This window comes from Cannabis sativa, unplaced genomic scaffold, assembly GCF_029168945.1.
Source record: "Cannabis sativa cultivar Pink pepper isolate KNU-18-1 unplaced genomic scaffold, ASM2916894v1 Contig3, whole genome shotgun sequence".
NCBI lineage: Eukaryota > Viridiplantae > Streptophyta > Magnoliopsida > Rosales > Cannabaceae > Cannabis > Cannabis sativa.
The window spans coordinates 6176618-6248706 of record NW_026870039.1 but is presented as its reverse complement, the minus strand read 5'-3'; the positions used below and the strand labels follow the sequence as shown (position 1 = coordinate 6248706).

The window sequence follows — 72089 nt, the reverse complement described above, 5'->3', positions numbered from 1 at the left end:
ATGGCAAAAGGAATTAAATCCCTTCTGTCGACGGATTTGAGAGGGTTCCCATTACCCAAAATCCCTTTGAAGGTACAATTTTTAGGATGAAATTTAATGGGCAAACCAAAAATATATCTAAATTGTTCAATAAAAAACCATTTTCTCTGAAACGATTTGACAGTGAATAGGGAAAGTTGTAAGGGGAAATCAATACCTGTAAGAGTCTCATTTAACTCTGTATGGCTCGACGGATTTGGGAGGAGGCCGGAGTAAATGATGATGCGACTGGAGTGGTTGGGTATCTTCTGAGGGGGACGGCTCGCGTGGCTTGGATGGGTCGAGCTGTTTTGTGTCTCAGTAGATGAAGAATCAGAGCCACCATGATCGAGCGATCTGGAGCTAGGCATGAGTTTCACCTTGTGGAAATGCGCAGAGATCAGGTGTGAACACACTGGGAAGGAGGAAGAACCCCTGTTCATACTATGCATGTCGAGAGAGACGAGTCTGGAGAGTTGTTAACTTGACTTTAATACTACTGTTATTATTATATGTATAATATGTGTTATTTTTTTGATTTTGTACCCCTCAAAATTCTGGCTCCTGGGGCCTAAGTCTCGATTGCACCACCTTGGGCTGACCCTGAGTAAAGCACTTCTAATTTCTAATCAAAGTAAATAGTAAAAGAAAGATTAATACGAAGAGATTTCTACTCATTTTCATTATTGATTAATTTGAATACATAAGTTTGAGAGAAAAAAACAATTTCGGTCATCATAGCCCTTTGTGCCATGCTATATAAATGAATGATATACTATTACTATACTATACATCTCAAATTATTAGTGTAAACGTAAACGTATTAATACTACTTGAAAAATCTCTCCCTTCTCAAGTTTCTGAAAGAGGTGGACACATTTAGTAGTAAGGAGTCATTGCCAGAAAAAAAAAAAAAAATCAAAACTAGGCTGCCAAGCATTGCTCTTACTAAGCTCAATTGGAAACATTAGCAAGAGTTGGGGTGGATAATGGCTTGCCTCTTCCCATGGTGAATCCCCTCGTTCCATCTGGCATTCTTGGACCCTTAGAATTCTGCCTTGTAAGTCCTTCACTATAGGGGCCACTGCTTGATTGCAAAGAATGAACAATCAGTCCTTGCCCACTGTGGTTCTGGGCCCGTCCTCGAGGCTTCCCCCTCCCTCGTCCCCACCCCTTTCTTGATCCACCAGAGTTCTCTTCAGCCTAGCATAGGAGTCCCATGATGAGATATTGGATAAAGTTTTCTTACAATCATGCCTTTTTTTGTGAGATGGAAACAAATGGGGTAGCCTATTTGCTTGTTTAATTGTATAATTAAAGACATAAATCCATCATCTTGAGATGTAACAAGTTGATTCAGTAAAAATAAAATCTTACATTACTTACAATGATGGAATTCGCATGGCTTGACTGAGAAGCCTCTTCAGCTGATTCACATGGAAGAATCTCATCATCTTCAAGAATTCCATCGAATTCTGATCTTCTGTTCTTTAAGACAGATTTCGGCTGAGCAATAAATTTTCTAATAATAGTTAGATTTCTTATAGAATAGTCAATAAATTAAATTGAACATCAACAACTTTTGTTTATCTAAAAACAAGGAAAAAACATAACATAATGACAAGGGATAGCATACCGAGCATCTGAGCAACAACCTTACTCGGAGACCTTTCCTCCAGTTTCGCTCATCATTTAGCTTCTCTACCGCTCTCTCAGCTGTCTGTGTTGTTTCATACTCCACAAGTGCATGAAGCTGTGAGAGCAAACAACAAGAAAAAAAATGTTAGTTTTGAGTGAAGACTATTCAAATTAATCTAATTATATCGGAGAAATAATGTAAATGTTTCAATCTTTACCTTGTTACTGACAAAGAAATCACCTTTAGAACGAGAAGAATTAGGTTCTTGAGGGTGGCATACTCGAACTGTTTTCACACTGCAAGTGATATCTTCAGATCAGTATACAATAAGTAATGGATCACACTAAAATAAGAAAATGATGAAGGTAGTTCTTAAAGAAACAACCTTCCAGCAAGCCTAAATATTTTCTCGAGGTTTTGATGAGAGTGATCATCAGGCAAATTCTCTGCTACTACAGTACGAGACTGCAAGACCAGAGTTAAATTTAGCATAATTTATTCCTGTATTAATTCCAAAAAAACATTTTGAATAATCATTGTTCTACCTGCAACTCCTCTCTCTCTCTTTCTGTGAAAGGATGCTTTCGCCTAATCTTTTTCCCATCATCACTTACAACCTATCAAAACATGATCAACAATTAAGAATAAACTTCTAATAATCAAAATCAATGATGTAAAGATTGATTTTCCCACAACTAGACCATTATATTTTTTTTAAATTTTGTACAATAAATATCTTACAAGCTTCAAAGAGGATCGAAGTGCTTCAGCTAGCACATGATTGTTACTAGTAAGAGATTTAATCTTCTTTGTGGAAGCAATCACAGATATTGGAACTGTTATAAATCAAAAACACATGTTTAAAATCAGTGTTTAATCAAAATAAAAATCACCAATTACTTTCTAATAATTCTTACCATAACCTTCAGGATCTTTGCTAATGTTTTTAGCCAACGTTTCATTGGCTAGCAAACTTATATCACTAAACTGGTATTCCACCTGTTTCAAACAATGGCTATCTATTAACAAAACATCCATAATTCCATCACAAACCTCAGTCCTATAACGAAATAACATTCACATTAGGAAGGAAAAACTAATATGGAGGATTAAACTAAAATAAACAGAACCCAATTAGCAAATCACCAAATGGAGCTTATTAGAAAACAAAAATTATTCAACACGCCTGTTTGATGATTTTTTGCTGAAGCTCGTCTGGGAGGACATTCTTCGAATGGGGCGTGGTATCTGGATTAGATATCCAATAAGAAGGAGGCTCAGGGTCACCAACATAAACCCAATCAGGAAAATGGAAGCATGGGTAGAAATATCCTGAAACTGACATCTGGGTTTGTGACCTGGGAACGAATTCAGGGGCCTGAGCATTGAATCTAAAGCGGGGACTACTGGTTTCTTTAAAGTTTCCGTCTTTGCTCATCTCCGGTTGTGCTTGTGCCATTATGATAATCTTGGTTTGGAATAAATGTGTGAAATGAAAGGTTTGTTTATTTTAGTTTAAGTTTTTTATAATCTGTATTCTCTTCAAGTTTAGTTATTTAACTATAAATTGATCATGAATCTATATTTGGCCATTGGCACCCATCTATTTCTCAAATAGGACTACTTTTGTATGAATGACCGTTGGTATTGGGTTTCAGATTGACCTTTTTTATGAGGTTGGAATGTTTCCCAAGTGTTGTGTTGTGTTGTGGTTGTGGTATTTAAATCATACAGTTTTGTATAAATTAAATATGACAGTAAAATTAATTATAAATTTAAATTTATAAGATAACTTTATAGATTTTTAATAAATTTACTATTATAATTTTATATAAATTTACATCAAGAAATAATTTTTTTTGGGCAAAGAATTTAGCATTTATATAAATGTATCTGCTAAAGAAAAGAAGAATTCAGTAATTATAATATATACGTGAACGTATATTCTTCTTTTTCTTTATTTTTTAAATTAAAAAAAAAATGAAAGAGCTCTTAAAGATTAAACTAGTCATAAGTATTTACTAAACACCGAATATAAGTAAAGTAGAGCATAAATACTATAAATTGAAAAAAGAAATGCACTCAATAAGTTTCAAACATGCAACCTCCCACAAATACAAAAGACCTCTAACTATTTCTGCCTCCTTTTAATAGTGATTAGTAATGTAAATAAATTATTACTATTATTATTATATGTATAATATGTGTTATTTTTTAATTTGACCCCCAAAATTATGGTTTTTGGGGGTCTAGGTCCCGGTTGTACCACCTTGAACTAACCCTGAGTAAATCACTTTTAATTTTTAATCAAATCAATATAATATAAATATGTATTTTACTAGGTTAATGTTACATGTATTATTAGTTTTTTTTTAATTAGTTTTAATTAAATAATGTTAAGTGCAATATATATATGTTCAATTTTTTTATTTAGGTAATGTATTTTTATTTTTTAATTTTTAAAATAGGGTTTGAGATTTCAATTTTTGAGAATTTTTTTTAGATATAGCGGTTACATTAGCATGCTCTTTAGAAGTGATTATATATACGTATTTTAGATGCACAATAAAAGAATAAATTTCATATATTGTTATACATATTTTATATTGATCTCTATATATATAAGGATTATATTAGAAATTATTTTGATAAAATTTAAGCTTGATTAGAGAATTAATTACTTTTAAAATACATTTTATATATTATGTTCAAATATATATTTTTAAAAAATAATAATAGTGATATATATTCTCTTATAATTTGTAGTTAAAAGAGTGTGGTTATAATAAAGTGTACAAATTATTAAAAGCATATATATCATTAATCATTTTTAATAATATTATTAATCATTATTGTTGACTGAGGTTTTCGACAACCAATTAAATGAGATAATGATAAGAGCTTTGGGATAATTAGGGTAGATGATTTTTACGTGGTTCGGGCATTAATGAGTCTTAGTCCACAAGTCTCTGTTATTAATAAGAGTATTTCTTTTACAGAGAATGTTCTTGGTATGTTTTTCTCTCTCCTTTTTCCGATCCCCTTTCTCATTTTTCTCAGGAGTATTTATAGAGATTGGTGGGAATAGCTAAAAAGGGGTAACTTGTCTTTGAGTGCCAACCATGGATAAGCACAAGTTTCCAAAATATACAAACTAGGGCATGCATTACCTATATAGTAGGTATCATAGAGGTCAGGTGAGATTAGCCTTCATCCTTCCTTGATTGATGTGATCCATCATAATGGAGCTGTCACTAGTCCCTTTGATTATCGTGTAATCGCCCTAAATCAGGCTTACGATGTCTGATAAGTCCTCTTATGGGTATTCACAGACGTTTTCATCCCCATGCTGCATTAAATGCGAGGTGACTGTTCGAATGGGTTCTTCTCGACTCGGAGGTAATTTACTATATCTTAACTCCCGAAGAAGAAAACGTGCCTTTTTCCCTTGTTCGGGAGTTAACTCTCCGAACCCTACTTATTGTCTCTTCTATGCGACCTTTAACTAATCTCTGGGTGAGGTGTCTTCTTCTGTCCACGTGTCATACCTGGCAGCTGCCACGTATTTTAGGAAAAAACCGGGGCAACAATTACCCCTAAGTCTTATTTAGTACTAGGTAAATAAGACTTGTGAGCCATCTCCGGTCTTAATAAATAGAGTGGCACGTGCCCCAGGCGCGTGGGTAACATTTATGATCGTCATCATTGATTTTTATTTCCATTGGTAGACAACAACTCGCTTCCCGTCCATTGATAGACTCTTCCATTAATGTTGGTGTCAGAGCGATACTCAAACGTTTCAACCGCCTTTTCTTCTCTTTACACCTATTCATCCTATCCATTGGATCACAGAATTCGAATCATTACGAATCTTCACTGTATGACGGTGCCTGATCAAGACAGTCTTGCACCCTTAATGGCCTATAAAAGCCAACACTTTTCTCTACTGGGTCACTTTCACCACCTTTCAATTTTTAGTCCATCCAACCCATTCGATGAAATTCCAGAAACCTCCAACTATCTCCTGCTCTTCCTTCACTGCTGTTAGACGAAATATTACCACCAAACGTCATTAACCTCTTCCTTACTGCCTTTGTGTAAGTTTTTGTTCAGACGCTCTCTATTTCCTTTTCTTCTGGTTGTTAGGGTAAATTAAAATTGATGATATTTTCATTTGATTGTGCTTGGTTTCTGTGGCACGGTGGCCACGGTGAATGTCACTGTGATGCCCCCCCAAAATGGGGCGTTCGATGACCACTGTCGTTTATTGTTGTTTTTTTATGCTTTTTACTCCTTTCTCTGTACGTGCACTGCCGTCTTTCTTTTTTTGAGAGTTGAAAATGGCAGTTTCTTGTTCGCTTGCTTCTGGGTGTTCGAAGCGACTTCCATACCCTTTTTCTTTTTTGCTAGGATGTTTTGCACCCGATGCTTGCCTTAGAGAATCTCTGGATTCCCTTTTTCGGTAGGCATCCGGAGGGGGCCTCTTTCCAGCGGTTAGGGGACCCTTATTCCCCTTTTTGATCCTAGGGTTTGATATGGGGGCTAATTGCTAGATTTTCTTTTCAGATGAGTGAAGTTCTCCGCGACCTTCACACTCACGGTTTCTTTAGGTTCGACCAAGAAATCCTAGACCTTCATCAAATCCATACCATGTAAACCCCCGCCTCTACTGGAGCAAAATCCTCGAAGAAGGGGCCAATGAAATTGGCCACTTTGGATGAAGTAATGAAGGGCCCGGTAGTCTACAAAAAGTTCACCTGTCACTCCAATGGTTGGGAAGCAGATAAGCTACATTCGACACAAACTTGCGCCCACCAGTTGGAAAAGATCATTACTGTTGTTGGAATTAAACCTTCCATCTCAGGGGTTTACCATCGTCTCTCGAGGGATGAAGAGACGCCTAATCATAACTACAATGGCTTCGGGGCGTGGAGCCAAACCCACTTGATGTCCGAGGCTGTGCTTCCGCTCCAAGACTACTTTATTGATTTTTTGGTCTTCGTTGGCCTTTCACCCTACCAACTTATACCACAAGCTTACCGCCTGCTATCAGGCTTGTATATTTTTTACGTTGCCTGGAACTAGGCCCCACCCAATCCGGTTAAGATTTAATATTTTTATGAACTCCTACCAGTCCCCAAAAAGGGGGACAAGTTTAAAGATAGTTTTTACAAACTCTAGGCCCACCCAGCTAATGAGGGTGTTGGGCTTTATGCACTAAATAAAAATCTATTTCAATGTAATCTTTTCTGTTCAATTATCAATAAAGAAACAGATTTAATTTCATTACTTGTTTAATGTGTTATTTAGTTCATGTGATCATCTATTTACTTATTTGATTAATAAATTTATCCAAACCCTTATCACACTAATATTCTTGTTTATTGTGTTGTCAACACAGTAGAAAATAAAAAAGATTGAGTGATTAAATGTATTCCTAGATTTATCATTACACAGGGTTTAACTGATATGATAATCTACAACGTAGTTTACTTGCACCTTGGATAAGTGCTATGTCCTTTCCAGGGTATTGGTTAAAGTAAGCTTGGGTTGGATGTATGGAGTATGCATCGAAAGGGACCGATATTGAATTTAGATTAGATATGATAATTTTACCGTAATATCTATTCAATTCAATATCACCTAGGTGATCCTAGATCAAATGATCTCAATCCTGACATGATTAGGTTCGATCTCAAGAGTGTTATTTGTGTTCTTTGATTTGTTAGTTAAGCCTACCTTTTGGTCCGGGTGATACGTACATTTTGGGAACACGATATTACAATTGAGTGGGAGCGCTAATCATAGATATGGAATCTATAGCTTCTACCGGACATAGAAGTGAAACAATGATTTCCTTCAAGCTTGGCTAAATAGAGATAAATGATAGAGCGCTCATTTTAGTGATTATATTATTTCACTAAATATCATTTATAGGTGGCTAAGTGTTTTAAGGATAAAATACATTAAAAGGGTGTAACGGTAATTTTGTCCCTATGCAATGTAAATCATCTATAGAGGATCATTGATTATTGGGATTATAACAATGGATAATTAATAGCATATCTATATCGTGGAACATATAGAGCGTTCTATGTAACTGAGAGTGTAATTTCAAGTTTTATAGTGGTTTAACGAGGAATTAATAAGTTAGAGAATTTACTTGGTAAATTCTAGATCTGCTTATTGGAAACTCGGTTATATAGGCTCATGGTCCCCATACTAGCTAGTTGAGACAAACTGCTTGTAAGAATCAGTTAATTGATTTTAATTAATCAATTTTAATTCTAAAATTAGACTATGGTCAGTTTATGAATTTTCACTATGTTATGGCTTGATTGTGAAGAAATGGTATTTTAGGATTAATTTATTAATTAAGAGACTTTGTGGAGTCTAATTAATAAATATCATAAATGACAATTTTATTGGATAATTATTTAATTATTAAATAAATAGTTTTGGCATTTATAGGGTTGAAGTTGCAAAAAGTGGTATTTGTGAAAAATAGATAAAATAGTTGAGAAAAATGGCAAAAACTAAACTAGTGTTGGGCCCATTAAGTGGTCGCGCATTATGTGTTAATTTTGCTCTATTTTTATCAATTTTTTATTTCAAATAATTTAACCCTAACCCTAGTGGAAATTAGTATAAAAGGAAGGCTATGGGCTCATTATCCAACTAATGCCTCCAAAGCTAAAAACCTAGTTTTCTCTCTAGGTTTATGAGACCTCTTCCTTCTTCTTCCTCTAATTCGAAATACCATAGCCTTTCTTCACAAAACAAAATTCAGCCATTAGTGATTGAGTGCATGCCCACACATAACAAGTTAGTCCTCAATCATAGTATGTAAGACTGAAGAATCCAAACAACAAGAAGAAGAATCGGGCTCAGATCTTGGTGATACTCTGCTACAGAAAGGATATAAGGGTTAGAGATCTGAGGGGAAGGAGTCATTTAATTTCGCTGCAACCACTGTAAGGTTTCTCATACCTTTTATGTGTTTATTTTTATCATTTTAGATATTCATATTAGGATGTTAAAAACATACTTGTTAGTAAATCTAGATCGTGGTAAAATATAGTCCAACAACTGGCCTCAGTGCCATGGTAATTGATTTACTTTCAAGTAATATGGATTTAAAACGATGTATATGTGATTTGGATGTGATTCATGTTGATCTATGTGTTTATTGGTGATTGATTGATGTTTGCAAAATTTTTATGTAAAGTAATTAGATTTTCGTTCTGTAATCATTTTTATTGGATAGTATGGAAAAAATTAAGCAATTCACTTTTTTACAGAACTCAATTTTGATTTTATTTGAATTAGTTATGAATTTTTCAAAATAAAAAAAAAAATCTGGAGGTGGTGTCACCCCACATGCGCGCGCGGACACGGGTGATCACCTGTGTGCACGCGCATTCAGACAGGGCATGTCCGAAGGAAAACGCCCAGGATGTCTAAAAACCCCCTACCAACCAATAGACCAGTTTCCCAACTGAAGGACCAGTTCTGTGGGGTTTCCTGGGGACCAACTAGAATTCTGGCTCCTACAGGTCCCACTGAACTGGTCAACCAGTTCAGTGCAGGAAACACCTAAAACCCCACAACAACCTCAATTCGAATCCAAATGCAACCAAACCTTCCAGAGTACCTAATTACACCATAATGAACATCATTCATGCAATAAAACCAACCAACACAACCAGAATCAAAATCCACCATTAAAGAGCAAAGCTTGAGTTCTTAAACTCAAAGCTTGCTCAAACATCACAACAGTCCACAAACCAAGCTCAAACCAACATAATTAACCTTAAGTAGCTTCAGAAGACATAAATAAACACTAGTGAACAACTCAGAACCCTAAATCCCAATTAACATGCACAAATTAAACTTAAAGCTTAAGAAATCACCAAGAAAGAGGCCAGAACATCTTACCTTGAGTTGAATCACAAAAACCTTGCTAAACTACTCATTGCAGCTGAAAAATCCCTAATTATTGCTGGTTTCCCTTGAGGGTTCAAAAAAGAGAGGGAAAGAGAAGTGGTTTTTTCTTAATTTTTTTCCTATTTTTAATATTTCACTAAATGAAAGATAAAATTAGACTATTTTATCAAATAATGGCCAGCTGCCACACTAAAAACGAGCCACCTCATGCAAGTCAAAATGACAAAAAATGCCCTTCTCATAACTTAACTAGTAAAGTGGCGTAGCGGTAAAATGGTCATTTTTAAAATCCCAACTGATCCCGACATTTCCAATATGCCTATCTAGGTTTCCCCGCTATTACTAAATTACTAAAATATGATTCTATTGACCAAACGACGCGTTCTATTATTTTCGGACACAAAACATGAAAAATATGAAATTTCATATATAGCATAAATAATACACCCTGAATTTAAATAAATCTCCATATATTCATAAATTATAATTAATAATCTAATTTCATAATTAAGCCCTAATTATCTACTAATTCCAAATTAAAATTAAGCAGTCTTTACAAGTGTTGGTAGGGTTTGCACCTTACCTCGAGTACCACTAAGTGTTATACCACATACACTACATACTTATCCGTACTAGTGTTGGTAATACCGTATTGTATCATTGAACATCATACACTATACCAATGCACTCAATATCACTATCGTACTAGTGTTGGTAGCATACGAATCGCAAATAGCATGCATGTATTACACATACACATATTCATATATAGATACATTCTATGCTAGTCTTACCTCGTTCCAAGTTCAAGTGTGTCGGCCGACCTGAACAGAAAATCACGCGATGGATGGATGCCCTATGTCACATTCACGTAAATGGGTAAACAACTTGCAAAAACCTAATCTGAGAATCTAAACTCAAAACAAAAGTTTCCCTATCAATAAAAAACAAGACAATACCCTAAATATCGAGGAAACACCAAAAATAAGGCTCTAAAAATGGCCCAAACCTGTAAACCAGAATTTTTAGAGTAACAGAAATCTCCAAAAATTCATAACTCACTCAAATTGTTCTGAAACTTCAGAAAACCTGCTAGACCACCTACAATAACATCCAAGAGTAGATTCTAACAAGAAACAACAACAATTAATCACAAAAATTTAAAACACCATCTCAAACTTGCTCAACACAAGAATTAGGCACCAAAACCATAAAATTCAAGCCTAAAACAACCTTACTAAACAACAAGAAACAAAGAAATGCTAACCCTAATTTGAACATAGCCAAATTCCAAAATTATATGTCCAAAACCAAAAAAAAAAAAAAAACTAACAAAACTTAAAAGAGTAAGTTCTAGGATTCTTACCTTTGAATTACTCCACTTGATTTCAGTTAAAACTCCTCAAATTCATACAAAAATCCCGGGTTGTTGCTGGTTTGAGCTAGGTTCAAAAATGGAAGGGAGGAGGAGCAAAAATTGGGTTTTTTCCTTTCTCTATTAAATAACTAATTTCACTAATTACTCAATAAACCAAAGCTGAAATACACCTAATGGCTAGCTGTCAAGGTACAAACTAGCCACCTAAACTTCAAAATAAAATACCCAAAATGCCCTTACATCCAATTTAAGAAACCTATAGGCTTAGGAGTAAATGGTCAATAACCATAACCTCGCCTAAACCCGACACTCAAAATATTCTTTTATGTTTGTCCTGCTAAGAAATAGGTTCTGAACATACACATGTGACTCTAATGGCCATCCATCACATTTTCCATTGTCGTCGAGCAAAAATTATAAAAATTGCATAATTTATAATTAACATAAACAATACTCTTAGAGTTTAATTAAATGTCCGAAATTGAAAAATTATAACTCTAATGCCAATTTCTAAAAATGAGGCCCACAACAAATATAAAATCATATATAATTATAAAATGTCAATAACTAATGCTAATTGTCTTTGCTAATCCATAATCTATCATGCGGTCATTACACTGATAAATCATGGGACTAAGTACTTTGAAGCATATAATTAATCATGATTATTTTTTACTGTGTAGACAACACTATAATCATGAATAACTATATGTTAAGGATTTAATAGCTTTTATATATTAAACATATAATCATGAAAGTAATAATGTGAACCATGCAACATAAAATAATTTTTGGACTTTTATTTATTAGTAAATCTGATTATATTGAAATAGGTTTTATTTTAGGCATAAGATCCTAACACTTTTAAGCCTTGTGAATAGGTGTATGGACGCCTAAATATAAGTTGCTAATATATTATGTGTTATATGCTTTTCTTACTGAGTCTGTCGACTAATAGATATTGTTTACATGTGTTGGTAAAGGAAAGACTAAGGCTGAGCAGCAGTGAGTCCAGAGCTCGAGGATGATTGTACATGTCAAGATGGTTTGACCTGGAGAGTTCGGTCTCGGGACGACTTAGGTTTCTATATGTAGTCGCTGAGCAACATTTTTGTAAAGAGTATTCTAAATATGAATAAATGTTTTAAAAGCGAGATCCTGACTTTGTATACGAATATAAGTATATAGTTATAAAAGTTTGAAGTTTAAGTAAAAAGTTTAAATTTGATACGTTTTTCGGGAAACTTTTTAATTAGCAAAAGTGAGCACAGTAATTAGAAAGTCACAGTCACTATAGCGTGTCTAAAAAATAGGGCATTACATAGGTACTTATATGTTTTGGTAACTAAGTACTTTTTTTAAGTGCTATCTTGGATAATCAATTACTTATATTTTGAGTAACTAGGTACTTATACTTTGACTAATTAGGTACTTATATTTTGTGTAACCAAGTACTCTTATTTTAGGTAACTAGTTACTTATAATTTGGATAACAAGATACTTTTATTTTTAATAATTATACTATCATAAGTAATCGATTACTTATATTTTAAGTAATTAGTTACTTATATTTTAATAACAAGATACTCATATTTTGGGTAACTATAATATTTTAAGTAATCAATTATTTATATTTTGAATAACCAGCTACTAATACTGAACGGTGAAACTTTTATAATGAGTGAATCTTTAGAATAGCGTCAAAGGCATCTCTAATGAAAATTAAGCAAATATAAGAAAAAAAAAGTAATAAAAAATAAATATTAATATAACTATGTAATATCAAATTTTGAACACAAATAAAAGAAAAATAAATAAATAAATAAACTACAAAGAGTGGATGATTAACAACAAAAAACTAAAAAAATATAAAAGGACAGGAAAAAAATAAAAAGAAAAATAACGAGGAAAAATACATATGAAAAAATATATATAAAAAATAAAATGATAGTAAAATAATAATAAAAAAAAAGACAGGAGAAAAATAAAAAAGAAAAAAAAAATAAAGAAATAACAAATAGAAAGAAAAATTAATGAAACATCTATTAAAAAAAATTCAAATAAAAAAAGTTATAAAAGAAAGGAAAAAGTTTAACTCTTATACTTTTGTAAACAATCACTATAAAAATCATATTTTTTATAAACAATTAGTATAAGTCATATTTTTGTAAACTATTATTATAAAAGTTATTTTTGAAAAATCTCCTATTATTTGTTGTGAAAATACGATAACAATGATTTCAGTTTGATAATCATTCATTGTTTAAATTCCTTAAAAAAAAGTTTATTTATAGTGCAGGTTTTTAAAGGGGAAAAAAACAGAAAAATACACAAAAAGAAAAAAAAATTACAAAAATATTTTGGGCCGGCCCATTAAACATTTATACAGTTCACATACAAACATTTACAAAAATACCACATTCACTAAGCCTTCAGCTGTACAGAGCGAACCATGAAGGTGAAAATACCGCGATCGTTTCAAAACCGCAAAACAACCAAAATGAAACCAAAACGATAAAAATAGAACTATTAATTCTGGCGAAATCAACTGGAAAAGAAGACCTGCAATGATCTAAACAGAAAATGACGAAAAAAAAAAAAAACAGAAAAACTGTGAAGAAACTGAAATTACACATTTGTTTTCTATTTTATTCGATCAAAATAACTCCCCCTAATATCGAAATCTATATTCATGAAATGTAGATCTGTAACAAACAGATCTGGAGCTCCCACCAAATCCAAAACAATGTATGATGTGAAAAATTTAAAAAAAAACCTCATGAATAATACATCTACGTTATATACAGTTGCATTTTGATTGATTACTGGTTTCCAATATATATATATATTTTTTTTTTGAAACACAATAAGAAGAGTAAATTCGAATTAAGGTACAACCAGTTACGTATAAGTCAGTTTATTTTTTGTTTTGGTTGCCTTATAGTTGCATTATCGTTTTATGTTAGTTTATATATTATGCAGGAATTTAATTTGACGGGGACTAAGATATAGTAGTTATACATAGTAAGTTTTGTGCAAAATAGTTGCATATTAGTTTTATAATGAAATAACATATACAAGTAGCAAAACTATAATAAAACTACAAAAAAACTGTATACAAACTAAAATACAGGAAAAACTCTTTAAACATCAACATCCATGATAAATCTCATTGTTACCCATTGATGATATAAAAATGGACAAGAAACAACTAGACAAAAAACATATTAAAAAAAAAAATACATACAGAAGGTGTTTACACTATTAAAAAACTATGAAAAAACTATCACAAAATGAGAAATAATCAAATGAAGAAACTGAAATGAAAAACAATAAAACATCTCGAAAAAAAAACAACAAAAAAAAAACAACAAAATAAAACAGAAATTAAGACTAAACAAACAAAAATGAAAAACTCATAAAAAGAACAAATAAATTAAACTAAAAATATAGAAGCCCTAAAAAACCAAACAAAACTAAAAGAAATGTTAAAATGAAAAACCTAAAATAGTAAAATCGATAAACACAAAACACACTAATGTCAAATACGAAAAAAATTTCAAAAAGTGGGGAAACGAAAAAGAAACCGAAAACAAACCTGAGATCGAAGACCAGCTCCATCTTAATCATTTTTTGAGCATTATCTTGATGAATTTTTTCCTGGGCAGCAACCTTTGATTTTTTTTAGAAGGAGCTCGCTCACGTTTCGACAGTTGAGAAGCAAAATCGGAGTCATCGTCTTATTCCTATTAGCTACAGATTTCAACCCCATTTTAGAACTTTTCTTTGGCAAAAGGGGAGGAGAAGAGTTCAGCTATGGAGGTTTTATTTAAAAAAAAAATGAAAAGAAATTGAAAATAATAAAAAAAAAAAAAAAGGAAGAAGAGAAAAACATAAGTGAATGATGTAAGGTGTAATTGATATAAGTCATCAATCAATGACGTGGCTGCATGCATAGAATTGATGTGTAAGTGGTATAATTGTAATAAAAGAAAGAGGAAAGGTAAAAATGATGATGTAAGCGTGTAGCGGTTTTTTTGTAATAAATTGAGTAAATTGGATTTTTGATGTAAAAATTTCTTTTTAAAATATATAAATTTTAATAAATTAGTCTTTAAACTTTATTTTTTAGTAAATTAATTCTTAAACTATTTACATTTTAATAAGTTGGTTCTCAATTTTTTTTTTTTAATAAATTAGTCCCTAAATTTTTATTCTTTCACAACATTAAATCCCCACTCTTATGTATTGACAATTTTATTGATTTCGTTTTATTTTACATACTTTAATTTATTTTTCATGTTAAATTCAAATAACTCCATTTTTTTTTTTTAATTTCAATATTCTGATAAAAAATAATTATATTAGTATATCTTTATTTTTTTAATTATTCATATAGTATATATAACTATAATATTTAACTTTTTTAAGAAAATATTTAAAATATATTTTAATAAGAAAAAAAAGTGTAATCAGTAGCGGACTCATATAATGGCTAGTCCCTTCATTTTTTTTTATATTTTAATATTTATTATTGATTTATGAATTGATAGTATTATAATTTTAATAATTTTTTAATTATATATATTTATTAATTATTTAAATTTTGCATCAAAATTAGTAAAATTTTATGGATTCATGGCGGAGCATAAGTTAAAATAAACTTTTGAATATAATTTATTTTGATAGTTTATAAAAAATAATAATATTATTATTTAAGTTTTTTCAAATGTTCTTTTTTCTTTTTATTATGGTATATTTAAAAAAATACATATAAATAAAAATAATATTTATTTAATTTGATAATATATTAATATAAAACAGATTTAAAATATATAGATAATAAAATATCATCATTTAAGAGTGAGTATTTTATGCTTCTAAGAAAATAAAAGTTTGGGAACCAATTTTCCAATAAATAAAGTTTGAGGACCAATTTGCCAAAATTTATATAGATCGGGAGTAATTTTTTTTTAAAAAAATAAAGTTTAAGAACTAATTTGCCAAAAGATATATAATTTAAAGATCTGTGGTACAAATAAGTCAAAAAAAAAAATTGAATTTAATTTAGTAGTCTACATTACAAGATCTGATTTCTAAGCCATGTGCCTTTTTCAAGCATAATTCTTTAAACATGGCTTATTAGAACTTTGATTATTTAAGATTTTCTAAACCATCTTACAAGCTACATCTAGAATACTAATGGAAGCATTTCTTTTTTTTTTTTTTTGGTTGGAAAAAAAAAAACAAATACTATCTAAAATATTGAATTCAGGAAATTCTTCTTTTCTTAACTCCAGAAGACTTTGTGGCGAAATTAGTACTGTTTTGAAACAAAAATTTGCAAGGGAGAGATGGTAGAGCCAATTTCGGTTATAATATAATGTCAATTAATTAGGAATTAGATAAACAAAAACAAGTCAGCAAAAAAGATCTAAATCGGGATCAAATCAAGTTGTTGGTGTAATTTGTTGGCTTGGCCCCTTCTACCAAATGGGTTGTGCAGTGTGTTGTTTATTTTTCTCTCTCTCTCTCTAATAAATATATATTTTGTAGAATATGTGCAATATTACATTGCATGCATCCCCTTTATAATAATTCCAAATTATAGCATCACCCATCAAAAGGTATCATTGTCTATGAAGGAATCTTCAACAGGAATGGTTATACTTGATGGGGCCAAGTGCTTATTGTGTTGCTTTGAGCTAAGCCATGTGACTACTACTATTGCTATTAGCCAATGAAATTAATTAGAAGATGCACATGTTATTCTATTCTCTATGCTACTAATAAAAACGACAAAAGAAAAAGAATTACTCCCCCTAATAAGATTTGAAAGCTAATCAGTGAGAGTGTACTAAAAAACAACAAGTAGAATCATAATTAATACGATTAAAAAGATAAGAAAAAATATCGTTTGTTATTTAATGAGGGGTTCCATCATTTTCATTCACCTCTGTCACCAAACAATTACCAATTCACATAAAAATATTGCAATGGAGCCATCAAAGGGTGGGCTCTTTAATGATTTACATTGTCTATAAGATTCTCTCCATTATTTTGTTTGTGAGAGTGACTGTTTTGCCATGCATCCAGATAAACATAATAACAACTGATTGTGTTTTCTTAGTGGGATATGCCTTGGTTAGGTAAAGAAATAAAATCCTAAGCAAATTTAGACAATTGGACGAATAGGCAGTGCTTGAAGACCACATAATATAGTCAAACCTAATGAAATAAAGAAAAATCATACATCCTATTTGTTTTTGACTTGATTATACCACCTTTTAGATATTACATATTATGTGTTGTAGTTTTGGGGGTATTCAATCATAATGTTCTTCTCAAAGTAGTAAAGATTAGGCACCATTATGTAATTTATATGTTCAAATAGAAATATATTTAGACTTCTGGTTAAAAAAATGCCCATATGGCTTATATGATAATAGTTAAAGTACAGATTATTGATTCAAAGTATTAGAATAAAGACATATATAATAATCAACTATTTCTTTTATTTAATTTTGGGTGAAAACATCGAGTTAAAATATTTTGTAGCCCAAAAAGTTGTGGCATCAAATTGATTGTCTCTATAATAATTTTGCTTTAAAATAATATTTTGCAAAATTGTATCAGTATTCCAAATTCCTATTACAAGTGCTTACAAGTCCTAATCTTTTTTTAAGCATATAAATATAATTAGGACAGATGTCACAATCGATTTTGGCCAGATTCTCTTTTGTGTACCTGTTCTGAAAAGGAAAACCAAAAAATGAGGTACCTTGTTGATGTGGTGGTGTGAGGATAATGTTGATTTTACTAGTGTCAACTTTTAAAAAAGAAAATTTAATAAATAAATAATTTCTTAAAGCATTGACCATAATTGCAAGGAATAACGAAGGAATATATAGAATTGTATTTTATTCTCACAAAGATAAGTCCGGATCTTGTCCTATATGTTGTACAGCCAAAATCCAAAACACTACCACCTACTAATTTTAACATTGAATTTAATCTCTCCTTCACACTTAAACTTCAATTTGCTCCTATAAGTACAATAGTAGCTTTTTATCTGAGGGAATCATTTCCAAAAACTACACTCATGAGCCTAAACCAAAAGTCTACACATAAAACTAAAAATAAAATTAAAAGTTATAAAAAGTCATAATGCCTATTCCATTTTGACTCATTCTCAATGGTATTTTTTTTTCTCTCTCAAACTCCGAGTACTCATTCTCATTCATATGAGGGCAAGAATCGAGCATCGGATACGTCAAATATATTATATATTGTACATAAGGAAAAATATCTTTAAGAACACATTTGGTAGGTGTTAAACACGTCATATGTACTATATAAGTAAACTCCATCATATTTAGTTCATAAAAATTTCCACGGTTGCAATTATGTAATGTAAATTCCTTCATATTTAGTTCATAAAAATTTCCACGGTTGCAATTGGGTAATGTGAACGTTAACCCTGCCATATTATATATAGATTTTTGCACAATATTTCAGTCAATTTCGCTTGCATACAGTAGATGTGAAACCCAATCAACCAAAAAGAATAATAGACTTTCAACTATGTTGTGTTGTGATTACCACTTATGCCAAGTTCTTGGTAGCTGAATACAAAGCATTCATTTTCTTTATTTGAGAGTCCCACATATGGGGCATTTATAATTGGTCTTCCTCGTGACAATTACACCACCCTCTTCATCACATCATGCCTTGCAATGAATCTGAAAGCTCCAAAACAAGGATTAGCTTCTTCAACTAGAGGCAGTCTTGTTTATTGTCAAATTTGTATGAGTTAATTTCAAGAGTAATAATTATTAATTAGGCAAAATTAGACATATGATTTGTTATTGATATTGCTTCTTAGCAACGAATTTGGACATTAAGAGTTGGATTATCATTCTACATTTAGCATGCAAACAATGTGAACATGAGGAGGGTACCCTTGAAGGAGTCATCCGTGAACAGAATACTAAGGGGTGTCCGGGATCACTTGGTGTCTCAAAAGCTACCCCACGTGACACTTCTCTGACACGATCTTATGAAATTAGACAGCTTGTCCCATGTATCAGTCCTTGGAAAGGCACATTGTAAAAAAGAAAATTAGTTTTTTAAGTGAACACCCATTATTCTAACATTCCTTCCTCCCCACAATGACACATGCATCGCTTGTCATTGTCAACATTACAACAAGGTAGCTCAAACTAACTTGCGCTTCATCTATCCAACCCAATAGCTCAAATTATATTGTATGTTACCCTATCAGTGGATTTTTTACACAAAAATAGCCCTAATGGGTCTAGATTAGTGCGCTCCATCTAGGAAAAATGCCTATAAATTTAGAATTAAACTTGCATGCAAAGGGTTACGAATTTTTAGTTTTTAAAAACCAAAAAATATATTGTAATCTCCATAACCAAGAGCCCAATAACAGTGGCTCGTAGACTAAGGCTCATTAACACTCCAACCACATAAAAATCTTGTCTTATTTTCTTCTAGTCATACATTTTTTAGCTTAATCTTCATTATATTTGGTTTTGAAAAACTTAGTAAATATTTTAGTATTTTCATTGAGAGCTGAAGAAATTCATCACCATTTTTGTCATTTATAAATATTGTAGCAACAAGAAACACAATCGTACAACCAGTCGGTCAAATGGCATTCAACAATGGTGAAAACCCTAACATCGTGGACTTTCCTCCTCCGTCGGATGCTCAGGCAGTCGTTGTGAGAGAGGGAGAAGCCTTAGCAGTGGGTGACGATCATATATATAAGGTTTCATTTTTTTTATCAACAAAGATTGTTGTTGGGAACTTAGATAAACCTTCTAAGTTTTTGATGATGTTATTCTCAGCGTGCCTTTGGGTGATCGTTCCAAAGATGACTGCCTCATTTGGGGTTGCATTAGTCAGATGTTTTCACTGTAAAATATGCATGTCATCTTGCTGAAAATTCTTCATTTCCTCCCACTTCTTCTAACCAAACTTCCATCTAAAGGTGGTGGAAAACTCTTTTGAACTTAAAATTCTTCCTAAAATTAAGTATTTTATCTGAAAAACTTTCACCACATCCTCTCTTGTGCTTTAAACCTTTTCGATAGAAGTTCAATCCAAAGTCCTCTTTGTTCACTATGCTCCAATAGAATTGAATCAGATTTGCATGCCCTCTTAGAGTGTTCCAAAACTAAACATGTGTGGAGGATACTATTTTTACGAACTTTTATGCTAAAAATAAGAATTTTGATATTAAAGTATATTTGTTAAGAGATTTTGATAGCATAAACAAAGATGATATGGGTTTGTTTCTTCGTATTATATTGAAAATTTAGAATCGAGGTAACCAATTTATGTTCAGAAACGGTATTTATAATAGTTCCAGTGTTGAAGTGCATGTCTACTCTTTATTAGAGGAATATTCTAAAGCTCAAGATTGTAGACTGGAAAATATTGACGATCAAGGATACTTGATTCCTTCTGAAGACATTTGTAAAGGTGTAAGTGCAGGTGAAATGTTACAGAAACAAAAATTCTACAAATTATCAGTTGATGCAACCATTGATGAAAGGAAAAGAAAGATAAAAATAGGAGGGACTATCTAAAATTTAGAAGGAAATATTGTGGCTGGTTTGTTGAATTCCTATCATGCTAAGTTTTCTTCTGTTCATGCTGAGGCCAAAGCTTTATTGTGGGCTTTAAGTTGGTGTGAATTGGTTGAATTTCCTTAAGCTATGGTTGAATCGGATAGTAAACTTCTGGTTGATAAAATCAGCATGATGTAGAAATATAATTCATCTCTGTCTAATCTGTTACAAAATGTTATAGCCTTTGTTTTAAAATTTTCTAATGTTCTTGTTTCATATATGTATCAAGATATAAAAATATGCTTTCTCATAAGTTAGCTAGACAAGCATTAGGAGAGAAGCACACACGAGGTTGTTTAGAATGGTACTATTCCAAAATATTTTCATATTTTAACTTGTACTTTAACTCTTATTAATGTAGTTACAATATTAAAAAAAAAAGTAAAAATATAAAACAGCAAGATAAATCAAGAGTAAAGATTTGAAATTAAAGTTGAGTGGAACCGTCTGTTCACAAGTGATTTTTAAATGGGTGTTGGGTACTCATTTCAGAGCTTCTGGGATCTTGTTTTGATACTTCTAAGGTTATAGAACTTGAGGATGAGGTCTCCTACATCATTTTTTGACCATTCCAAATTCAATGGTCAAACTAGATTTGACATTTGAGTGGTCAAAACCAGCGCACCAGATTGATTGTCAACTTAGGCGCTAGGTCCTGTTTCTAGAGTCTCGGGATTATGGTTTTCTCCCTAAGTTTGTTGGAATCTTTATTATTTCTAATTATGGAAAAAATTTCAAAAACACATTTTCAAGAACTTGATTGGAAATAACCCAGGCTGACAATCTATTAATCTGGGAACTAGGCCCAGTGCCATGTGTCAACCTGGACACTAGGTCGAGTACCAAGTGTCAACCTTGGGACTGGGTCCCCATTTTGACCCTTCAAAAGTTTCATTTGGTCCACGAAAATAGTTAAATCTTAATATTTGCTAAAAGCAAAGAAGATGCCCAAAAGATTGTGCGAAAAACATCATCGAAATCAGCCCAAGTTAACAAAATGTCAACCTTGGCGCTAGGCCTTGCTTTTGGCATCAAGGAAGTGTTGTTTCTTCCCCTAAAGTACTTATTTCTCTGTTTTTGATGATGACAAAGAAGATGCAAAATTTGGTTCGTCGATCTGATACTTGTGAAGGGCCTAAATTGATAAATTTTCAACTTGGGCACCGAGTGCTACGGGTGCTCAAAAATGAACTTGCTCTGAATTTGATTCTAGTACATCAAATATGTACATGGGATTATCTCCAGGCTTAAATTTCCTATCTTTAACCTTGGAGTTATAGTGTTTTGCGACTCTTTGCTGATACTCCGTCTTTCTAAGCTTAGATATTTCTCTGATCTCTTCAATTCCATCCAAAGATTTGGCCATCAACTGATGATTAGTTTGCTGGTCAAATGTTAGTCTTAGATGTGATGGTGGTGTGAGCTCTACGGGTATCATGTCTTCGTAGATTAGAGTGAAGGGAGTGTGACCTGTTGCTATTTTTTCTTTTGTGCGATAAGCCCATAGTACTTTGGGTAGTTCTTTGGCCAATTTCCTTTAGCTTGCTCCAGGCGTTTCTTTAGCGTATCCTTAAGAGTTTGGTTGACTGCTTCCACTTGCCCATTTGCTTGTGGATAGGCGACTACTGAAAAACTCTTAATGATTCCATAACTGATGCAAAAATCAATAAAGAGATCACTGTCAAACAAAATTCTGTTATTTGGCACAATCTTATGTGGGAGTCCAAAGCGGCAAATGATGTTCTTCACCACAAAATCAAGAACTTTCTCTGACGTGATAGTGGCTAATGGCTCTGCTCAACCCATTTTGTGAAATAATCTACTGCCACTGCTGCATATTGAACTTTGCCTTTCCCCTTAGGTAGTGAACATATGTGGTCGATTACACAGACAGTAAATGGTCAAGGTGTTTGCATACTATGGAGTTCGTTTGGGGTAGCTCTAGGTATTTTTAAAAATCTCTAGCACTTGTCACATTTTTTGACATAGTCCGTCCAATCTTCTATCATTGTTGGCCAAAAGTACCCTTGTCTCAAGATCTTCTTTGAGAGTCTTTCCCCTGGCATGGTTGCCATAAAAGCCCTCATGTACCTCGACCATGAGGACTTGGCTTCTTCTTTCGTGACACACCTTAGAAGTGGCATTGAAAAGCTTCTTTAGTATATTACTTCGTCCATGATGATGAAGTGAGTTGCTTTTCTCATCAATCTCTTAGCTTCATTTCGATCAGTTAGAAGAATACCTTGTTCTATGTATTGTGCAATCAGGGTCATAATTGTCGATCATTAGGATAGGCCCCACGTCTTCATGAATGCTCCAGTTGGTTAGGTATTTAACGGGAACTACATTGAGAGTGTCATAATTTGTTGTACTAGACAATTTAGCTAGTGAGTCTATGTTTGTGTTCTGTTTACACGACACTTGTTGGATGGAGTAGTGCTTGAGCTGGGCTAATAGATCTTTAGATTTGGTTAAGTATGTGATCATGTTTGACCCTCGGGCTAGATACTCGTCAAGAATCTAATTAACAACTAGTTGTGAATCATTGTAGATCTTGAGTGACTCAGCTTTGATTGCTAGTGCTAATCGCAGTCCTGTGGGTTCGTAATCCCTCTAGACCTGGCCCTGTTTCTAGGGTCTCAGGAATGTGGTTTTCTCCCCAATTTTGCTCGAATCTTCATTATTTCTTATGACAGAAAAAATGCCCAGAACACATTTTCGAGAACTTGATTGGAAACAGCCTAGGTTGACAATATGTCAACCTGGGCGGTGGGTCCCCCTTTTGGCCCTTCCAAAATTCTATTTGGTCCCCAAAATTAGTTGAATCTTAATCTTTGTTGAAAACGAAGATGATGTTTGGAAGAGTTCTCGAAAAATATCATCGAAATTGGCCCAGGTTGACAAAATGTCAACCTGGGCGCTGGGCTTTAATTTTGGCACCCAGGAGGTGCAGTGTCTTCCTCGAAAGTACATATTTCCCTATTTTTGATGAAGACGAAGAAGATGCAAAAGTCGAATTGTCGATTTGATACTTGGAAGGCGCCCAAATTGACAAATTGTCAACCTGGGCGCTGGGTGCCTGTGCACCGAGTGCTACGGGTGCTCAAATATAAACTTGCTCTGAATCTGATTCTGATGCCTCAAATACATCCGTGTCATGTCTAGTTGATGTTCCAATGTAAAGTTTGACCCATTTGCACTAAGAAAGTCCTAGAAAGTGAAACGCTAGTTGGGAATGTCAACTTGGACGCTAGGTGAAACCCTAGGTGTCCAAGTTGGCTTTCGGTGTGCAGGTTCTTGTAATTTCAACTCCCGGGGCTTGGATTTAATTGCTCCATGTCTTCACGGTAAAGAATACTAAAAGATAGTGAGTTAGAATTAAGTTATTGAAGTCCAAACTTCCATCTTGAAGCTCCCAAAATCAACTTGGGTGCAGGGCTAAGGTTTCCTCCTAAGTCGACTGCTACAATTCAAGCCTACTCAAATGATGTCTTCTTTCTTGCTACGTGTCAAATAATGATGTCAACATTTCAATTTTTTTTTTTTTTTGAGTTAACAACATATGTACAGCAAACGTATAAAAATATTGAGATTGTAATTTCCATAAGAACCAAAACAAAAAGGCACTAATACATTGTGGGAGAAGTCCCCAATATTTAGACATCTGAATTTTCGCTCAAAGCAAATTATATGTTAACCTTTTGTTTTAACAAACTGATTGCTATTTTATATGTAATCCTTAAGTAACCTTTTGTTTTAGCAAGTGACGACCCATCAATCAAACTGAAATTTGAACCACAATTTCAGATAGAAACTTTTCAACACAAAAATAAGAACCAAAAATAAAATAAAATAGCAATGCTAGGTAAAAGAGTTCTTATACTAACTCCATAAAAGAAGAAAAAAAAAACTCATCTTAAACTAATCCTGCAAAATTTTAATAGCCGCTCTCTCTCTCTTCTCTCACTCTATTATCAAAAGACTCAAGGTCTTTTTTATATGCTGTTGTATTATTTTTCTTATCCAATGGTATAATATATTGTTATCTGCAAAATTCTCTTCGTGATTATACTTTCACACTCTATGTACATCATCTTTCAAGGGTTTATGAAGGTGATTTTTCCAGCTAAAGCCTTCAGATTTAGCATCATCATCATCATCATCATCTTGCATGCTATCTTCATCCCCTGTAGTGGGGCTTCCACCTCTCGTTGCAGCTAACTGGAGGGGTCCTTGGGGAGAACCTGACTGTGAACTACTAGCTTTTGAAGAATCGCCATATTGATCTTGGCCCAACCATAAGCCACCTAAAACAACAACGGATTGGTTTGCAGGGGCTGATGTGCCTGATGGAACTCTCCTTGTGTGAAGTCTATATTTCTGAATTAGAATTAAGCCAAGAAGAAAAAAATAAGGATATTTTGTTTGGTCCACATTCAAGAGCATATAACTCATCTGTCAAAAGTGGTGCAAGACTTTGAATACCCAGCAACCAAAAAGAGAAAAATAATAATTTTCTTTTTAAAAAAACCCAGGGACCTACTTGCAAATGACTCTTCACTTCATCATTGGTCAGACCATCTACTTGCATGAGTTCTCTAATTTGTTTAGGGGTGGCCACTGCAGAAGAAAAGATCACAGAAACTCCAATTAGTTATGTTTTAAAAATAATAATCATAGAGACAGTAGAGATACACGTTAACAAACTGTTGTGTTTAATTAAGAAATACAGTCAATTCCCATCTTTAATTTCCTAATAAGTAACGTCTCAGAAACGATTATAACTTTCTCTGTTGAATCACATGCAAACCCAACGAGTGGTTCTACATAGAAGAGTGTACCTTTCTTTTTGATCTATTTTTAAAAAGTTTAGTGTGAAAGGTGAAAATCAATTGCAACTCAACGTTAAAGATTCTGGACTTTTTGTCGGAATACCAAAAAAATAATAATATTGAATATTAATTAATGTCAAACCTTGTGAACCTCCGAGTTGCTGCAAGGCATTGACGAATCGCCTGTGCAACTCAGGTGACCAACACCTTCTCTGTTTCCGAGCAGTCTGCTGGGACCCAATTCTCAAATTCGAATGAACATTAGCTGGCGAGGAAGAGACAGCTCGACCAGAATTGGATCTAGCATTGCCGCAACCCGATTCCTCCTTGGGATTCTTCAAGCCCGGAGTGAGCAATGAAAGCCCTGGAATCGAAAACTCATCTTTCTCTTCTTTCCTCACCAAAAAACCAGAATACGGCTTAATAAACGGTGCAAAAGACCTCTCTGAACTCCTATTTCTACAGCTCGGAAATGGGTCTTCATTTTTCAGAATCTTCTCATCATTCATCTGGGATAAATACATAAACATGAATGAGCAAAAAGAAAAGAAAGAAAAGGATTGTGCCCAACTGGAAGCAAAATTACCACATCTGGGGTTTTGAATATTTCTTTTGTGTACCTTAGTTTGAGTCATGGAATTTTGCTTCGAATTCTTGTTTAAATGATCACCACTGGATATATCATCTGTATTCCACAGCTGAACAGAGCTCATCCAGTTCTTTTTATCCCTCGAGTCTTTTTCATTTTTGTTTTTCTTATGTTCTTCGCGTTCTTCATCTTCTTCTTCACAATCCTTCTTCATTGGTATAAACTCCTCGAGCACTGGCTGAGGATTTGTTGTCACTGCACATTGGGATGACTCCTTTTTCAGAGTTAGAATAGCTGAAAACGAAGAAAACAAGAAAACAAACAACAGAAGAAAGCGTTAGAACCCACGAATCATTGTTCCCAAGGATGAATACGTAAAACCAAATTAATCAATGCACAAAGCTATACAAGAAATCAAAAACCTATTTCTACGCAGAATAAAAAAAAAAATCCACACAAGAAATGAAACCCAGTTGAAATAATGATGTGTATGATGAAAAAAATAAAAAGAACAGGAGGACAGACCGTCACTTAACAAAATCATGCATAGAGGAAGCTCGCGTTTGAATGCGTCGATCTTCTTCATTTCCTCTTCCAATCTTCGGACGAAATCACCGAGCTTCGAGGCCCTCTCGGGTACATTTTCGATGGTTGAAACCTCGTTGAGAAATTCATGGATCGATTTCGGGACATAACTTGCTCTGAAATCCAAACTCAGCTCCGATGGAATCGAACCCATTTGATAAATCTCTAAAGAAAAACCTCAGATCTTTCTTTGTTTGTTCTACCTGTTCTCGTTACGTTAAAGAGGAAAAAACGAGAGAAAATGAGAAACAGTTCTGGAGAAGTCGCTGTATTAACAAATATTATACGACACCGAGTATATATGTGTGTGTATATATATATATACAAGGGAAAAAGATGCTTGGTAGGATAGAAAATGTGGACTTTGAAAGATGAAAAAAATAGAAAATGAAAGTGTAAATTTAAGGCGAGAAGAAAGATTCTGAAGAAAAAACAAAACAGAGAGTGGGGAAGGATTGATAAACCAATGATAATTTGACAGCTGTCTAATTTGTTGATCGGGTAGTCGCATATGCTATAATTAATTAAATTTTATTATTTATCCAGATGCTATTCCTAATTTTCTGAATTTCGTTGAGAAACTCGGTCGGATTTAATAAAATGACGGAATTGGCCTCAGAATATTTGTTTAATTACGGAATATTAAATAGAATAGATACTGTTTACTCTTTTCCTCTCCGCCAAACGAATTTGCGGTGGATGGTGCATGTATTTAAAACACCTATAATCAGAAAAAAGAAAGAAAATACTTCTCGAGTTTCCACATCTCTTAAGTTTAAAATTATCCTTACAAAAAAAAAGAAAATATTAATTTTATCTTATTGCCGACAAAAATACCAATTCTTTCTTTCTTCCTCCCTTTCCATATTTTTCAAATCACTACCAATTCATTAGTAAAAATAAAATAACACATATGCCAATATTTTCTTTTTAATGAATCCCACTAGGAGTTAAATACACAGTCTAGAAAATAGAAATTTTATTTTCTGAAATGAAAGAAAAAAACTAGAAGATGGATATATAGGTTTTGAATAGAGTCTTGCCCGTGTATTTTTTATGAACGATTTTATGGGTGAGTTTGATTGATTATATTGTTTATTTATTGCTTACAACCTATTGTACTAAGTAAGAGAAATTAGTATATTTATTTTTTTAAACATAAAAATTATAAAACTTTTATATTTTTTTACAGTAATAGTACCACTTTTGACAGTAATATATTCAAAAATGTTGAATTTCAAAGGATCGTTTAGAGAGAGAAAGATTATTACGGTAAAATAATACTTAAATTAATAGACAGGAAAAGACGTTTGAGAGCTTGTGCATTAAACATAATCACTTGAATATTATACAATAGAGTTGCATACTCAACAATTCAAGTTGCACTCGAAGTGTGTTTGAGACAGAATAAACCTAGTATCCCAGATTTCGCATAGGGTGATGTAACATTCATCTAAGTCACACGTGTAGAAGATTTCATAACCTAGGAGAACAACACGCTTGATGATAAGCCATCCTGAGTAATTTGTTACTTATAAACAACCAATTCGAAGAGGAAGCTGGAAATATCTAGACAGAGTATGCTGCGTCATTCGACCATTGGTCAGTTCGCATACATCGACCAGAGTACATGCATATAGTATATCTTTAGAAATATTGTCTATATATCTTGAAGTATTCAAGTCACGATTATATCCCTGATTTTGGAGAATATATTCACACTAACATGAGAGAAGAGGAAAACTACTTAGTTTCTCATTTTGTTTCTCTTTATTTAGTAAAGTAATTAAGTTTCCTTATTTATTCTTATTTGTTTTGAAAAACCAAACTAATGTAATTGTTAACTGAGATTTTCATAAATCAGTTAAATAAGAGCTTAAGAAATAATAAAATGTAGTAATAAAGAAGAAAATAGTTTTTACATGGTTCATGTGTTGATAAACCCTAGCCCATGAGTCAGTATTATTGGCCTTAAGAGGCTTGTATAATGTGTTTACAATAGTGTTTGCAAGAAATCCTAACTCTGAGCTCTTGGTTTCTCTTGAAGAAGAAGAAAGCTTAGAGAAAATTTAGCAGGACTTCTGCAATCTTGTTCTTGATCCCCCTTTCATATGAAAATAAAAGGGTAGTTATAGGCTAAAGGGCATTGCCTAGGACTTTTGCAATAAGCCCACTATTAGGGTGAAAATACATGTAATAAGTTGACTGTTGGGCCCCCAAGAAGGTTTTGTGCTTGTGCGTAGAAGCAACTAGACAATAGGGGACCTCCAATGATATAGGACACGTGTCACCAAAAGGTTTCATCTTGAAAAGAAGATGCCTAGAAAAACCCTCAAGAAAAATGGCGTGTTCAGAGGTGGGGCATATGCACTACCATGGTTTGAAGCAGGGGACAAGATCTAATCATGTATCAAAAAAGTATAATTGTCACTGGAGCAATCTAGGTCTCTTTTCTTGGTAAACGCCTGGCTTCTTCTGCACGGTGAGTGGTCGTGATAGGCCCTTCGAGTTGTCTTCTAGGTATAGGTTGGACATACCATATGTTTAGTTCTCTCCGGGTCCCAGAGGGACAGTATGACTTCCGTGTCTCGGAAGTCATAGTAAGACAAGATGTAGATCCTCTGATCTTGGGATGTCCCTAGATTTACAAAGGTTTTACGTGACCTGACCTTGTAAAGGCGACTTGGCTAATGACTACTTGAAGCCATACTTCTCTTTTCATGCCATGTGTCTCTCATCTAGAAACATGAATAATATTTATCCCGAAGTTTTTAGAACTTGTTGAGTTACGAAAGCTTGCAATCCTTCTCTGGGTCCCTAAGGCATATTTATGACACGTGGGTGACTAGTGAGAACATGGAGGTGTTCTTCCAGTTGAGCTATCATTGATGGAAAGGTCAAGCAACTAGGTGCCACTAGCATGGCATGCATGCCATGCTTTTATTATAATCGGTATTAACACGCATCTCCACGGGGTGCATTTTCCAGGGGAAATTATTTTGATGGTAGGAAGATTGACATGATCATCCTTTAATTCACGTTGGGCCTGAGGTAGGTGATGATGGAAAATAAAAGCCTTGAGCAGGGTTTAAATGTCATCTTTCATCTCCTTAGCCATTAGATTAAATCATGCTTTTTGAGGGGAGGATCTAGACTATTTATTTTGAATTTCATGAATTTTTCTTGCCTATAAATAGACCCAACGTGAATCACTTCTTCTTCTTTACCATTTTAAACTTTTCAAACCCTTATTTTCAAATTTGAACCAAAGCCCTTATTTCCTGTGAAAAAGCTTCAATCTAGCATTCAATTTTTATCAGTGAATGCACGAATTCTTTGACCTCTTAATTCAGTACTTCCACCCCTAGCCTGACAAAGATTTCAACGTTCAATCTGACTTTGACCAAGTAATCGGTTGGGTGCGCAATTCTTGGGGAGATTTTCACAATGACCCATCATCTCCCAACTGTATATTAAGTAAGTATCTTGAATCTCGTTGAACCTTGTAATTTCTTATCTAGGGTAGAAATACTTACTTTAAGCTAGCTAGGTCTAGGATATCTGATACATGCAATTGGTAAAATGATTCCCATAGAGTTGTAACTCTAGGACTAAGTTAGGTCGAAATCTTCCTGCCGAGGGAATACTGGTGTTGTTTGAATAGTTAGGTCGTGATAACTTCAATCTTGTAGCATTTGCATGTTCTTAGGATTTTAGTATCAGGATTTGAATCAGGCAAAATGAATTCTTGAGTGAATGCTAGGTGGAGTTTTCTTCTGCTTGCCTATTTGGAGTTGTTAGGACTCCAAAGAAGTCTCATTTTTGGAACTTGTTTGAATCTAATCTAGTAATTTTCCATTGGGTTCCTGACCTATCATTTTGAGATACCATTTTATGAAGGTAGGTCTCTGTAAGTGATGGGTCCGATAAGGACCTCTCTAAGTAATTTTAAGGGAGTCCCCGATACCCATAAAGTCCTTTGGGTGTTAGGTATATAATTGCTTGGTTCTTTCTTTCTATCCATTTTCTAGTGATGGATCTAAATGAGGAATTCAGTCTCGAGGTGGTAAACATTGAGGAAATGTCAGCAGTGACCCTCACTGAGGAGGTGAATGTTAACGAAGTCCTAGATGCTGCTATAGAAGGGGAACTTCAACAAGAGCCCGTCTTGGAAGCTGCTCCATCTAGGAAGGCAGTAAAGTCCAAGGTGAAGGGGAACGCTAAAGCTTCATCCCCTACAACTGTCGTCTATAATTACTTCGTCTAGAAAATGGACCAAAAACCTAACAACTTTAGGTATTGCAACATGATGGAGCTCTATGTTGCTAAACCCAGAGTGCGTAACATTTTGAGATTGATCTGGAATAGGTTGTTTATGGCGGAGGAGTAGGCCTCCGTTAGTATTGATGGGTTTAGCGTCTGAAGCTGGGCCCACATAGTGGCGGAGCAAATCTCCCTCTTCGAATGTACTTTGCAAAATTTTGTGCAAAGATAGGGATAACTCTTTTTCAGTTGATACCTCCTGCTTACAAGCTTCTAGCCGAATAGTATATTTTCTGCAAAATAATCTAGGATTATCTCCAGATACAATTAGAGTGAACCCATTCCCAACTATGTCCTTCCCCCACTTCATAGATTACAGAAGCTTCATTGGTCGGGAGGACATTATTGTAACTTATTTTACTAGGATCTAGATTTACTAACGTGTATGTTTGATATTTTCTATAATCTAACATCCTAAACATGAATTTCTAAAACAATGAATAAATACATATAAAGTTCAAGAAAACTTTACATTGGTGGCAACAAAATATTATGGATGCTTCCGTTTAGATCTCTAACTCTTGTTCCTTTCTGTCGTAGAGTATTGCCAAGATCTGAACCTAGATCTCCTTTAGGTGATAGAATTCTTCACAATCTTCTACACTATGGTTGAGTATTAACTTGAATTGTGTGAGCAAGGTAATCTTCACTATGGGGTTTGAGATTATGAACAAAAGGAGAGAGTAATTCGAATTCTATATAGAGAGGCTCTCAATTTTTAGTTATCTGACAAAGTAGAAAACTAGGTTATCAGGTTATGAGAGCCATCTTATTCTTTACATAAGATTTCATCTAGGGTTAGGATTTAAATTATATAGAATTCAAAAAGATAATATAATAGCTTAAAATTCCCTTAAGTGGACGACCTCATATGTGGACCCCACAAGTTTTAGTTTTATTATTTTATTGAACAACTTATCTTTTCTTTCACAAATACCATATTTTAATTTCAATCATATAAATGTCAAAATTATTTATTTGATAATTATAATTAATTATCAAATAAAATTGTCATTTAACTTATTTATTAATTAGACCTTACAAAGTCTCTTAATTAACAAATAAATCTTGAAACCTCTTTTCTTCTCATTTAAGCCCTTAATTAGTGAAAATTCATAAATAAGACATAGTCTAATTTAGAATTCTAATTGATTAATTAAAACCAATTAACTGAATCTACAAGCCAATATTATCTCAACTAGTGCGGGGACCATGGGCCTATGTAATCAAGCTTCCAATAAGTAATTCTAGAATTTACCAAGTTTATTCTCTATCTTATTAATTCCTCCTGACTCCACTATAGATTTAGAATTTCACTCTTGATTATATAGAACGCTTTATATGTTCCAAATATAAATAGGTTGTTAATTATCTATTGTTTCAATCCAAATAATCATTCACCCTACATAGATGATCTACATTGAGTAGGGACAACTTTACCATTCTACCCTTCAATATATTTTATCCTTAAAATACTTAGCTCCTTGTAAATATATTTTAGTAAGCTAATATAATTACTAAAATGAGTACTCCACCATTTAATCTCGTTTAGGCAAGCTCAAAGAAAATCATTATTTTACTTTTATGCATTTATTAAAGCTATAGATTTTGTATCTATGATTAGCGCTCCCACTCAATTGTACTACCATGTTCTCAAGATGTAAGTATTGGGATAATTCAATTGATCAACTTTAACGAACAAGTCAAAGAACACAAATAATAAAATTGAACCAGAACCTAACCATCTCAAGATTGAGATCATTGATCTAAGATCAACTAAGTGATATTCACTTAGAAAGATATTACGATAAGTTTATGATATCTTTTCTATTTGAATATTGGTCCAGTCTGATGTATAACGATACATCCATTACAAGCTTACTTTACCAATGCCTTGCCACTATCCAAGTGTAAGTAAACTACATTGTTGATTATCATATTAGTAGAAATCAAGTGTATTGATAAATTGTGGAACTAATGTTTAATCACATAATTTTTTTACTTTCCACTGTGTAGATAACACAGTAATTATGAATAATAATGTAAAAAGGATTTAAATGAATTTATAAATTAAACAAATGATCATGAAGCAAACACGTGAACCAAGCAATATATTAAATAATTAATAAAATAATTCTGTTCCTTTCGTGATAAATGAATATTTAAGATTACATTGAAATAGAGTTATAGCTAGGGCACAAAATCTAACAAACTCCCACTTTTACTAACATAAAACAATCAATACATTTCAATTAATCCTAGATTCTCTCTGTGCTTTTCAAATAGAGTCTATATCATCGTCTTAGTGAATGGGTCTGCTAGGTTTTCTTCAGTATCAACCTTTTCTACCAGCATGTCTCCTCTTGCCACATATTCTCTGATGATGTGGTATTTCCTCTCAATTTGTTTACTCCTCTTGTGGTATCAAGGCTCTTTACTATTGGTTATAGCACCAGTGTTGTCACAAAGTAACACAAGTGGTTTTACACCAAGCTCTATGAAGAATTTTCTTAGCAGGACCAGTTTCTTAGTAGCCTCAACGACAGCTATGTTTTTGGCCTCCATGGTAGACTCAGATATTGCAGATTGCTTGACACTTCTCCAAACAACTGCTCCACCTCCAAGTGTGAATACCATCCCAGATGTAGACTTTTTCTGTCATCAAGACAAGCCTAGAAATCTGAGTCGGTATAGCCTAAGGGATTTAAAGCACCACCCTTATAGACTAACACATAATCCCTTATCCTATTTTAGTATTTCAGAATATGCTTAACTGCTGTCCAATGTTCATTTCATGGGTCTGACTGCTACCTACTTAAAATTCCCAGTGCATAACAAATGTCTGGTCTAGTGCATAGCATAACATACATTAGACTTCCAACTGTTGAAGCATAAGGAAATTTTCTCATATTTTCTATCCCTCGGGGATAAGTGGGACACTACTCCTTAGATAGTCGCTAGCCATGTCTAGAAGGAATAACTGCCCCTTTGACATTGCTCATTGAGAAGTGCTTAAGCACCATATCAATGTAAGCTACTTGCGAGAGAGCAAGTGATCTGTTGTTCTAGTTTTTAATAATTTGAATTCCAAGAACATAACTAGCTTCACCCAAGTCTTTCATTTTGAATTGGGTGTTTAGCCATTTGTTCATGTCAGTCATTTTCTTGATATTGTTACCAATGATCAAAATGTCATCAAACTAAAGGATAAGGAATACTACCACTTGATTATCCTTGAGTTGGTATTCACAAGGTTCATCTTCATTTTGGTGAAAGCAGTAGGTTTTGATTATTTCATCAAACCTTTTGTTCTAAGAGCGAGAAGCTCGTTTAAGTCCATAAATGGACCTATTTAGCTTGCAAACCTTATCTTCTTATCCTAGAAGTTTATAACCTTCTGGTTGCTCCATATAGATTGTCTCGTCAAGAATTCCATTAAGGAAAATTGTCTTGACATCCATTTCCCAGCTTTTAATAATCAAAAGCGACTGCTATGGAAAGAAGTATTTTGATGGATTTGAGCATGGAAACTGGACTAAAAGTATCCTTATAGTCCACACCTTCTCTTTAGGTATAACCCTTTGCTACAAGTCTAGCTTTAAAAGTTTTAAATTCTCCACTAACACCTCTGTTCTTATTGTAGACCCATTTACATATTAGATCATCAGGTGAATCTACATGTTGTCAGACTTTTTTTTTTCTTCATGGAATCCATTTCTAAATCCATGTTGGCTGACCATTATTTTTGTTCTGGACTTGCCATTGCTTGTTTATAGGTTAATGGATTGTCATCAATACCGTCACAAACAACCATATTGATTTCACCATCCAAGCCATAATGAGATGGTTTTGTAGAAATTTTTCCACTACGACAAGGAGTCCTGATCTTCTGAATAGGAACATTAGTGGTAGTTTCCTTTGTTATGTAAAATTGCATTAGTTCAATCGAGGGAGAGGGATTATCCTTTATTTGAGTAGAAGATAAAGGAACATTTGTTGGAGTTAATTCTGAAAGCATTTCCTCTAATACTACTTTGCTTTGTGGCTTGTAGTTTTTAATATAGTAATCTTCAAGGAATGTGGCATTTGTAGAAATAAACACTTTATCATCCTTGTGACTATAAAATAGTCCATCCCTAGTCTCTTTAGAATTGTCGACAAACATGCAAAGTTCAGTTTACTTTTCTAACGTGCCATCTTTCTTTTTTAAGACATGAGCAGGACACCCCTAGATTCTGTAATGGCTTAATCTGGGTATACGACCATTCCATATTTCTAAAGGTGTCTTAGGGACTGATTTAGATGGAACAACATTTAAAATGTTAGTTTCCATATGAATTGCATATCCCTAGAAGGACGTAAGCATAGTTGAATAGCTAAGCATAGACCTAACCATTTCTAAAAGAGCATTATGAAGTTTTAGATCTCGGTGTCATCTCCAACGGTTGGCTGGACATTTGTTGCTGAGAGAACCCCAGTACTGGGAGTATTTAGATCGGCTGCTGAACTGGTATTTCCAGTCTCTTGCACACCGGTGTGATTCCAGCCAAAGGAGACGTCAGACCTTGACCTGCGGTTGGTGGTTGCGTGATTGGTTGTTCAGGATTTGTGGCTGGTGGGACCCTTGCGTTCCCTGGAGTCTGCAGTGCAGGATCCACTACAGGTGGATCTACCTGATCGACCACACCCCTGTGAGTTTGTACCACTATCGTGTTTATGATTAAATTTGAAGTAAAGAGCAAATTTACGATCCTTGCTCTCAATGAAAGCACCAAAATATTGACCTTGATTTTAGCCAACGACTGTGGGTCTTAATAATAAGCGATAAAGGATATAATTCAAATATAATATGAATTGATAAATAAATAACACAAGGTTTTTAAAGAGGTTCAGCCCCAAGCAGTTCGGTAATAGCCTACTCCCCTTGATTTGTATTGACTTAAGAACAAAGAATACAGTGTTTCCTCTCTTAAAGCTCTTACAATGAGATCTCTGAGTATGCTCTCTTAGATCTCTCTCAAGTCATTCTTTCGACCCTTTTTCCAGTGACAATGGATCACTATTTATAGGGCTACATGCTTGAGGGAAGGTTTTCCTTTTGCTTACAATGTCTATAATTGGTAAGAATACATATTACATATTTAGAATACACAGGGATTTGGACAGCTTGCCATATCTTTGTGATACGATCCCAGATTTATAGGGATTGCTTCTTGTGTTTCACGATGCAACTTTTGGAATTGCTAAGTGTTGATGTGCTGCTCGGATTGTCCACTGCTCGGCTGGGAGGACCTCGTCCGTGCAGGTATATGGCGTGTTCTGCTCGGAACATCTCTTTCGGGCAGGTATGGAGAATCAAGTCCATGTGTCACCAGTATGTGATGCCACGTCAGAGTGTGAACGCTTTTAGCCAACGATAGTGAATCTTAATAATAAGCGATAAATGATATAATTCAAATATAATATGAATTGATAAATAAAGAACACAAGGTTTTTAAAGAGGTTCGGCCTCGAGCAGTTTGGTAATAGCCTACTCCCCTTAATTTGTATTGACTTAAGAACAAAGAATACAATGTTTCCTCTCTTAAAGCTCTTACAATAAGATCTCTGATCAAAACAACGAATCAATTAAGAACAATGCTAACAACTTTATTCACAACACGAATTGATTCAAACCAGAAAACAATTAATGAATAAACTAGTAACTAAAAACCAGATATGAACAATTATAGACAAGAATATAGGGAGAAAGAATCAAACACAACCAGATTACGAAGTTCGAACAAGTGATGATGAATCACTTGCTTACTCCTCGGCCAGAACAACCCCAAAAGCTTGAATCATTATTGAGCTAGAAGAGAGAATTACAATATTGATAATCAATGTGTTCTTGACACAATTACTCAAGAAGCATAGCTTTATTTACAATCAACTTCACTCAAAAACTCTCTTTCTCTTGCACACTAAATTAGCTCTCAAAAAATCTCTAAAATTTCTCCCCATGATTGCTCTTGCATTGCTGTAGCAATTGGCTATTTATAGCCTTGATATTAGAACCTGATCCTAATTGTCATATAGTTAAGTAAAACCGTTGGTAGTTATAGGGTTGAGCCAAAAATGTCTTATTTCCTCTATTAGTGACCAATCACTACATATTCTTTTTAGTGTAAATATTTATTAATTTTTTAAAGGATAATTTTAGTATTTGGGTGTATTTAATTTGTATTTTTCTTAAATTTTTTTAAAGATGGAAAGATTAGATTTTTGGGAGAAGGTCTCTCAAAATTCCCCTTTCTCCCTCCTATCAAACAATACACTCTGCCTCTCCCTTCTACTTTCTCTCTCCACCTCTCTCTGCTTCCTATTAACATAGTATAAAACATGAGGCAGTGTGAAACAATTAATTTGGAGGGAAAATTGATAATATTTATATATAATTGATTTACATATTTAATACATAGAGAGTTGTGTTTTGGGGGAGAACTACAACTCTTCATACTTAATATGTGGCTCCATCACTGAAAAAAGAAAATTAAACTTGTTTCAATATTATAAACTATTAAAAAATTTATAAGAAAGATACAACAAACTATAATTGGGACAAATATTGAAATAAAAGCTTGTATTTAAAGTTGAAGATGGAGATAGACTCAAAAGCAGTCGTGGGACCCCTTGAAGTTTGAGTAATGGTAGCTAGCTAATTAGGTTAGAGATAAGGAATCTTGGAAATTTTGAGAAGAGCCCTTAAATAAGTTAACTTCAACGTTGCTTGAGAATTCAGTTGGAAAAATGTTAGCAAAAAAAAAAAAAAGGTCAAACAGAAAAGGATGCTCTTTTTCAATCAATAGTATTTTAAATTATTAATTAATATGTCTACAAATATTTACAGCCGTTTGATTCCATATTTCCTATTCCAGAGAATGAAGGAATCTATTTCATTTCTACCCTTTTCCACCAAATCCCATTTTCTTTGAGTTGTTTATTCCCACCACGATATCTAACTATTTGAATGGACTATGATATTTGTTTTATTATTATATTTTCTTTCTTCACATTTTTTTTTTTAAAAAAAGATGAAGTTTGGATTGGATCCACTTCACATCTCGCATCTACATTGTTTTTGTCGGATGTTTGTTTTTGAAAGAATCTTATTGTTTGTGCCTACCCCCATGACTAGTTTCCAATTATACCCTTTTATTTGTCATTACCATTTTGTTACTATTGAATTAAGGAAAGAATAACATGATTTGATGTTTTTAGGTCAATGTTTCTTGAAACTGTGAACCGATTAATTTCTAAAGAGTACTAGCTAGCTATTTTCAGCAATCTTTTAACTCAAAAGTGGAGAAATGGTAATGGCAAAATGTAGTTTCAAAGCAACTTAATTAGTGCCACTTTACCATTCTAAAAGACTATACATAAGGGTAGAAGATCCAATTGCTTTTGAAGACGGACTAAAAGCATAACATCTTAAATTTCACACCCTTTTCATAACACTTCCATCAAAGGTATTACAAAAGTTTCCAAAAGCAATACCCACTACTAATTTGCAGAGTCTACATATATATATATAATAAATAAAATGTGACAATTATTGGAAATTATTTGTATATATATACATACATATATTTTTTTTTTTTTTGACGGATGTATATATATACATATATGTTTCTGGCTGCATGACTAAATTGGTTGTAGCATATCAAAATCTTTAGGAGCTTATATAATATATTGTATCTAAAAGATTTCATTTCAGTACATATGCCATAGAAACATCAATTTCTATTAATTAAATATTTATTAACAAAGTACATTGCAGTTTTCATTAATTAATGTTTTCTTTAGTACTACTACAAAGGATGAAAACTCAGAGCTTTTATTTATAACCGGATGAAACAGTGGAAATGAGATACATAAAGGGGTGTTTTGGTCAGCTACGTCTAATTAATAATATGAAACTGTAATATATTAATTAGTGGTTGAGTTTTATATAATATCCTTTATGATGATGGGTCAAAAAGGGTTTATAGATTCTCTTAATTCTCTGCTTCTAATGAAAGCAATGATGATAATTTTTTATTTATCAATTTGTAATGGAAACAAATTTCCAGGTCACGGGGCTTATGAATCACGAAGAGTATTATTTCACAACAAAAAAGTTTGGTCAATTCATTAAAACATCTATTAACAAAAGGTGGAATCGTGGAATTTACCCTTTAATATAATCTATATCTTTTTTATATATATATATATAGTAGGTGAATGTACGTGCCGAGCCACGTATTGCTAGTTTTATTTAAGATTTTGGTATTTTTAAGATTTTGAATGTATTTTATTTTTAAAGATTACAAATTTTTTGTTTGAAAAAATTAAATATTTATATTTGAAATATTATTTAATAATGTATTAAAAATAATATTAGTGTAATTATAAAATTGTAAATAAATTTATTATTGGAGTAGTAGATTATTCTATTTAGTTCTTTTTTTAACATAGCATTGTAATGTAAGTTTATATTTATAAATATTCTGTAAAGTGTTAATATTATATGAACATCTCCATTTATAAAGCTAAAAAGTGGGTCAATGACAGAAGTGGTATATCTGCAATCACACAAAGATAGAAGTGGTATTTCTACTTCTATGCTTATCCAGAGAAAATATTAGATAACGTAATGTTAACTTTAATATATAAAGATTTTTCTTTTTTAAAAAATAAATAAAAAAAATATTAATATTCTCCCAAAATAGGTTTGTTAGAGAGATATGTGGGTAAAATGATTTTTTTCATTTAAAAAAAGATTATTAATATTTAAAAGATTGTTTAATTTTTTGGGTTTAATTATTGGGTTTATTTGTTAACGGGAGATCAAACCTAATCGTTAAATTTAACAGAATATTCTTTTTATTTTTAAGAATATTCTGTTAAACCAAGAATTGCCGTTAGATAGGCACTTTTAATATATAAAGATATATATATATATCTTTTGTATATTAATTGTACTTATTTAACAAAAAATATTAGTTAAATAGTTAAAATTGACACTATTAACTCAATCAATTAATTATTTTTTTTTAAAAAAATAATTTAAATATTTAAATTTAATTTAAAAATATCAACAAAATTAAATAATTATTTTATATAAAACTTAATTGAAATTTTAATTAGATATTGTTAATTCAAATAATTAATCATACATTAGAATTAATTTATTAATTATATTATTTAAAATATTTAAACTTATTAATTATTATTTAATATAATTAGTTGGATATATTTTTTATAAATAAATTTTATATATTTAAAAAATATAATTGAATGTTAAATTTAATTTTATTATTATTATTTAATTTAATAATTTAGTAATAACAACTCTAAACAAACATGTATATATTAATAATTGCAATCTATATGTTTAAATTAAAAGAATTATTATGTATAAGTGTGTAATATTAAATTTATTATTTATGTAATCTATAGAAGAATAAATAGGACTATAATTCTTGTGGAGTTTTTCCCCTCGAACGTTTTTTAGTTGTAAAAAGTCTCTCTCAACAACAAAAATCTCTACATATAACTCCCTCATGTTACATTTTGCTTATTTTTTGTAAATAATTTATTAATGTACCACTAACATAATGTTAATATAGTCCAGTTCAATTCAAGAGTCTACACAAAAAATAAATGCATAAATAGGAGTTTAATAATAAATTATGATGATATGTAAATGCAATTTTAAAATTAATATTTATATATATAATTTAAAAAAAAAAAAAAGTAATTTTCAGTTAGCTCAAAGTTACTAAATAAATCCTATAACTATAATTATAACTCATGGCCACATAAACAAAATATTTTAAAAAATTCGCAGAATGTAATTGGAGAAAATATTTACAACAATTTATATAAAGAGGAAAATATTCTGCAATAATTTATATAATTTATGTGGTAAAAATTAACTTATTCTTTATAAAAAAAACACTATATTCTATTCTATTTGACATTCATAAAATATATTGATGGTTTGAATGCTTATTGCTATCAGAAAAACTGGTCTACATTTAGGCTTGATTTTGTTGATGTTGCCCTTGATTTTTTGAATAATGATGTTGATTTCTCATACATCAATTCTACTTTGATTTTTCTCATTCCTAAAAATCAACATTTTAATACTATTACAAATTTTAGGCCCATCAGTCCCCGTACTACTCTTTATAAGGTTCTAGCTTATAGGTTAAAACGGATTTTGGATAAGATCATTTCTCCCTTTTAAAGTGCTTTTGTCTTAGGTCAAGTTATTTTTGATAATATCCTTGTTGCTCAGGAAGTTAATTATGTATTAATTCTAGGAAAGTCGGAAAATTGGGTTGGGCTACTCTTAAGCTTGACATTGCTAAGGCTTTTAATAGGGTTGAGTGGGATTACCTAGAAAGTGTCATGTTTCACTTTAATTTTTCTTTCAGATTTGCCTCTTTAGTTATGAAAAGTCTTTTTACTATTAATATTTACTTTTAAATTAATGGTGTTGTTAAAGGAAATATCAAACCTTTCAGGGGTCATAAACAAGGTGATCCATTATCCCCTTATCTGTTTATTCTCTATGTTGAAGAACTTTCTTCCCTTCTTCATCCTAATTGGAAAAGAGGCCCTCTTAAAGGCCTTTCTTTCTCTAGACGTGCTCCCTCTTTTACTCGCTTGTTGTGTGGTGATGACTGTCTCATTTTTTTAGCGGATAGGGATTCCTATTCGGGTCATAATGATTTTTTTCTACCTACTCTAAAGCATCGGGTCAGGTTATTAACTTTGCTAAATCCTCCATTTTTTCTCTCCAAATACTTCCCAAGATATTAGAAACATTTTCCATAGAACCTCTAGCCTTGAAGACAGACCTTTTATCAGTAAATACCCAGGACTTCCCCAATGTTTTTCTAGATCTAGAGATAATTCTTTTGCCTTCCTCAAAGACAAAGTCATCTCTATGCTTCACTCTTGGCACTCTAAATGGTTCTATAATGTTGGGAAAGAAGTCCTCCTTAAAGCAGTAATTCAGGCTATCTCTGCTTATGCTATGGCTTGTTTTAGATTGCATGTTAAGCTTTGTAAGGGTATTGAGGTTGCAATGGCCCGATTATGGTGGGGATCTTCTAGGGACTCTAAGAAAATTCATTGGAAACAATGCAGAGTTATTTATCAGTCCAAATTTATGGGGGGTTTAGGGTTCAGGTCTCTATTTCATTTCAATCTAAGTTATGCTTGCTAAGAAAGCTTGGAGAATCTTTAGAAACCCTAACGCGTTGCTCAATCTTATTCTTAAAGACATAGACTTCCCTAACTCTTCCATTCTTGAAGTTGTTACTGGTCACAATCCCTCTTTTTCTTGGACGTGTATCATTTGGGGTAAGGATCTCTTAGCCTCGGGTTTGATTTGGAAAATTGGAGATGGTTAGAACATTACAACTGTTAAAGATCATTGGATCCCTAACAATAAGTTTAAATCATTTCGTCATGATTGCATCCCAAATTTGAGTAAGCTTTCCTTTTTAATTAATGCTTATGGATCTTGAGATCTGGGCAAGCTCCAGGAATATTTTGATGATAGTATGATTGATGATATTTTTGGATGATCTGATGACTGGGGTTAATGGTAAGGATGATTTGGTTTGGGGATGGGAGATTCTGGCCCTTTTAGTGTTAATCAGCCTACCATCCTGCTCTCTCCAATCAGGATATTCCTTCAGCTTCGTCCTTTCACACTTCTAAAAATTTTGGTGTAAGATTTGGAATTCTAGAGTCCCTCCTAAGGTTAAACATTTTATTTGGAGGATTATTTCTAATTCTATTCATGTGGCTGCTTCACTCTTTCAGAGGCATGTTCTTAGCTCTCATATCTGTCCTTTATGCAATCTATACAAATTTTAGTAAATGTTTTCTATGATGGTTTCTCGATGGGAATTCAATGTGTTCTCGATGGTTTTTTGATAATATTTTATATGAAAGCTCTAGATTCTGTTATTACAATTTTTAAAATTTATCTTTGATAACAAGGAAAAGATACATTAATTGTCTCTAAGGGCTCGTTTGGTACGCCGTATTGTATTGTATTGTATTGTATTGTATTGTATTGTATTGTATTGTATTGTGCTGTATTGGATTGTGTTGTATTGTATTGTATTGTATTAGTATTATTTAGTACAATACTATGTTTGGTATTGACTTGTATTAATAGATTGTGTTGCATTGTATTGTATTAGTATTATTTAATCTGGGTCTAGGTCCCGATCCGGGCTTGGGTCTCGGGTCCAGGTTTGGGTTCGGGTCAGAGTTCGAGTCAGGTTCTGGGTCCAGGTCCGTGTTCGGGTTCAGGTTGAATTCTGGGTCCAGGTCCACGTTTGGGTCTCAAGTCTGGGTCCGAGTCCGGGTCTCGGGACGGGGTCCGGGTCGGGGTCTGGGTCCTGAGACGGGGTCCGGATCTGGGTGCAGGTCCAGGTCCAGGTCTGGGGATCGGGTCCCGAGTCCGTCCAGGGTCCAGGTCTGGGTTCGAGTCCTAGGTCCGGGTCCGGGTCTTGGGTCCTGGTCCTGGGTCCGCGTCTGGGTCCGGGTCCCAGTCCGGATTGGAGATTGGTGTTGACCCCAAATCCTTTGTAAATATTATAATACAAGCTAATACGCACCATGTGTTATGTATTAAATAATACAACATACATTATATTAAAACATTTGATCGTAATAATTAATACAATACATTGCTTTATCCAAATTTAGTGATATTTATTATTTAATATAATACGACCCTTATACGGCATAGCAAACGAGCCCTAAATGTATAAAACTATACAAAATATTTTCTAATACAAGGACACTGTTATTTTAATTTATTCTACTGCTCTTTTAGGCTGCCTTTCAAAAATAGTAAGGTCATGGGCGTCATATTCATGATGCCTCTCATCAACACCCATCTCAATCACTATCTCAATATCATTGTATGTGATTGTCCTAGCATACACTTCTTCATCTAGGTAAGAAAATAACCCTCTCATAACAATCAATTACTGTTGAAGAAAGAACTTAAAATAAATGTTAGAATCCTATCGAAAACATATCAACAACCAATCGAAAACCTTTCAACAAATAGACATAACACAACAGAGGGAAAAAAAAAAACACAACTTATCAATGATATCAACAAAAGTTAAACATTACAATAATAATAGAAATAAAATGCAAACATGAAATAAAAAAATGCAATACTAAATCCTATTGAAAACCTACTAAGAATCCATCGATAATCAGTAGACAATCACTAAACATGACAATTAAAAAAATAATTCTCAATCCTATTGAGAACCTATCGACAATATGTCGATAATCAAGCAACAATAACCAACATAACAACAAAAAAATAAAATTCTCACTCTTATCGAGAACCTATTGATAACTTGTTTATAATAACAAAATTTCTTATTTTTTGGTAAAACTTGAACTATCGATAACATGTCGAGAACTTCTCGATAATTAGTCAATAATTTATCAATAATCAAGCGAGAATAACCAAGATAACGACAACAAAAAGAATTCTCACTCATATTGATAATCTATCGAAAACATGTCGATAATCAATCAATAATAAACAAATTCCAAGTTTTTTTTGCAAAACTTGAACTATCAAAAAAATGTTGATAAATGTCTTCCCTGACCTTAGGACATCTGCATCGAGAACTCGTCGAGAACGTATCGATAAAGCTTTGAGAAAATTACGAACACACAGAATACTTAAGAAAACTAGATCTAATGATTTCAGCGAAGAATACATCAAAACCAAACAAATACAAACAACAACCACATAAAATCTAATGAAAAATAGAGTATACTTTTATAATTATTTAAAAAGTTATTTTAAAAAAACACTTACCCATTAAGCTACGAGCTCCGACCTCTGAACTTTGTAGTGGGACGTTTTGAGTCTTCAACAAGCTTCCATGGAGGACGCTTCCATGGCAGACATTTGGGCTTCCACGGAGGATCGGGCGGGTTGAGGGCAGTAGGATCTTTGGGCGAATTAGAGGGATCTAGAGGAAGAAATAGAGGGAGAAGGTGGTGGCTCCTTTTGGATGGGATGATGAGAGAGACGTAGATAAAGAAATAAGTTTTTATTATGTAATATTATTTATGGATGTCCAAATCACCAAATCAATTATCACCATTAATGTTTGATTGTATTTTTCTTTATTACATATTAATTTAGTTTCTCATCCTTTAGTCAATACTTTTGTATAAATAGGGGTTCACTCGATTGGCATAAACAACTGAAAAATTCTCATTCAGTTTCTCTTTCTCTCTTCATCTTCTTCTTCTTTTCTTCATATCTATTTTATATTATTCTATATTATTTTATAACACGTTATCAGTACGAGTCTCTGCTCAAGCTTCAAACACGAGTCTCTACCCAATCCCCAATGTAAGTATTTTGTTAAAGTTCTTGAATTATTTTAAGGTCACGATACATTAAATATATATTTATATATATACTTATATAGTTGAAATAATTTCAAGAACCTTTTGTTTTCTTTTACTTTTTATTTATATATCTATATATTATATATGTATATTTATATATTCTTATGCTTATATGTTTATTATTGAATTCATATATATACATATATTGTATGCTTTTATTATTTATCTATGATATGATAGAGAAAATTTATATAAATTATGCATATATCCAGAAGATTATGTATCCTCGATAAAATATTGCATATATCCTGAAGATTATGCATCCTCAATAAAATCTTGCATATATCCTGAAGATTATGCAAACGTAATATTCATTATATAGTTGACTGATATATAATGAAAGAGATGAATACATATTTATATATATGTTCTTGTATTCTTCGAGGACAATGAAAAGTAATCTAATGTTGATATAAATTTTGTCAAACATTTCTTGAAGTAAATGTTTTATATTCGTAAAAAAAATATATTATATTTATGTGAACACAACTAAAGAATAATTAAAAATGATTATTATTGATGTAATTTTATAGTGGGTTTTGAATAGCCAAAAAAGAATATTAAGAAAATTTCATTGAAACATCAAAGTATAAGAATAAAATGAACATGACTAATGTTATTTAAATACATGAGACATGTATTTATTGTTCATCATTTCCTTCAAAGAATGATACGAATTGAATTCAATTACTTTTAAAGATTGTTCGTATTCTATATATTAGTCATGTTATTATACATTGTTATTAATTGCAATGTTTATATTGGACATTATTGCATGCGACATATATTAAAGATCAAATTTTGCATACAACTATGCAAAAACTGTATTCATATATTCTTTGAAATATTGTGAAAGAAATTTCTGAATAATTTCTTATATTTTTATGGATGAACAAGTAATAAATTTTTAAGAAATTTATAATAATGTTCTATTGTTCAACATCATTCCCTGAAGTGAATGCAATAATTTTAAATAATCAATGTCATTGTTTACTACTCAAATATTTCCATAAGAAATCGGAAACAACCAAAATATGAAATACCACACACAATCAAAGTGCATGAAATCAATATATCATGTGTGGAATTGAATAATAGTAGTCACGTACATGTAGTACAGACACACTAATAATCAAGATAAAATTATATTTGATTATTGAGTAGAATATGAATTGTACATATATTTTAGTATATCACAAATACATTGTACATTTAGAATATTTAAATATCATTCCCTGAATAGACATGAAATTCTATTTTAAAGAATATAAATTTTACATATATTGGTAATGCCAGAAGCAAATTAATATATACATATTTTATTATTTTTTGAAATTAATAGTTTCAAACTATTATTGGTACAAGATATGTATATATATGTTTACTATTTAATTCAGTTTGCATATTCCCAGAAGTGAATATATAATTTACTAATCTTTGTTAATGATCCAATATAATAAAAGTGATAAAGAATCACAAAATAATTATTTGAAAAGCTTCTTGAAGAAGTGTTTTATACAATTGCTACTTGGAGTAGATGTGTAACTTTTATCTAGTTATGAAAGTGATAAGAATTAACTTATTATATGTACTAGTTGTACATTTAAATATATAATATATCAAGTCATGACAATTAGACTAATGAATAGTCTATTAATAAATTAGACGACTTGTTAGAAAGATACGAGGAAAAATAAATGCTATATTATAGTTATATCTATTTGACCATTACAACAGCATGAAGAAGTACGTCTTGTACCTTTCAAATGTACACATCATTGAGTTGATGATGAAGAAATATAAAGTTTGATAAATATATTAGTAACTCTTGAAGAATGTATATGTTTTGGAGAATAATATAATTATTTTATTCGTGTATATAAAAATGAAACTTGTAATGATTATGTTGTAGTGATTTTACATTACCTTTTGAAAGTTTCGTTGGAATACAAATTATAGTGAACTTGAAGTTCATGAATTGAGTTATATTGACATGATCAATCATATGCAATAAATTGTCAAAGGATTTGACTAAATTTTGTTGAAGAACCAGAAGATTCTTCTCAATGTTAATTTATAAGGCTCAAAAGAAGAATGTGCATATATTTTGCACATAGAAAAAGTGAAAGAATATTTTCATATTTTTAATTTAAAAAAAAAATATATGTAGTATTTCATTTAGTTTTTCTTTTATACTTGTTTATAAGATAAAGTTATATTTTTATTGACAATTATTTTGCTAATATAATTTATTTTAATATATATGATTTTATTTATTTATCTAAAAAATAAATATATATATTAAATTACTTTTGAAGAGAATATTTAAATAATATTTTTGAGCCATTGTTAGATTTTTATTGCATAGTTTCTTATCGATGTGATAAGATCATATGATCATGGATATACAAAATTTATAAATTTATGTATTTCTAATTATACACGTATGATTCATTCTTAGAAATGAATTAAGCTCATAAGTATTGAACTTGAACCTTAAGTTTATTGAACCTGAAGTTCAATGTCATATAGTATATACGAGTTTAAATAAATATTGATTCATTGTGATATATTAAAATCCCTACAGGTGTATTAATATTATTACATATCACAATTTTTAAAATTCTCTCGATTAGGGGGGAGAAGCAGTTGGGATCGATGATAATTTTTGAAAAATGATCCTTGCACAAAGTACATAAGAACGATATAGTTTAAAGTGATATATACCAACTGCAAATTAATATTATTCAAAGTTGAGTTAGAATGATTTAAAAACGCATGAAGCGTAAATAAATAATGTAGAAATTAGTAATAAATGTTTATTTGATTTGTCCTGAAGTTGTTAAATCTAGAGGTACTTATGGAGATGCCTTAATGTTATAAAATATTGATGATTTAAAAATAATAACCGTGATGGAAACGGCACTCTAGAAGAGACTCCCAAGAGAAGTTAGACATAACATATTTGATTATAATTGAATCCTTGAAGTGGTTCTAAATAGGTACCTATAAATGATAAACATATTTGAAAAAATATGTAATTTAAAGAGATCTCTATAAGTTATGTCAATATGGGAGGAAATTATCATATAATAATTTTTTTGTCGACAATAGATGTTGAATGTTTACGTATGCAATAAACTAACTTGAGATAGCAAGGATCATGGTATTAGATTTATCGAGAATCATCGACATACATTTTGTGTTTGGCCAAAATATTATGACGTAGTCCAGGCAAGTTTATTCTTATAAAGTGAAGTAAGACATGTAGGGTATGCAAATAAATATTTCTAATGAGAAATTTGCATATATATATATTTGTACATAATATTTTGTTGTACAAAATTTGCATAGACATGAGATTGATTGAAGTAAGGCTTAAATATTGAGAAAATATAATCATGATTTGATAATAGCCTGGAATATATTTTATGAGAATTTATAAGCGTCACATAAATGTTACAACAAAATATTATTTATTTGGAGCTCCTAATATATTGAGAATTTGAAATATGCCTTATCTAAAAATTCTAAAAGAATTTAATACATGTCTTAAGTGATATAAATTCAAAGTCGCGCGCAATAGGACAAAGATCTTTGTATGAAGTAAAGACATGTAAGTAAATTATTATTTGAAAAACATGTATTGTCTATGCAATGTAAATTTGTAAATTATACGTTGTGATAGACTCTTGAAGGGTTATTGATTAATTGAAGAACAAACTTTTATTCCTTTTGTATATTGAGAAATATTAAATGTATAAAGTTTGTTCATTAGTATAAAAGTCCTGAAGTACTCCTATGCATCAAGAATTATAGATATATGATCATTTGATATAGAAATTAAGATCATACAACAAGAATATAATAAATATATGGTCTTGGAGTACCATCGTTGTCACAAATGAAAATTTATATTATCATTAATGTGTTATGTTCATATCTACTTAAAATTTTAAATTTTAGTATGAACAAAGTTGTGTACACACTTGAATGATACAATTAGTTAGATAAATATTGATATTGCAGGAACCCCTTATTTATAATTTAGAAGTCTGCATATACTCTGGAAGAGTTATAGAGAATATATGATCATAGAATATACGATGATATTTTAAAAGTGATAACAATAATCTTATGAAATATATTATCACCAAAATGATTGTGGATCATATGTACATGACATGGAGACATATTCATGTTGCACTCTTTTTTCCTTAGCTCAAGTTTTGTCCCACTGGGTTTTCCTGGAATAGTTTTTAACGAGGCAACCTATAAATAATTATGAATATGAAATATATATTGACTCTTTTTCTTTAGCTCAGATTTTATCCCACTGATTTTTTCTGACAAGGTTTTTAAAGAGACAACTTTATATCATGTTAACATACTTGCATTTTATGAAGCAAGTAGAGAATGTGTGGGAGTGAGATCATTGACATAGTATATTCGAGAAACATATGGATTGCACTCAATAAAGAAGTATCAACACAAGCAGTTCTCTATGAAGATAATACTACTTGCATCGTTGAAGTAAAAGGAAGGTACATTGAAGGAGATAGAATTAGAACACATTTCACCAAATTCTTCTTTATACATTTTAAGAAAATGATATTGGTGTTCAACAAATCAATTAAGTGTCAATCTTGCAAACTTATTTTACAAAGTTATCACCAACATTAATATTTGAAAAGACGGCTGTTGACCGAGATTTTTGGCAACTATTAGAATATGACTATATTAAAGAGCTGTAAGAAAGTGAGATGAAGATTTTTACGTGGTTGGGGCGTTAATGAGCCTTAGTCCACGAGTCTTTGTTATTAATGGATGTATTTAATACAGATTCCACACTTGAGAGAATGTTTTTCTCATAAATACAGAGAATGTTCTTGGTGAGTATTTTCTCTTCTTGCTCTTATGCAACCCAAGATTCTCGACCCCATTTAATGAGCTTTGAAGGGGTATTTATAGTGTTTGTGGTGGGGTAATCCCTAGAATTGTTCTTACACATGTATCTGTAAGTATCCATAAAGTTGGGTATTTCCAATGAATATACCATGGGTGATGCATGGTCAAATCCCTAGGTGCTGTAGGGTTTTTATGAGGAATGTCCTTTTTGCCTTGTGATTGACGTGACTCTTCGCAGAGTAGCCGTCGCTAGACTTAAATGATCATTACTGTAGCGCTGCTGTTTGGGGGTTGTGCCGTCAGACTTTATTGCGTGTTACAGTCCTAACACGCTTCCTCCCATGCGGCATTAAATGCGACTTGATTACTCAGGAGAGGCCTGACACATCCCGGAGAGGCTTCATGCTATACGAGCTTCCGGGAGTACCTTGTATTCCGGGTGTCTCCTCCGGGACTCATGCCCATGGCGCTTCTTTGTGGCGTACAAAGACTTATCAAATATTTACAAGTTATCTGATCCACGTGTCCCATTTCGACTGGTCCACGTATTTTGGGCGAATTCAGGGGCAACAACGGCAGACTAGATCGAAATTCATTAATTAGAAAATCTCCACGAATGTCTAAATTAATGAGGGAGAGTTAGTTTACACTGTACTCTTTTTCTTTTCACCAAAGTTTTTCAGCAAGATTTTTATTAAGGCAATTATTATGGACATCTAAGGGGGAGTATTATGTAATATTATTTATGGATGTCCAAATTACAAAATCAATTATCACTATTAATGCTTGATTGTATTTTTCTTTATTACATATAATTTAGTTTCTTATTTCTTTAGTCAATACTTTTGTATAAATAGGGGTTCACCTCATTGAAATAAACAATTGAAAAAATGGTTATTCAGTTTCTCTTTTTCTCTTCATTTTTTTTTCTTCATATCTATTTTATATTATTCTATATTATTTTGTAACAGTTTTTAGGTTTTTTAAGTTTTGAAATAAAATAAATGGGAAGGGTTTTTCAGGTATAATGTTGAATTATTAGAATAAAATGGTATAAATTTATTAAGAAAGTAATTTTTGTAATAGAGACTTTTTTTTTATGAATGGTAAATGAAATTTCACTAACCATTAATTCAATGAATGGGCTTATTGTAATTTAATTATTTAATATTATTAATTCTAAATAAATTCTCTGTTTAACGATCGAAGTTTATTAGTAGAGCATCCAATGCTCAAAATTAGGTAATCATATGTTTTTTTATAAAAATCAATAAAGTAATTATATGTGAGATAACTAATTTGATTTAAATCAAATTTACATCGTTGTTTTCTGTTCTTTTGTTTATTTCCTTCGAAAGGCTCGTTGTGAGAATAGAACAAACTGATTTATTATATAAGCACTAGAATATAACGTACTACTTTATAATGGAGTATCGACAGAGCAACTGTATTGAAGTTGTGTTTTTGCACCACAAATAATATATTATAATTTATAATAAAGAAATGGGTAAATTAAAATCTGAGGAATATTTGAAAACAAAAGAATAGGTACATACAAGATACAACCTATACATCTAGTACTTCTAGAAATGAAAAACATGGTGGTACTGTGGTATATAATATATATCAAATATGATATCGTATGTACAGTAGTGAGTCAGGGGGAGTAACGACCGAGGAAGCATATTTTAATAAGCACACACATATTCCAATTATCATCTATGATAATTAATTAAATGGAGTTTCCCCTGTGAAAAGAATAAATAATAATAGTAGTAATTGGTTGGGAGTGAGAGATAGTTAAAGTAGTAGAGCAATTATAATAAATTCCCTCAAATAAAAAATAAATAGGGAGTTGAGTTGAGTTGAGCTGCATTTGAGTGAGTGGTGGAGCGTAGGGTAGGGAACGTGGGGGTGTGGGAAGTGAAAGAGAAAGTGAGGATGGCATGACGTGGCGACAACGATTTGAGAATCAGTTCGCCGCATACGGACGGCGGTCCTTTCAAGTTTCAACACAAGAATGGTGCCTAGTGGGTGGGTGGATCCCACATATTCTCTCTTTTCAAATTTGTTACTTTCTTTTTACTATTTACCATCTCAACTTACCATCTCAACTTTCAAGTCTATGTAATTATTATTTATTAAATTAAAATATGTGAAATTAATAAATAATGAGATAATATATATATATTTTTTTAATGTTTGACATCTTAAACTGTCACATAGTGTTTCTCCATTTTATTGGTTGAACATGAGCTTAATGTGTCTTGGTTTATACCTTGAATTTGAATTTCGAGTTTGAATGCATTAAAAAGTCTTGAGCCTGTGTAGAATAGTACTAAATTTTCTTGATTTTAGATCTAGAGTTTAGTGCAATATTTTATATTATTATAGGTAATATTAAATTAATATTACGTACAATATGCATAATTATATTTTTAGTTTTTATTTTAGTTGTAAATATTTTTAGTTATAAAATTAATTTTTATAGGAATATTAGCGGCTAAACCATTTAAATTTTACGGTTTGTAACAGTTAACCACCAAAATCAAAATTTTGGCGGCATAACTACCTAAACCCTGGTTCCGTTGTACACCTTCGTCCAAAAATCAAAGTGAAGTGCCACGGTAGACTGTCCACATGTACACCCTTGTACACGTGGCAAATTTTTAGTGGTCCACGTAATATTAATTTTAAAAAATAATTATAAATATTTAAAAAAAAATTAAAAAATCAGAATTTTTTTTAAATAATATATATATTAAAAAAATAGTTTAAAATATTTAAAAAATAAAAAAAAAAATAATTAATATTTTTTCTTCTTCTTCTTCTTCTTCTTTTTTCTTTCTTTTTCTTCTTCATCTTTCTTCTTCTTCCTCTTCTTCTTCATTTTTTTTTCCAGAAATCAAACCCCCCAAAAAAGGGGAAAACCCAAAAATCAGATCTGGGTTGACTCAAGAACTCCTCTAATTGTTAAAGTTGCAGGAAGGATACTTATTCAACCTATGGAAAGTTTTATATAGTTTTTTTGGCATTGTACTATTAATGAATTAACTACTAGTGTTACTTCCTGACTAACACAAAAGTAGTTGCCAAAAAGTAAAGAATCTAATATCCCAAGAGGAGTAAACATATAGAGATGAATTTCACAATATTAAGAATTTTGTGACAAAGGAAATATAATGGTAGAGAAAGTTCGTATTGAATACAACCTCTCAGATCCTATTACAGAGAGAATGCTACATATTATACTTGATCTGGATATTAAGGTGTTGATGTTATTTGAAATATACTTTTAGTTTTATATTAGTGCAAGTGGGAGTTTGTGGAGTTTTGTGCCCTAAATAAAATCTATTTCAATATAATATAATTTATTAATTAATAAAAAATCAAAAATCTTTTTATTTGCATGGTTCACATAATTTATTTCATGATTATATATTTAATGTATAAATTCTATTAAGTCCAGAATATATATTTATTCACAATTATAGTGTTGTCAACACAGTGGAATATAATCATGATTATATGTTTAAAAGTTTAAGTCCCATGATTTCTCAGTACGCTAGATTTAGACTGACATGATAATCGGCGATAAGGTATAGTTACACCATATATAAGTGTTATGTCCTTTCCAGGACATTGTCAAAGTATGCCAGTATCGGATGTATGGAGTATACATTCGATTGGACCGATTTCGATCTTGCATAAGATATTATAAACTTACCGTTACATCTTTCTAAGTCAATATCATTGGTTGATTATAGGTCTATAGATCTTAATCCTGAGATGGTTAGGTTCTATCTTAATTGTATTATTTATGTTCTTCAATTTGTTCGTTAAAGTCGACCAATTAGATCTTCTCGTGACATACAGATTAAGGACATGGTAGTTCAATTGAGTGGGAGCACTAATCATAGATATGGAATCTATAGCTCCTATAAGTATTTAGAAGTAAAACGATGATATCCTTCGAGCTTGGCTTAATAGAGATAAATGATTGAGGCCTCATTTCAGTAATTATATTAGTTTACTGAAATATCATTTATAGGTAGCTAAGTGTTTTAAGGATAAAATACATTGAAGGGTAAAACAATAAATTTATCCCTATTTGATGTAGATCATCTATAGAGGATCTTTGACTATTTAGATTGTAACAATGGATAATTCATAACGTATCTATATCTTGGTACATATAAAACATTCTATATAATTAAGAGTGTAATTATGAATTTATAGGGGCGCAAGAAGGAATTAATAAGTTAGAGAATTTACTTTGTAAATTCTAGTTCTACTTATTAGAAGATTGATTATATAGGTCCATGGTCCCCACACTAGTTGAGATAATACTGCTTGGAGACTCAGTTAATTAGTTTTAATTAATCAATTATAATTCTAAAATTAAACTATGTCTTATTTATGAATTTTCACTAAGCAAGGGCTTAATTGTAAAGAAAAGAGGTTTTGGAGTTTATTTGTTAATTAAGAGACTTTGTTAGGTCAGCAAAGAACTATGTTGGGCGAGAATCTTTACCCACTAATGGAACAGCTAGAACCAGATAATGCTGCTAAGGTCACCGGCATGCTTCTGGAGATGGATCAAACTGAGGTTCTGCATTTGCTCGAGTCACCAGAAGCCTTGAAAGCTAAAGTGGACGAGGCCATGGAGGTTCTAAGAACAGTTGCACAGCAGCAGCAGCAGCAGCAGGCTGGCAATGCAGCTGATCAACTGTCTTCGTTGTCTCTTACAGGCAACCTTATTTCCTGAGAATGTATTTTGGCAAAAATTTGTACTCGAAAAAACCTCGTGAACTAGACACTGTTGCGGTTGTGGTTGTAATTGTGGGTTTTTAGTTTTTAAGAGAGATGCAAATTTTGGTTTGTTCTGAGAACTTTTAAATTTCACGTTCAGATTGATTGTGACATTACGTTATGACTGAAAGAGACTTTGTTAGGTCTAATTAATAAATAATATAAATGAAAATTTTATTTGATAATCAATTATAATGATTAAATAAATAGTTTTGATATTTATAGGAATGAAATTGGAAAATATGGTATTATTGAAAGAAGAATAAGTTGTTGAAATAATGTAGCAAAATTGTAACTAGTGAGGCCCATTAGTGGCTGGCCATTTAGTGAGAATTTTTGCCCATTATTTTATTCTTTTTTTAATCCACATAATCCTAAACCCTAGTTGAAATACTATAAAAGGAACATGATGCTCTCATCTCATCCAACAACTTAATTCAACCAACCTAAACCTAGTTTTCATTCTTTGTTGACTGGTAGATGAGAGACTCCTTTCTATAGTGATTTCGCACCTTATTCATTGTTCTTCATCAATTCAAGCCATAGTAATAGAGTACCATGCCCACACATAGCAAGTCAAGTACTCAATCATAGTGCAGAAGATGATGGTAACCAACCAAAAGAAGAGAAAGAGATTCAAGCTCAGATCTTGTTATTACTCTGCGACATAAAGGAACAAGGGTTAGAGATCTGAGCAGAAGGAGCCATTATTATTCTGCTGCATCAATGTAAGCGTTTTCTAAACTCTTATGTGTTTAATTTCATCGTATTAGAGAATTCATGTTTAGGGTGTTAATGAAACATACATGTTAGTAAATTTAGATCCTGGTAAAATAAATCCAAACAGTTCTTTACTAGATTAATGAGATGGCTAGATTGTGCCATGTGTAAGGGCCACATTCGTTGTGCACACTTTAGGATAACATTTGTTGCCAAGTCCTCGTACGAACATCTATATGGAGGGGGACTTTAGATACATGTTTGGGTGCTACCAAGCATGTGGGCCTCGCATGCTTAGTACCTTAACCGTTGTATCGTGCAGCAATGGACTGTCACACTTCTGTCTCTTTAACTGACTATTAATTGTAAGCTCTTCATGATGCCAGTTTTAAAAGCACATTTTGTGGGAAACATGCTGACAGTTGTATTCCTATGATTACTTTTTTTTTCCTCTTTCCACTTTCCTATAATACTTTTAGTGGGAATTAATTTTTTAATTAGTTTTTTTGGGGAGAAACCAAATTGAAGCCTATATAAAGGCCATTTACTCTCTTTCAATTTTTTACTTTCATTTTCCATCTCTTGAAAAAGAAAACTAGAGAGGAGAAGCAAGAAAGCTTCAAGAAACCTAATGATTCCACCGTCGTTCAAAGAGGAAGTCACCACCCTAATTGTCCCTGTCCAAACCTCGAATCAACATTCTTCAGTTAGTAAGTCCCTTTATCTATTCTCTTTTTCTTTTGGAAATTTATGTTTTTGCAATGAATGTCTCCTTTTTTTTTTGCCATTGTTGGATGCAAAAAACCTTCACATCGTGGTTTTAGAGAAACCCCAGCTTCAATAGTTGCACGGATACAATAGGATAGATGAATGTAGGAATTTTAGGAAAGAAAACTTGAATCTTGGCATTGTTTTCTTCATTTTGGACTTTGAGTTTCAAAGAACATGAAGAACCTGGACTTTAATGGCTTCTTTTTATAGAAAAGGTTGTTTTAAATCTGTTAGGAACCCTAGCTGGCCTATCCAAGGTGTTTTCACCATGGCTGACTGGTTATATGTTGTTCGGATGCTCCTTGTGTTGTCCAGATATTCACCTCCCTTTCCTTTTTGCACAGATGAACAGGCGCAACCATTGGGGAGGTAAACACCAGATAGATCTAGACATGCTCGAGCTTCTCTTTGAAGACCAGCCCGTACCCTGGGCAAGTAATTCTTTGTCTGGCCATTCTCCGGCTAGCTCTTCAAGCAGCTTCTCTGACTTAGAAGTTAGTATACTGTAGCTTGTCTAGCCTATCCAACAAACCCGCAACAAAAAGGCATTTCCTTGTTAAGAAATATAGCCTAGTAGACTACAGCTGGTTGGAGGAGCGGGCTAAGCCCCTTTTCAAAAGACTCATCCATTTTTCCTATAAATAGAGAGATAAATTTACTGTAAAAGGATTAGAAGGATTTTGGGCACGAAGAGTTAAAAGACTCTTAAATGATCCCTGCATAAACAAAAATATCATTATTGTAACTTGGTTCAACACATAAATACAAATGATTTATGACGTGGACTAAAGTTTATTAACACCCTAATCACTTAAAAGTATTCATGCTAAACACTTATTATAAGTTATAATAAAAAGATTAAGTAGTTACAGAAAGTCTCAATCAATATAGTATATACACATACTTTTACCGCCTTAAAAACTACTAATAAATAAAATAGTAGTACATGTATATACAATTATATGTACAATACACATACTATATTGCGTGCCGTGTCATTAGTAGCATACGGCTTCCAGTATATCATAAAACAGTGCACCTTTAGTTATTCATTTCACCAAAATGTCTTGTCCTACATTCCATCCATGGGTTTCATATATACAAACATCATCTATTCTTTATCATCGAATTCCATTTCCAATTAAAACAACACCAAAATAATTGAGAGACTTACTGTCGAAAAAAGTCATTACGAAAGATGAATATAACAGGTAAATTTTCTTTTTCTTCTAGGAACACTGGGTGCAGAATAATAATGTTACACGTTTAGTGTAGAAAAGTGCATACCAATAGAGGAAAAGCATAGCAAAAGCCAACCTATTCTAGTTTGTTTAGTGATTGACAATTCCATCCTCTTACATAATAAATATTACAGCACGCATTCGACAATATAAGAACTTCTAAGGAGCCAAAAGAAATATTCTCTAGATCTTATAAAGGAGTGATGACAAACTGTTAAGACAGTTACAAGTTAGTTTTGTTAGTTTGTACAACTGTTAGCTAGTTTGTTATTTTCTGTTGTAAAGTTGTTGTGGTTTGAGCTGTCAGTTGGTTGTTGTAACTGATTCTTCTCTGTCTTAGCATTGTATAAATACTTGCTCTATTTCTTGAGCTAATCAATGAATCATTATCTTTCTCTTATTCAATCTTTCTCTTCCCTCTTTTCTCTCTTTTCTTTCGTTCTTGTTCTTTGTTCTGTTCCTAATTGTCTTTTGCAGCTATGTCAAGGAGGAATTTCAACACTAAGTTAGTTTTTAATTTAAGTTTTTAATTTTCTCATACAACTATCGAGTCCGATTATAATTATGTTGTGTTTCACTTAACAGAATAAATATTTAAGTGACGAGGGCAATTAAGGAACATGAAAAGCAATATATTTCATATTGTTGTGGTTTTGTATCCAAACATAAAACGACCTTATGGTCATACAATTTGTGGTTTACTTATTTATTTTTTAATGAAATAACAACTTTAATATTCAAAATATATAACATAGACTCACAAAAGCTACGATTATTAGCAACAACATGCACTAATCAATTTGCGATTAAATCCCAACCTATTGCCAACCTTTGCTTTTGACCCAGCAAATGAACCACACGGCAGATGAATTTGCTTGCGGTCATAAGCTATGCATGCTTTGTACTTATTGTCATACAATTTGTATTTTCATTTCAACAAGCCAAGCACCAAAGTAGTTCACATGTAAGGACCCATACAAATGTAATAAGTACAAAGCAGGCATAGCTTTGGCCACTTTCAACAACCTTTCACCTACTACTTCATATGATATTAGACATTTTTTTTACTTTTTTTTTTAAAGGATAATCCCACTCAATAACAATGTCCTATACATATCAATCAATGTTAAAGTACTGTCTCATGTCCTGACGGATAGAAACCACAAATAGCTAAGAATAATCAATAAAGCTCACTCAAGATATATGTTAAGAGACAATATTTTCCAATGGAACACTTAACTGAAAGGTGAAAAGGGTATGAAAGAAAAAAAAAATATCTTGGGATGCCTTTTTTTCTCCCTTTTTTTCTGGGAGATGTTGGAACAGTAATTAGTACTATCAAGTTACAAAGGGAGATCAGCTTGAGCAAAAATGGACCACGTCGCAGACTCACAATATGTACAAGTGAACACTCTACTCTGCCTTGACAAAATGAGCAGTTAGAAGCTTTAAGACTGAGAAGCCATTGAGCGTGCCAACATCAAGGAAATCTTTTAATTTATCATCGCATGAAATTCTTCTCGTTTCAGACAGATCCTAAAGAAAAAAACAAGCATAAAACACAATATGAGATAAAGAGCAGTAGAACAAAATTAGCATACTAATTAAACTAAAATAGGTAATAGGGTTATGTTTGCAGTTCCGAACTCGAAAGACAAGACATCAAGAAATATTTCATAATCTCATTATATACATGTGCACTTACACATTTAGGAAATGCTTCTGTGAATTATCAATCACTTTACAATTGTTTTCATTACAGAATAGTAAATGCCCTAATCTCAGAATTATGTGAGTTGCCCTTAACTACTAAAGTATAACTCTCGTATTACTAAAGCTACCACAAATGCCAATTGACAAATCAGCATCTGCAGCATACTATAATTTTTTGGTGCTACACCTAAAAGTCCCCAATTTAAGAAGACCAGAACCTCCTTTCTTTGGCTATTTTTATTTCTGTTCGCACTCATCTATATCTAAAAGAACAAAAGTTGCTCGCTGTTCCAGAAACAACAATAAGGGACCTCAGTCATGTCTTGATTAGTTAGCTATGTAAGTTAAGCCATAACCAAATTTATGAATGCACACTCAATAACTAATATTTTTCCTTGACACTGGTCCCTCTCTTGTCAAACACTACAATTTTTGAGAGGCAGCAAACTCGAGCAATATTGCTAAATAGGAGAGAACAGATCATGGACTTGACCACTCAACCTATCCATGAAACATATAAATACCCTGTTAACACCTACAATCCAATTTGGTAAAGTCAGATATGATATCTTACCCTCTTCTTGCTCTTCGTCAGATTGCTTCTCCCTTTGTGAAGAGTCTGCTGGAGATGCTATACGTCAAACAAAGTAAATGAATCAAACCACCAAAAGTTTGAAGAAATCCACCAAATGAAAATAAAATAATATAAAAAAAGACACCACCAGAATTACAAATGAATGGCATACAAAAAGAAAACAAACATGTGGTAACATTAACATCCAAATCACCTTCTTCTTGATCCTGTCTAGCCTTATCATCCCTTTGTGAAGAGTCCGCTGGAGCTTCTACATATCAAATAATGTAATTGATTCAAACTACCATACGGCTTCAAACATGCACACACAAACAAAAGAATACAGATATAAAAAGATATATGCCCTAAAATATGAACCTGTATTTTGTGCTTAAAAAAAGGGACAATCTACAAATGAAATTACACCATGGAAGGTTGATCTGAAATAAAGCTTGGCAAACTAAACCTAATAAAATTCTGAGTAAAGGGTACTTCTGAACATGTACGAGGGGCTACATCAAATGCAACAATAAAAGGATAAACTGCACATTAGACATGCTTTCCACCATGCATATTGTCAAATATGAGATGTATTTTGATCCATTATTATTGAACTACATATTTCATTTTTGTGTGAGATACCAAAATATAAAAAATGCCAAAGCTCGTTCAAAACATACCATCTTCCATCTTCAATGGCCATATGTGCGCTGCTAGGGCTTTATTCATTTGAAACATGTTGATGATATCAACTTGAAAAAGGGTATGCAATGACTTGTCACATATTATGTTTTGCTTGTTCTTTGGATCTTGTAGATTGTTCTCCTTAATATAGCGCCAAAGTCTCCTGACAACCTGAACACAACAGAGGAGAAGAAACAATGGGAAAATAAATTCAAAAGCATGTCAAATAACTTCCTCTAATTCCAATCAAGAAGAAATAACAAATGCAGAGGAAATATTGTACACCGATCAAACTACCTCTGTCCTTGCCAATTTGGACTCTCCAATGAACAATTGAAGTTGTGGAGAAAGGCTACACACTTTAGTAAAACCACCTGCTTTCTTTTTAACACCTTTATCCACTTCAGCAGACTTACTTCACGAGGTAACAAATTTAAGAAACAAAACAAAAGATGAATAAAAGCTTAACTTGGATCATTCCTTCCATAAAACAAACATAAAAAGAAGAGTGGGGGAACTTACCCTCGTTTCCTTTTTTGTGGCTTACTATCTTTTACTTTTACTTTTACTTCCTCTTCCTCTTCCTCTTCCACTTCTTCTACAGTCTTACTGGATTCTACTTCAGACTGACAATCGTCAATTGCATCAGCTCTTTGCTTTTGTTTCACAATCCCTGAGTTTTCATGATGTTACCAAGTTAAATTTCCAGTCAATCGACATGTTAAGAATGAATCACTAAACGTAGACAGTAAGGATCATTATAATATACCGTTAAATAAAATAAAGCGAGATGAAATGTGGAAGCTTGTTGTTGCAGTTAAGTTGAAAGTGGAGAAATATAAAAACTGCAACTACAATATCAGTATCATATGGCATTTCAACTAGTAAAATATCCTAAGAACTCTCAAAAAGAAAATATAAACGAGAACTGAATGATATGTATAACACAATTAGAAGAACTGATATAAAGACTAATATATGGAATCTACCAATATCTTTCATGATGAGATACCATCTTGTTTTCTCCCTTTTCTATATTAACCTGAACTAACTAAAATAATTTTCTGTCTAGAAAGGGTTGGAGTAAAGAGGCAATCAGTCTAAACACGGCAACATGCAAAATTAAAATATGATTCAGCACCCAGGTGGCTATGTTCAGCATTCACCAAATTACAAGAGATGCAGAAGAAGTGGGTGAATCCATGTTTAATTACATAATTTACTTGCATTTATTGTGTTTATAATAGTGTTGCAACTGAAATATGTATAGCACCAAAAGCCAAACCCAGCCAAAAACTCCACTAGTGAAAAAAAGAAACAAATACAGCACAACTATACATGGCAAAGAAACCCACATGAACCTCTGACATGCAAGATCATAACAAGCCTAATATTATAAGTAAACACAATCATACCACACATTCAGACACAAAAATAAAGATGAGAAGAAACATAATTATGTAAGTACCATCTTCTGTGCTTAATGGCCAGATATGCTTCGACAGAACTTTATTCATTTGAAACATATTAATTGTTTTAACACGGAAAATGGCACGCATTGGTTCATCACAAATAATATTTCTCTTATTATTGGGATCCTGCAGATTATTTTCCCGGATGTGGCACCATACTTTCTTCACAACCTAAAGACAAAACACAACGTAAACAGGTCTAAGAATATGGTTTCAGAAAAATGAAAAGCATTAAATTAAAAGATAAAGGGAAAGCAAACTCAAATCCAAATTTTAGAAAATAAAAACCTCTGGCCTGGACAATTCTGGCTCTCCAACAACTTCTTGCAACTGTGGAGAAAGGCTACATAATTTATTAAAGCCGCCTCTTTTTTTAACTTTCTCCTCCTTGGTCGACCTGGATGTAAATTGACAACGTCGAGTGTCAGTCAACAGTAGAAACTTACATACATTAAGGCATAAGGAAATATATGAAAATAAAAATGATATAGAACACAAGTCTTAAAACATTAATCCATTATGCACTAGAAACTTTCATAACTACACTTTACCGAATGAACAATGATAATCATAAAGAATATACGTCATTCCCAATAATTCCCATGAACGAGACAGCTGATATATCCAACAGAAGAAAGAAAAATGAAATTAATAATCTATTCTCGAATAAAATAGTTCAAATTCACTCAAAAGTAATTCTCAAACATCTAAAATGAATTGTTTAGATCAACTTACATGGTAAAAGGAATTATAATTCAAACATGACCGTTGTCGATATCTTCAAATTCCGAAAGCTAATATAATCAAATTCAATTTTCTTTTCTTATTAAAAGACTCGAATAATCCACTAAAACAACCAACATTTCCTCTACCACAATAATCCAGGTTGATATTAAGTAATGCAATTTTGTAAATAATAAATATAACCTGTATTTTTTTTTTCTTCTTCCCATTTGTTTAATTAAAATGCAAAAATCTATCTGGGTTCCAATAAGAAAGTGTGAAGCTTGATTATTCCGTTTAGAGATAAACCCAGAACAACAATTTGGTTTCTATTCCTCACAAGCAACCTTATTCACAAATGTAGTTGAAGAATACTTACCCTCCTTTTCTGCTATCTTTGCCCTGACTATCATCCTCGTCTTCTCCCTCTTCCGTTTCGGCTTCGCCTTCTTCCTCTTGTTCTACTTCAGCGACCTCTGCTCCTTTATCCCCTTCTTTAACTTCCTCTTCCTGGTCTTGAGGTTTGGTCAGGTTGGATTGCAGGTAAATGTCGATTTGTTCGCGGATAAAGGCTTTTCGGTCTGATAAAGCGAGCCCAAAATCGGCCTCGAGCTGGCGGCGGACACTGCTGGGCGTGGTGGTATCAAGGTCCGAAACGCATAGAATCTCACGGAGCCGGATCACGAGTTCTTCGTCAGAAACCATTGGGTTAGGGCGGAAGTCCTCCAAGTTTTCCGTCGGATTAAAAGTATGTTTAATTTTCCGGGAAAATGAGAGAGAAACGAGTATCCCTTGTTTTTCGTTTTGGAAAAAAGAAATGGCGTCTCATGCAAGTGAATGTGAAAGAATGAAAAAACATAGGAATTTGAGAAAAAAAGACAAGGGAGTGAACGGAGGGGAGAGTCGCTGCAAGAGAGCGGGGATTGGATGTCAAGGGTATTTTTGTAATTTCAATAGGAGCAAAGGCTTTAGGCTTACGTTGTTCTCGTTTTTTACAAGTGTTCTTTTACGGATTAAGACTGACACACCTGATCTTTTCTGTGTAGAGTTAAATGGGCCATGTGGCCCAAATCTGGCCCAATCCTATTGCTAGTGAGCATGAGATAAGTCCTCCAAATTGACTGAAGGGTTAAAGGTAGCGCTGAATATCGGGCGGGTTTGTCAAATTTTAAGTTCCCAGGTTTCGGATTCAAAACAATGTACCCGGATCCGGTTTGTGAAATAGATTTTTGAACTCGGACCCAGCCCGTGAAATGGTCAGGTTGGCCAACAGTTTCGCGGGTTGCGGGTTCATCGGGTCAACAGGTTGACTAGGTCAACTTTTCTTTTTTTTTAGAAGAAAAAAAACTCAAATTCTATATGGGTTTTTTTATATATTAAATTAAACATATAAGTGATAAACTTATACTACCATAATCTATATTCGTTAGATTAAAAAAAAATATTAATTTTAAAAATATAAGTTATAAACTTATAACACTGTAAGCTATAGTTATATTTTAAAAAGAATAATTAGCAATTTTTTCTCTTGAACTTTTGACAATATTGATTTTAGCTCCTAAAATATAAGGTTTGTTAAGAATCCCCTTGAACTTTTATATTTAAAGAAATTTAGTCCTTTTGTTAGGTTTCATCTCATTATTCCGTTTAAATGTTGATGTCTGTTTTTATCAATTAATAACATTGCCCCCTAAACTTTGACAACTATCAAATCATGCCCCCTCAAAATAAAAATGAGAAAGATTTAACATTTTTTTAGTAAATAATTTTATATTTTTATTGAATTTTTAATTTTTTTTTTATTTGTTAAGGTATGAGTTTATAGATATAAATAATTTTGATTTTTTCTTTAAAAAATCTTAGTTCATTTAAATTATTTATTAGATTCTCAATAATTTTGGTGTAATTTTTTAATATACATGTTGCTAAATAAAATAAAGTTTGAAAATATTCTTTTAAGTAAAGTTAATATTTTTATCCAATTTTTTAATAATTTAAAATAAATTTTTTTTTGCTGAAGTATATATCAATGGCGACAAAATATATCAATGACGACAAAGTTGTCATTGAGATATATACTAATGACGAAATTTTCGTCAGTATTTATTCATTTTATTATTTTTTTTTTTTTGAAAAAGAGCCATTAAAATGGACGGGAATTTTCCCTCTAAAACATTCACTGGCGACAAAGTCTTCAGTGATGGACTGCCACGTCGTCAGTGTGCAGTCCAACACTCACGACTTTGTCGTCAGTTTTTTTCGCTAGGGATAATTCTCACAAGAAAGGAAATATATTTAACCAAACCCATTTTAACGCCAGTAATCCTATTTTCCCATTTCCTTCAGCTTTCTTCTTCCCATCTCTTTGAGAAATATCACATTTCCTTTTTTGTAAAAAAAAAAAAAGACATGTATTTACCATCATTGGCCTCCACCACTGGTTACACCATCCACCACTGATGGTGGTGGTTGTGCCGGCGACCATAACTGCCCCTATTTTTTAGGTACGGATTTATTTTTTCTATTTTATTTTTTAGATTTGTTATACACATAATCATCATCTTCTCCATTTTCATCTTCCTCTTCTTCCATAATCTTATTAAAAATCTCTCCCCAACTATGCATATCACCATTCTCGCTCTTCTTCTCCATGTAACTGGTCAAAAGGCATTCATTTCCTCACACAAAAAAAAGTAATCAAATCTCTTATTTATCTGTTACAGCTTTTAAATTTCAAAATATGGTAAATGAAAACAAAAGGAAAAAATATCATTGTCTCTTTAAATTTATTACATTGTTTATATTATATATATATATTTTGAGAGAGTGATTTGAATCACACTATGATAATCGTCGATGCAGAAGAACTTCCAGTCAACAAGCTAATTGTCTAGCCAAAGATATACAAAGTCAGAATATGAGTCACTACAAACAAAGTGACTTATATAAGACCAAGTTATCTCGAAAATTTAGACAAAACAACTTGAGACCACCTTCAAGAGGCATCCGATGTAAACAGTCGCCTGGACGAAAACTACCTATAAATAAATAGATGTATAAATGTGGATCAGCACACTATACAATGATAATGATGTGAATTATTAAATTAAGAATAAACTGTAATTATTATTATAACAAGAAAAAACTTATCTTTGAAGCCTTTATATTATTAGAGCTAAGCCTTCCAAGGTAGAACTATATTAGCCAATATAATCTACATCATACATAAGATTTAATCAAAATAAATAAAACAAATCTCTAATAAAATTAACTATTTTCAAAAAATGTAACAAAACTCAATTGCCTAATAAATAATTGATAAGAAAACAATGATATAAAATGATAGAAAGAAATTCCTCTAAAATTAAGTTTTATATATATTTAAATAATAATTATTGTGTCGATTCCATTTGTGAATTTCTGTTTAGGTTTTTATTAGGATATACATATCTATTCTATATAAAGTGTGCCTATATAACTGAATTCTTGGTTTATGGGAAAATCATGGGTGACTTTTTATTTATATTTAATAAAATAATAAAATATTATTTATATATAATAAAATAATAAAATAAAAATAAAACAAATCTCATTAATATTTGAACTGATTTTTGATGCTAATCATTTATCTGTTTTTATTTTTTAAAAAATACTTGAGCTTACCAAAATCTATAAGAACAAAACCAATGAAGAAAATTTTAACAAAAAAAATGAACGAAAAAAAAGTGTCATAAACATTATTGAATAATGACAATTGCCAACACAAGAATTTCAGCACAAAAAATTATACTTGATCCCTAGACAAGATTATCATCTTCCAATCCTAATAATATAAATAATGAACAACATCTCATTAGTTATTCTAGGAGAAGGGTAAATAATATTTTGGACCCTCTGTTTTGCAAAAGTTACAGAGTGGACTCTGTATTTTGTTAAATGACAAAATGGACCTTATATTTTTTAAAATGGTAAAAACAAGACCTTGAGTTTAATTTTAGATAACTTTTTTTTTAATACAACCAACTTGAAGATAATTCCTAATACGAACATATACAAAAAATGTAAACAGTTTTGTCATAGTACTTTTAGATCGAATTATAATTAAACTTTAAAAATCAATTCAGGGTCCTATTTGTACTATTTTAAAAAATACAGGGTCCATTTTGTCATTTAACAAAACACAAGGTCCAATTGGTAACTTTTGCAAAATACAAGATCCAAAATGGTATTTACCCCTAGGAGAATGATGCATGGTAATGTCAAAAAAATCATTAGATGATAATAATATTTCTCTAACAATGATACCCTAACTAAGAACTAAGAAGTATTGTAGCGTTTTATTTTTAAGAGCATGAATAATATTAAGACAATTGGATTCCACAATCAAGTTCTTATTCTCCTATTAAAAAAAACACATTAATATACATGTAAATGATTCTTAGTTTTACAATAATAAATTATTAATAAACTCACAATTTTATAAAATTATAAAGTAGTAATTTCAATTAATTTTTAAAAATAATTTATAATTTTTTCAAAGTATCGGTTATAATTATTATTTCCAATTTTATAAAAAAATAAATATAATTTTTTTTAAAAAAAATAATTATTAGAAATTTGACATAAAATATTATTAGATTGTTACCTTATTAATTTTTTTTAGTGCCAATCAGTGGGTATTACCCATTTAGAAGTGTTGCATATATATAAAGTATTTTAACTAAAACATTTCACATTATAATTTGTGAAAAAGAGATTTTTTATCTACAACTTTTAGATAGATGTTATCTTCAATTATCAATAATTTAGAGATTGATTTTTAATTTTCTTTTTTATTTCACACACATTTAAGTTGTGTTTTCTTTAGTATTTGAACATGAATTTTTAGTTTATTTTTGGATTATCTTAAGAACATATTACACTTAAATTATCAAATTTTCTTAAACACTATAATATATTACGTCCAGTATTTACTTTTAATTGTCAAAATTATAAATTACATTATTTAGATATACATAATAATAATCTCACCTAATAAGTAATAATATTTTTTCTTTAATTGTTAATTATATCTTTTAAATAAAGTAAAAAATACCTAACATAAAATTAGTATACGTGCCTCGCACGTAACTTTTTACTAGTATATATATATATGTATTGATTTGATATAATATGTAAAATATTATAAGTTATATATATGTATTGATTTGATATAATATAAAAAATATTTGTTTTTTAAGAATTTAAGACACATAAATAGAAAAAATTTGCTAGAGTTATTGATTGGAGCGACCACAAAAAGTTAGTATTTTTTTTATTCTTATATGTTAATTTGTAAATAAATGTAATTTGTATATTTATTAATTTATAGTATAAAAAATTATTTTTTTAGTTTAATTTTAAAAAAACACATTTAATATAGTTTTAAAAAATAGATTTTATGTATTTTTTTTAGTGTTACTAATTGTTTAATTTCTTCTAGTTATATGTAAGTTTTGTGTATGTAGAAATAATGTGAATTTGTAATGTATTTGAAGATTGTCGGAGTGTTTAGGATAAATTTAAATTTTTTTGGATAGGTTAAAATATAGTTGTTATACTGCCGAAATGTTAGTAGAATTTTGAGACAATATAAATTATAATAATATTATAATTTATAATAAGTTATCAAACTTATAAAAAATTATTGAAAAATAAATTATAAAATAAATTATTATTTAAATAATTAATTATTTAAAAAATTTCATGAAATTAAATTTAAATTTAAATAATTTAAAACTAAGTAATTAATAAAAAAAAAGTGTAATTTTATATTTTTTAAAAAAATATTAAGTAATTAGATTTTCAATTTAATATTTTTTTAAAAAACTTAATATTTAAATATTATTACAATGATATTAAAACAAAGTATCTTAATTAAAAAGAAGTTTAATTTTATTTTTTTTAAAAAAAAATTATTAAATAATTAGATTTTTATTTTAAAAAATAGTTTTAAATTTATTTAATATAGTTAAGTTTTATTATAAATATTTTAAAATTCAATGCATTTAATTTTAAAACTAAGTATCTTAAATAAAAAATGTTTAATTTTATTTTTTAAAAAAAAAATATTAAATATTTAGATTTTTAATTCAATAATTTTCTTATATTTACTTTATATATTTAAGTATTATTAAAAACATATTAAATTCAATACATTTGATTTTAAAACTAAATATTTTAACTAGAAAAGGTTTAATTTTTTTAAAAATTTATTTAAATCTAAATTTTATTAAAAGAAAGATAAATATTATAAGTTTAATTATCCTAATATTTCTTTTAGAATTATCAAAATACTATTCAAACTAATAGTTAAAAAAAATCATAAATTGAAATAAAAGCACTATTAGTTCAACTTGTACATAAATCATAAAATTTGTGTCACACAAACAAGTTTGATTATAATTTATTAATTATAATTTTTTGGTAGAGGACAATCGATAAGACTTGGGTGACCATAAGAAATCGTAAGGATCCAGCTTACTAGGAAAGTCTCCAAGTCTTTATGGCACTTGCGTCTAATCACAAAGATTGTGACGGACGAATTTTCTGTCCTTGTGTTAGATGTATGAATACTAGACTGCATCCATTGAACATTGTGCAGACACATATCTTCACAAAGGGTTTTGAAAGTAGTTATCATAGGTGGATTTACCATGGGAGTCGGATGAACCAGTCGAGGCCAGCAACAATGTTGATGTCGATAAGATGGTTGATGTAATTGAAAATTTCTTCCCTCCTATAAACGAGGAAGAAAGAGACACTGATGATGGTATTCAGAGGGGTCAATATTATGATGAAATGTTTAAGGAGATCGAGGCAGAGTTATACCCGGATTGCAATTGGATATCCTCCCTCAACTTTATAGCAAAGTTAATGTACTTGAAAAATTTGGGGGAAAACACCAAATTATATTTTTGATGAATTGTTGAAATTGCTAAAATTTGCATTTCCAAAGGATAACAAAACTCATGCTGTTATACCCGAAATTTGACCATCGTTTCAAAGGAGGACACGTGTCAGGTTAAGGAGAATATGGATCAACGCATGAAGTGGTAATTATATTTGAAAATGGAATAACCCATTAAATGCGGAAGTGACAGAGTATATTTACAACTTGCTGAGTGTAAGGTCTCATGCGAGATAAAGATATACAAATTGTTGCCTCGTGCATTAACGAGAAACCATACAGCATTGGATGCACAAGGTGAAACATCAACCTCTCTACGCCTGGGTAGACGTAAGCGAGGCGGGTGAACCCAAGCAACTAATAGCGAGGCGCCTATCTCGCTATATGAAGGCACGCTCTTGATGCTTTCATCAGTCAGCTTCAGACATCTTTCAATGAGATTTATAGTCTTGACGAGTTGGTTCTCTCGAGCAGAAATTGACATTCAAATGATGCTAACTGTTGAAGTACCCCTTGTCACTAAGAACTACGATTGTCGGGTGAAGAAGTGATGAGATTTACATTGTCAACCTCAAAGAAATAGGGGAAAAAGCTCCAGCTCGCTATCAAGGTCATTGGTACTGAGTTCCTGTCGAGACATCCCAGAACGTTATGGTTTATAACGTGTTTAATACACAATTATTTTGACCCAGTAAAAATGGACTAATCACAGCTGTGTGATATTCAAATAATAACCGCAATTATTTTACGTTATATTTAATCAAACCCCACGATTTCAGGGGATAATTGTTGTAAAGATTACAGTCAACTCTGTAATTAACTGCCTCACTATGTAATTATAAATAGAGGTAAGTTAGACTAAAAAAGAGACGAAGAAGGATCATAAGAGAAAAGGCCCTAGATCAGTACCAGAAATCTAATAAGATTGACTCGTAGACTATGCATAATTTTAACTGCAAAACCACATAAAAAAAACCTTCGTGTTCATTCTTTTCTTTTTATTTCTCTACTGTTTTTATTCTTCAGCGCAAGTTTATCACTATTCAACTTCAAATTTGGTTAACGAAAATCTACGTTAACAGTTTGGTGCTTTAATTGAGAGCCTTCGTGTAAAAGCTCAGAAAAAACCCTCCTTACATGTAAAAAACAATCTCCTTCGTGGCTAACAACCCAGAAAACGTTAATACACCACATGAAGAAACTCATCACCATCCTGGAAAAGAGCCCATGGGCTCCAGAAGGCCTTCCAACTCACAGTCTTAACAGACCACTCGCTCCAGGAAGACACAACCTGAGGGTGGCCCCAACACTCGGACCACTCATTCTAGGAGGACCCAACCTGACGTTGGTCCCAATACACGAACGACGCGTTCGAGGAGAACTCAGCATGGAAATGGCCAAAATCCGGGAATGAGAGATGAAGGACCCCAATCGTGGAGGTGCTCAGCCTATGGGAGAGGGTACTTATGAGATGGAAAACTGCCACCTTAGGCGCCGCTTGGAGGAGGCACACCGGTGGAATGTTGAATTAGAGCATGATGCAGCCGCAGCTCTGGCGGTGTAGGGGAGTAACACTCAAAATCAACTTGACCCTGGAGCGAGAAGATCATGAGGCAGACCTCGTGGCTCACGAACCAAGAGACGGGAAATTGCTCAGGTAGAACAACCTGGGGAGAATGAGGTTCCCCTTGGAAATCCAAATGATCATCCTGAACCCTCTCATAGAAATGAGAATGGGAGGCGACCAGAAACCAATGAACAGGAAATTTCTTGTAAAAATGAGGAGGACCTCAGGACACAATTTGGGGAACGGAGGTCACCGGTGAGGAACCACCAGCATTCTTCCCGAACAAATAGAGAGAGGGCTCGTACAAACCCCAGTGGGGGAAATACAACAAACCACGCTCAGGGGGAAGAACAAGGCGTGAAGAAGCAAATGTGACCTCAGGGCGCTCAAGGACCCACAATCGATCAACTCAAGGGGGAGAGAGTGCTCGACGCACTAATGATTGAGAAAGCACTAGAACCAGCAAGTCTG

General features: G+C 32.0%; 3 protein-coding genes across 5 annotated transcripts; all 3 read right to left on the bottom strand.

The window, feature by feature from the left end:
• Positions 1–671: 671 nt before the first annotated feature.
• Positions 672–3362, bottom strand: LOC133033203 (la-related protein 6C-like). 2 transcript variants are annotated; one of them, XM_061107856.1, is made up of 9 exons: positions 2844–3362; positions 2575–2656; positions 2399–2493; positions 2203–2274; positions 2043–2122; positions 1875–1953; positions 1655–1771; positions 1396–1524; positions 672–1221 (listed from the first exon to the last, which is right to left on the bottom strand). In XM_061107856.1, the coding sequence occupies exons 1-9, from the start codon at positions 3114–3116 to the stop codon at positions 973–975; spliced, it is 1176 nt and encodes a 391-aa protein (XP_060963839.1). In that variant the 5' UTR covers positions 3117–3362; the 3' UTR covers positions 672–972. The 2 variants fall into 2 exon arrangements, with proteins under 2 accessions (XP_060963839.1, XP_060963840.1); XM_061107857.1 differs by having other exon boundaries at positions 1405–1524; positions 2844–3342.
• A 21109-nt stretch (positions 3363–24471) lies between these two features.
• On the bottom strand, positions 24472–27208 carry LOC115703236 (transcription factor HHO6). The gene is made up of 5 exons (XM_030630752.2): positions 26588–27208; positions 26094–26356; positions 25616–25982; positions 25185–25261; positions 24472–25021 (listed from the first exon to the last, which is right to left on the bottom strand). The coding sequence occupies exons 1-5, from the start codon at positions 26799–26801 to the stop codon at positions 24716–24718; spliced, it is 1227 nt and encodes a 408-aa protein (XP_030486612.2). The 5' UTR covers positions 26802–27208; the 3' UTR covers positions 24472–24715.
• A 31932-nt stretch (positions 27209–59140) lies between these two features.
• Positions 59141–64084, bottom strand: LOC133033187 (upstream activation factor subunit spp27-like). Of its 2 annotated transcripts, XM_061107819.1 has the most exons (9): positions 63482–64084; positions 62668–62776; positions 62376–62550; positions 61430–61580; positions 61205–61322; positions 60904–61078; positions 60438–60494; positions 60224–60280; positions 59141–59472 (listed from the first exon to the last, which is right to left on the bottom strand). In XM_061107819.1, the coding sequence occupies exons 1-9, from the start codon at positions 63805–63807 to the stop codon at positions 59462–59464; spliced, it is 1179 nt and encodes a 392-aa protein (XP_060963802.1). In that variant the 5' UTR covers positions 63808–64084; the 3' UTR covers positions 59141–59461. The 2 variants fall into 2 exon arrangements, with proteins under 2 accessions (XP_060963802.1, XP_060963803.1); XM_061107820.1 differs by lacking the exons at positions 59141–59472; positions 60224–60280 and having other exon boundaries at positions 60438–60535; positions 63482–64067.
• Positions 64085–72089: the final 8005 nt, after the last annotated feature.

Excerpts from the sequence above, each read along its gene's own strand:
- LOC133033187 (XM_061107819.1), bottom strand. The coding sequence starts at position 63,807 with ATGGTTTCTGACGAAGAACTCGTGATCCGGCTCCGTGAGATTCTATGC. Across the intron at positions 61,323-61,429 it reads CCACAAAAAAGGAAACGAGG|TAAGTCTGCTGAAGTGGATA; the intron begins GTAAGTTCCCCC and ends TACCTCGTGAAG. Across the intron at positions 60,281-60,437 it reads TAGACAGGATCAAGAAGAAG|CATCTCCAGCAGACTCTTCA; the intron begins GTGATTTGGATG and ends TTTGACGTATAG.
- LOC115703236 (XM_030630752.2), bottom strand. The coding sequence starts at position 26,801 with ATGGGTTCGATTCCATCGGAGCTGAGTTTGGATTTCAGAGCAAGTTAT. Across the intron at positions 26,357-26,587 it reads CATGATTTTGTTAAGTGACG|CTATTCTAACTCTGAAAAAG; the intron begins GTCTGTCCTCCT and ends CTTCGTTTTCAG. Across the intron at positions 25,262-25,615 it reads GCAACTCGGAGGTTCACAAG|TGGCCACCCCTAAACAAATT; the intron begins GTTTGACATTAA and ends TTTCTTCTGCAG.
- LOC133033203 (XM_061107856.1), bottom strand. The coding sequence starts at position 3,116 with ATGGCACAAGCACAACCGGAGATGAGCAAAGACGGAAACTTTAAAGAA. Across the intron at positions 2,123-2,202 it reads GAGAGAGAGAGGAGTTGCAG|TCTCGTACTGTAGTAGCAGA; the intron begins GTAGAACAATGA and ends CTGGTCTTGCAG. Across the intron at positions 1,954-2,042 it reads ATATTTAGGCTTGCTGGAAG|TGTGAAAACAGTTCGAGTAT; the intron begins GTTGTTTCTTTA and ends TATCACTTGCAG.